The 72,089-nt window shown below is 38.1% G+C and overlaps 1 pseudogene; it reads right to left on the bottom strand.

The window, feature by feature from the left end:
• Window positions 1–18,415: 18,415 nt before the first annotated feature.
• LOC114049725 lies at window positions 18,416–52,200 on the bottom strand (annotated as a pseudogene).
• Between the last annotated feature and the right edge of the window lie 19,889 nt (window positions 52,201–72,089).

Raw genomic sequence — 72,089 nt, 5'->3', positions numbered from 1 at the left:
TGATAGAACAGTATCCTGTTCTCAAGAAAAGAAGTGACATTTAATAAAACTCTATATATCTTCAACCATCTCGTACTGAGATTACCACACCCCAAATATGTTAGAGGTTAATATTCTTAGAATCTTCAAGTCTAGGTGTTCTTAACTTGGGTTCTGTGGACTTGTTTTTAAAATATTTTGATAACTGTGTTTCAGGATAATTGGTTTCCTTAGTAATCCTTTTTTAATGCTTTTAGAAACATTATTCCTAGGAGTCCAAAGACTTTATCAGACTGCCAAAGAAGGACATGACACACAGGAGACGTGAGAATTCCTGATCAATCACTTACCAGGAGAACATAGGGAAGTTGAGCTCTACTAAATTAAGGCACTATTGAGAAAGGGAGAGAAGTTAGGAAGGGTGGGAGAGACAGAGACAGAGAAACAGAGAGAGAGAGAGAAAGATAGAGAGAGAGAAATAGAGACAGAGAAAGAGAGAGACAAAGAGAAAGAGATACAGAAAGAAAGAGAAGTGGGGAGTGTGACAGAGAAAGAGAGATAAGAGGGAGAAGGTAAAAGAGACAGAGACAGAGAGACAGAAGGGGAGGAGAGAGAGAGAAAGAATGAGGGAAAGAGAGAGAGAGGAAGGGAGGGAAGGAAAAGGGGAGAGAGTGAGAGAGAGAGAGAGAGAGAGAGAGAGAGAGAGAGAGAGAGGAATTTAATAAGAATTATCAGACACATGAACTATAGGAGAAATTCTTGCCTCAATAATGAATATTTTCAAAAGTATAAATTGTGACCTATCAAGTACATGTACTATTGAGAATAAACTTCTAGCTCAGTACAGATAAAATCAATTTTTAAAAACTGCTTATATAATGAAAGTAGAATTCTTAACAATAGTGTTAATATACTTTCATACCAGTGAATCTATATGGACACTCCTTCCAGGGATGTGGATCACAACCCAAACATGTCTTCTCATCCTGTGCAGCTTTTGTCCCTGTCCTCTCATAAATCCTCAACAGGGGATCCACTGAACATGTTGGACACCTTTCTCTAGATCTCTTAACAGTGCACAGAGACCAATGAAGCAGTAAGGCCATTGATAATCTCCTTTTCTGATCATGCATCTCCAGAGGTGTGCTTATAAGTGTTTAACAACCAGTTCCCTAGAATAAAAAAAAAGTATGCATGACACACTGTTAAGTTGAATCTACGTTAACAAATATTTTTCTATCACTGTCTAAAGTCTAGACATAAATGAATAAATAAATAAAGCTCTGATTTATAGCATTTGTTCTTTTTCAATATATAAATGCTCACACCAAAGTTTAGCAATCAGCTCTTGTGTACCAGTTTGAACTGGCTCTAGCACACCACTTTCAGCATTTCTCTGATGAGATCTTTTATGCTGTGAAAAATCAATTATTAGGAAGCAACAAAAATTTCTTATTTAATATGATAAAATTTGCCTAATTTATAGCAAAGAATTTGAAAAAAACACTCTCATTCTTTTCTTATAGATAAGATGAAGAAAGGCATTGTGGCATAATGGAAAGAATGATGGATTTGAAGTCAGGAAGATTCATGTTCAAATCCTGTTTCTGATATTTACTAATTGCATGACTATGGGCAGGTCAGTGAAGCTCTCTGAATCACAGTTTCCTTATCTGTAAAATGTTGATAATAAAAACTGTAATACTCAATAGATGTTTGTATGAGTTTATGTATGAGTACAACTTGGACAGACCCTGCAATGTCTGGATGCATCCAATGAATTGGACCCAAAATTGAAAAGGATGAAGAGAGTGAACTCGATTGCCTTTGAGAAATTTCAAAGTTCTTTTGGTGATTCCAAGCTTTCTCCGGAAACAAAGGCCTATCTTTTATTCTATTTCCTCCCCATGGATTTGATATAAGGTTGCAATTCATGGAATAATACAATCTCCAAAGATTTGTGTTTGAGGATTATCCAGAAGGAGATGAAGAGTATATAGAGTCACAGTGAACTGCAAAGAATTACAACTAACCATTATGAAGGAGAAGCAGTATAAAGAGTGTTATAAAAAATGTGTATGAGTGCTATAGAAGACAGGCTACTCATAGGGTAAGAGTGAGTGATAACCAATGTAAAGCCTTCAGGTTGCATTAGTATTCTTATAATTCAAGAGGAAGTGATAAAGGCTCCCGGGACATTGGTTGGACCATCTGTAATCAACTTATGGAAGAAGGTGGACAAGACAAGAGTCACAGAGGATCAGTAGAAATGAATGGTTGCCATCTTCATCTTCACTGGGAACTATCACAATAGTGACATCACAAATCCCACTGTTAAATCTTTGAGTACTTATCTCCCAGGTTTTTTTTGGTGAGACTAAAATGAACTAATGTATTTAAGGGGCTTTGAAAACTTCAAAATGTTATATAAATGTCAGTTATTATTATGCAGAGATTGTAGGCTGAATGATAATATAGTTAGCTAAATTCAAACAAAAAGAGGTTGAATTGAAAAAAGTGAATTGAATTTAATAAAATGATATTCATTAGGGATAAATGTAAAATTTCATGCCCAAGTAAAAAAAATCAATTTCACAAATACAATATGGTGAAGGCATGATTAGGCAGCAGTTTGAAAATAGTCTGAGGGTTTGGGCTTAATATGAGTCAGCAGTGTGAAGTGAAGTGAAGTGAAGTGAAGGCAGCCAAAAAACTAATGCGTCCTTGAGCTGCATTAAATGAGACATAGCTTCCAGGAAGAAGAAAGTCATTGAGTGAAGTAATAGTAAAGTCTTAGTAAGAAGGTCACTATATTCTGCCCTCATTGTAGAGTATTTTGTTAGGTTCTGGCCACTACAGTTATAAGGATATTAATAAGTTATAGAATGTCCAGAGAATGGCAACCAGGATGGTGAAAGGTCCTTGTTGCATGGCTCAGTTGAAGGAATTGGGGATGTTTAGCTTGCAGAAGAGATAGCTCAGGGAGGACATAAGAGCTGTATCAAGTACTTGAAGGGCTATTATGTGGAAAAAGGATTAGATTTTTTTCTCTTAAAACCTGTACGGCAGAGACTGAAGTAATGGGTGAATTTGCAAAGAGGCAAATATAGGTTTGATGTCAGGGGAAAGAAAAACAATTAGAGGAATTCAAGAGGTAGGACGCTGCTATGGAATAACTACTTGTCCAGGATGTTGTACTTGAAGCACCTAGGTACTACAACAGATAGAATGGTGGGCCTGGAATCAGGAAAGCCTGAGTTCAAATCCTGTCTCAGTCATCAGTTACAAGCTTTGTGACTCTGTGTGGCAAATCACTTAGCCTCTGTCTACTTCAGTTTCCTCAACTGTAAGATGACCATAGTAATAGCATCTACCTCCCAGGGTTGTTGTGAGAATCAAATGAGATAATGTTTGTAAAATGCTTAGCACAGTGCTTGGCACATAGTAGGTGCTACATAAATGCTTGTTTCCTTCCTTATAGATGAAATTCCTTTAGGTGTTGATTAGACTAGGTAGCCATTTCCAAGTCTCAATTATTCTAATTCTCTGATTTTGTGATTCTATGGTTCAACATCAACTTGGAAAAAGATTTCTAAGCTCTACAACTTTGGCCCTGCATTGTTCAGCATTCTTGTTAATGAATTGGATAAAGGCATGGATGGCCTGCTTGTTGATTTTTCAGATCACATAGAGCTGAGAAGGCTAACTATACATTTGAAAGACCAGTATGGATTTCCTTCTCCCACAATCTTGATAGGCTAGAATATTGAATGATAGCTATTAAGATTGAATTTAATAGGGATAAATATAAATCTTCATATTTGGACTCAAAAATCAACTTCACAAGTATAATATGAGGGAGACTTGGTTAGACTGAACTTTGTGAAAGTTCTGGGATTTTAACAGGTTGCAGATCCAAAAGGTTTTAAAGAAGTGATGTGGGAACAGCAGCAACAGAAGAAGTCGATGTATTAGACTATATTTAGAAGGATAGCACTTAAGACCAGGGAGGTCATTGTCCTAATGGACCCAATTCTGGTCCTAGAACATCTGGAGTATTGTGTTTAGTTCTAGACATCACAGTTTAGGAAGGATATAAAGTAGAGCTTATCTAAAGGAAGATAACTCCATTATCCATAGCCTTACACAACATATGTCCCATACTACTGGACCTTTGGACAGCATGACTATATCCAGCAATATCAATGTGGACATAGTTGATATGGGGTCAATATAAGGACCAGAAGAGATTGAGTGTCTAGCTTCTTGGCTTTTCTTTATACGCTTCATATACGTCTTTCTATAATGAACATGGCTAACCATCCTTGCTAACCTTGGCCTTCAGTGTAACAGTACCAAATCTATATTCATCATCTTTTGAGAACTTCACCAGCTTTGTTACATCAGGAGGTTCATATCCATGTTTCTCTTGAGGTTGGAACTTCTTATGACCTAAGGTTATTTATAGAGATACAACAATGTTCCTTCCTGAGTATTAGCTCTAGCTCCCAAATCCTAGGCCCATCAAGTCTGAGAAATGGAAGAATCTACAAGAACAGTCACAGAACAAAAGAAAACTTAAAGGTAGAGACAGGGAGATTCTAAGTCTATAGTTATTTTCCCTTCATGGAAGTTTTGTGGTTAAGTGGGATGGAATGGGATGCTCACAGCAGGACCATAAATGAAATTCCAGTCCCCCAGAAGAAGCTCACCCGATTAAGCACCCATTGAACGGTTGGAGCACACTAAGGTCATCTGCATTTGCCCAATACATTCCACAAGTGTCTCTGGGGGACACTTTCCATCTTCTAGAAACTAAGTTATGGAGGAGTTCATCACCCAAATCTGGAAACTCTTCAGTTCCTCATGTATTTGATTCTTCCACTTTGAAATAAAGATGGGTAAATAGCTTGGTTTTTTTATCTATGTCTAGAATAAAATAGTATCTAGGCAAAACTATAATGTAGGCAAATATTTTCAGCTTTTTGTGGCTCAAAATGGCTAATAGGACAAATGAATATGTACTAATTGGAGAGAGCTTGGAAAGACACTTTAAGATGATATGTAAATATTAACAGTTACTTCCCGGAGTCAATTCTTCCATCTTTGTGTTCTAATCCATTATATTGATTCTGATGGTGGGAATTTCAGGTAGGAACAGGGAAGAAGAGGTGATTTTTTCTAAGAAACAGTTTTGAGCAGTAACTTTTTGGAGTCTTTCAAATCATATCCCATATGTTATCACCCAGTCAAAGGAGAGTTGACCCTAAAATATTATATAGTTTTGGGGAAATTTCTGACAAAGCAGTCACTCAATAGTCAGTATCTGTGGATAGAGGAGTACTATAGAATTTCTTTCACATGTTGATAATGCTAAAATCATTGGAAGTGTTTAAGCAGAGGGTGGATGACTTGTGTGGGGCAAGGGACAGAATACTATACTCTATCCTTTCTAAAGTCTCTTCCAACTCTAAAATTTGAGAATTCCACAAATGTTAGCATTATTCCTTTGCTATTTGCCTCCTGAGCAGTGCGTTGTGATAGGTAAGTAGTAAAGAATGTCAGGATCATTTATTTTGATATGTACTTCCTAAGAAAAGGCCAGCTAGTTGGGGGGAAATGTGTGGTCTTCAAACTATTTCGTTCTTATTTGAAAATTCTCTTAGAATTCCTACTTTCTTTCAAAACTCAAGTGTCATCTTATATGTGAGACCTTTCCTGCTCTCCCCAGCTATTACTGTTCCACCATATAAATATTTATTCTATATACGTATTTCATATATTTATATATGTACCTCTCTCTGTCTCTGTCTCTGTTTCTCTGTCTCTCTCAGATACATAGACATACATATACCTACATAAACACAAACACAGGCACATAGGTTTGAATCTGGAAAGGACTCCAGAGACCATCTAGTCATATTATCTCCCCAGTTAGAATGTAGGCTTTTTGAGTACAGGGACCATTTAATTTTCATTTTTGTATCCTGTTAAGGAATGTTAATGCCTAGTGCCTAGGACAGTGTCTTCCAAGTAGTAGGGGCTCGATAAATGTCTATCGATTGATTCCAAGGCCCAGTATACTAACCGGCTGCAGGACTATGGGCTTCAAATTGTCTTTTATGTAATTTAAGTATCCTGTTATCGGGCTTGGCAAAAGGCTAAACTAAAATATGTTGTCATCTAATCTTTATTTTTTTAAAAATTTTGATTTTAACAAATGCCAAATAAAATGAGCATTTACACATACAAAGAACAGAAAAAGAGGATTGTACATGAAGCCACACCTCTATTATGTTTGGCTTGCTTTTCCTTTTAAGTATGTCGTAATTAAGCATATAATAAATTCAACATGTAATTTTCAAAGATGTCCTGCTTGTCTGTATTTCTGTCTGCATTTCCTTCTCTGATTTCTTCTGTGCATTTTTAAGAAGTGCTTCAGTGACCTTCTTGGTCAAGGAATAGATAAATCTGGATTCTAGTCATGACTCTGTTACTAACTAGCCATGTAAACCTGGGCAACTTAATTCAACTGTCTGAACTCAGTTTTTATTTTTATTTTTTTTCATCCTTAAACAAAGAGATTGTTTATATTCATGTTTTCTGAGGTCTCTTCCAGATATGTAGGTCTATGTCTAAAATTCTAATAACCCAGACCTCGTTTCCTATAGTTACTGTTATTTCCCCAAAAAATTTACTCTTTGTACCTCTTTATAGCAGGTCCAAGCAAGCTTCATACTCCGTGTTCCATCCTTTATTCACGCATACCATTGCAGGGGGAATGACCAACTTTGGAGAAAGACTTCGGCTAAAGATACACGGTATTAAAACAGTGGCGCCAGGGATAAGAATGCATTTTGTACTTGCCCAAATTAGCGTGAAAGGCATGGGGGCAGATGTTTTATTTTCTAGAGAAAATGATGATGATGGTTTATTTGGAAGCTCTCACACATAATACAACAGAGTGCCAAATTACAATGCTGATGAACAGGGCGAAAGCTACTTCTGAATACAGATTAATTGCTCGCCTCCCCCTAGTGGTGATAGAGGTACATTTGAAGCATTGTGCACGGAACTTGTAACAGATGGTGCTATTTTTTCCCCTTCTTTTTCTGGTTCCCTTGCGGAGTTATAACAAAAATCCCAATGACTGAAAATCACATTGACGATAGAAGTGAACTTAGAGGCCATCTAGTCCAAATCCCTCATTCTGAAGATGAGACAAGGGATACTTAGGGAGGTTTCCCAAGGAAGATAGCTGGTCTGCTAGTGAGACAGAGTCAAATCTTGAACCTAGGTCTTCTTACACAAAGTAAACTCCCCACACAAAGTTCCATTGCATTATATTTACATACACCTTTAAAAGGGTTGCAAAATAACCTAACAAAATCAGAGGTACAGGAATCAATCTGTTTAACTATTGCACAAAAGGAGAAAACTCATTGTTCCCACAAATATCTACTTTTGTTTTTAGCCAAATGTAATAAATTTTGTTATCTCAAATTCTATCAGAATTTTCTTTTAACCAGGACATTTCCTTCTTTCATTCAACAAACATTAATTTAGATTAGAGGTTCACTAACTTTTTTTGCGTCACAGGCCCATTTGGCAGTCTGATAAAGCCTTTGTATCCCTTTTCAGAATAGTTTTAAAGCACATAAAAGAAAATATATAGGATTACAAAGGAAGCCAATTATATTAAAATGAAGTTATTGAAATATTAAAAAAATAAATTCATGGACCTTAGATTAAGAATACCTGATATAATGCTATGTTCTGAGGTTCAAAGATTAAATAATAAATAATCCTTGCCTAGCAGGAGCTTAAAATATGAAAGACAAAGTAAAACAGAATGCACATAAATGCAATAGAGTATGGAAAGTGAAATAAGAGGAATCCAAAATATTCTGAGAGCTATTACATGAGATAAGTCACTTCCTTCTAGGAGTATCAGGAAACATTTCCTGGAGGACAGTGGCCCATGAATTTGTCCTTAAAGGAAGGGAAGAGTTTTAAAAGGCTGAGATGGAGTCAGGAGCAGGATGTCATTTCAGTCATAGAGAATGGTATGAATGAATAAGATAAGATCTGGGAACAGGTAGTTCTGTTTGGTTGGAATGTAGAAGACGTGAATATGAGAAGTATGAGATAAGAGGAAAGGAAGATATGAGACGAATTTTTAAAGGCTTTGAATTCCAAGGAAAGGAGATTATACATTATTCAGTAAGCAAGAGGAAGCCTATTGGATGAAATTTTTATATTTTTATCTCAATGGGTTATAGTTCAAATCAGGCCAAGATCACAACATCAGTCCCCATATAATCATGTCAGTGCAGTCCAGAAGAATACTTTGCTCATATTACTTGAGAGTCTTATTAATATAAAGAATAGCATATTTATGTAACAATTTATAATTATAAAATTTATATACAATGTCTAACTTGATCACTGTAGCATTCCAGGGAAGTAAGTAATGAATGTATTTTTATTACCTCCACTTTACAGATGAGAAAACTCTAAGAAGATGTAGAGATTAACTGGCAGCATCAGGATTCCAACCCAGGTTTTTTCACTCAAAATCCAGTTCTCTTGTCATTTTGCTTATGCTGCCTTCTTGTAAATGAATTTTACTGACTATAGAGGAGACCAGAAAAGAGAGTAAATAGTTCTATACATCACTATTTTAAAAACAACTCTAAGTGTATCCTAATAAGTGTCATCTGCATATATGGAGGGCAGGATATTGGTATTTTTATATAGATTTAAAGGAATCAGAATTATGTGTGTTATATAGTGGCATTCTAAGTGATTCTTATATTGCAATGGTGAGTTATAAGAAAATCCTGGACTTTCAAATGCAACAAATGTTCAATGAATATCTACTATATATGGGCAAATGTGGTGCAGGATATAATGGTGAGTAAAACAGCTTCTGCCTTCAAGGAGCTTATAATCAATAGCTAAGAGGTACACAGATTATAGAACAAGCCAAAATATAACTACAGGTTGCTCTAGAAGTGGGTTGGGAAGAAGTATGTGAGCAGGGCGTTAAAGGGAGGATAGGATTTTAAAAAATTAACGTTCCATTAAAAACAATATTAAATATCAATCCAAATCACCTTCTCTTTCCTAGTATCTATTTGCATTTAATTAATTTCATATCATATCGTATCATAACAAATTTTCAATTAACCCCTCTATATGACTGTATTTAGTGTATATACTCCACTGCACTCTCTGAGGGACTTGGACAGCTTTTTTCACTATTGTCATTGGTCAACACCCCCTCCCTCTTCACTGTATTTTTTCCATTTCTTAGGGGTCCAATGAATAGCTTCCCAGTTCCATTTAGCCACTTAACACTGATTGGGATATTTACAAACAAAAGGATATTTACTTCAAAGCTATAGCAAGAACAAAAATACAAACATTTTCGTATAAGAATAGATACATTTTCTCTTTCCCCTCTCCCCTTTATCTTGGTGTTTTGGGAATATATTTTCCCCTTGGTCTTTGGGGAAGTAAGCTCATAACTTAGCTCATTTCCTACCTAGCATTGGTCCAATCAAGGTCATGGCAAGATGTGGTACAATTGCAAGGTGAGACAGCATCTCACTACTGTCCTGGGGTCCTCTTAGAAACTCCCAATTATTGCTCCTTGTTCCTAGGTGCATTAATGCTGTGCTGGTTGTGAAATCTGGCTTGAATTCTGATTCCCATATTCCTGTGGCTGACTTTTCTGACTTTGTGAAATGCTCAAGCTTGACATGGTCTGTCATCAGAAACTGTGAGCTAAGTAATCACCAAATGGAGCCTAAAAAGAATGAGGTAAGTGAGACAGTAGTGGAAGCTAAGATGCCCCTTTTCTAGCCAAAGAAACTCTTCTTCAACACATGGTTGGTTAGCTAACTAGAACCTATTACAGAAGGTTGACACAAGCTTCGTAGGCTGTCTCACCAAAACACCGCCTCTACACATCATCATGATTCTTTGGGAAACAACTCCCTAGCATCTTCTTCTTTGAGAGATGCCATCTTCTTGCTAGCATCCTCCATAGCCATCCATCAGACTCCCCCCCCCCAATACATAGAAGGTGTGACTAAGGGACATACAGATAGGAGCAGACTTAAGGAACATATGTAGCCAGGGAACAAAGGTGTAGAGACTACTCACCTCTGATGGTAAAGGACAGTTGCTGTTCTCTGTTGACATCTGAGGCAGTGTGGCATCATGGGTAGCATGCTGGATGTGAAGGTAGTAAAATAGGTTCAAATCTTACCTCAGATACTAGTTATGTGACAGCACCTATATCATAGGATTGTGGTGAGGATCAAATGAGATAATATGTAAATTGCTCAGTTATTTATGTATGAACATTAATAATTATCATTCAATCATGTTGGATCTTTACTCTTTGCAAGATCTTTGCTCTCTATTGGGATTCATGTCTTCTTTTCAGGACATCTTTGTTGATCTCTAGCTGTGGTGTTTGCTAAGCTAATCTCTGCTGCCATATGTTGGTCTTTTATCCATCTGGGACATCTGCTGCTCCTTGTTATCATTAGCTTAGATGCAATGGCTAGTAAGCTTCTCTCCTTCCAGGAAGTGCTAAAGAACTTTTTATTGTACAAAGCCTAAGGCCACGTCTGCAGCACCCAATCAGGCAAACCAATAAAATGTTTTAAAGGCTGTCATGTGGAAGAAAGATTATATTTATTTTATGTGACTCTGGAGGGAGAACTGGATTCACTGGGTGGAAGGTATAGAAAGTCAGAATGCCTATTTTTTCATCTCTGTGAAAATGGTCTTTATCAAGGATGTCCTTAATAAAAATATGAGAAAAGAAGCAGATTTTGACAAGTAATTTTTCCAAAGGAGATTACACATTCACACCACTGACTTAGTGGTGTATGAAATATAAAACCCAGTTATGTTTATATTTTGCTGATTACAAACAAGTATTTCCCTCAGCAGAATTGAATTTTGCCTTACAAATTTTCCTTTCACAAGGTTTTTCCTATTCATATGTTAAAATAATCCAAGTTTGTTAAGTTATTAATAGATCAAACCCCAGAGATAACTTTGTTCAACAATCAAGCAAGGGATGCTAGAGACAGACTTTACTTACCACAGGTACTCATCAGGATCATGGGAGATGTCTTATCTAAGATCCAAATGGAAGGGGAATTTCCCATAGAGGGTGAGGTTCTTCAGATGTGAATGGAGTTTGCAGATGTTTTGGTTTGGAATAAATCTCTGGAACATTGCAGGGTGTCCTCCTTGAGATCTGAGGCCACTCAAAAGGGATTATTCTAGAAATCTGCACAAGGAGAAAATAAGTAGATAAAGAAAGCATATTACCCACATTTTGACATATATTGGGATGGTTTAAAAAATTCTGGGCTTCTCTCTGCCACAGGAGTCCATCTTTTTAAATAGTAATATTCTTTTGATAATGCTATGTGATGGCAAACTTTAAAACACCATGACCTCAGAAGAATTAAGATTGCATTTACTCAGAGGGCAATGGAAAGACGGGCATCTTCAGCATCATAAAAATCATAGATTTAGAACTGAAAGGCACCTTAGAGGTCAAGCCCAAGTCCTTCATTTTATAGACAAGAAAACTGAGGTCAAGAGAGGTTAAACTATTTGCCCCCAGGATCACACAGCCTGGAAGTGTCTGAGGTAGATTTTAAATCTGGGTCTTTCTGACTCCTAATCCAGGGCTTTATCTGTTACACCATGCTACCTCCTCACTAGCTCATTCTCTTCCTGACCTTGCTCCTAACTTTCTGGACTTCAGAACCTGCCTTCTCTATTGCTGGGTCATCCTGGAACATTCCTCAGCATCTGGGCCTCCTTGTCCTGGAAAGGCCTACTTCCCTTATGATTTGCTCACCATGGAGTATTCCTCTTAAATGCCTGGACCATTTTTCCCTTTCATGAGTTTTGCCAAGACTTGCCATTTTGTGGAAGGATTTAGGCTAGCCATCCTTCATTTTTGTCCTACTTCTGTTTCTGACTTTCTGGACACACCCCATCCCCCTGTTCCCCTAGCTTTTCAACTCCTTTTTAAGTACAGTTATCCCTTCCACATTGTGGGAATTAGGGGTGCAATCTGCCCTCCAGAATCTGGAAAATCTGTGTAAAATTTTTTGACCCTCCCTTCAGACCAGAGAAGTCTGAATATTTTTCTTTTATGGGATTTTAACAGTATGTTATTATAAAATTTGGGTTAAGTATTTAGTCATAGGCTCTTGTCATCTGCTGGCATTTGCACGTCATCTGAGGCTTCTACAAAATTTCCCCCAAATTCCTATTTAATTTCTTATGCCAACCCACAATATATCAAAACCACAATGGGAAAAGTCCCCTTGTGGAAGGGATAACTGTATTATCTTCCCTGTTAGAATGTAAGCTCCTTGAGGACAGGGACTATCTTTGTGCTTGGATCTTTTTGCTCAGCACTTAGAGTGCCTGACCCATAGTAAGCACTTACTAAATGCCTGGCATTTAGTAAGTGCTTAATAAATGCTCATTTTCTCCTTTCCTAGCTAGTATGGAGGCAGGAGTTCTAGAAATCAGTTCCCTGTCCCAGGGTCCTCATGCAGTTTTGTTATTTAACATTTAGCGCTAGCTCTGAGTTACATCTTCATATTTCTTTATACGAAAGGCCAGACTTGAATTTTCAGTTCCCCTGAAATGAAAGGAAGCAGCTGAGCCTCCCAGACGACTTAAACCAGTATCTGGGAAGTGGCTATTGCTGCCCCGAAACGACTAATGAGGAAACTTACATTAAAGGTTTTTGTAGGGCATAGAACTCCAGCACTGGAAAGGACCTTAGAGGTCATTATGTCTAGTCCTGTACTCCACCCCCACCCCCCACCCCCCACCCCCAACATGTTTTCCTATTTGCTTTGAAGGACTTTGGCTAAGTTGGCAGCTAAGGGAGAGGCTGCTCAGGCTATGGATTTGCTTGTGTGTGTGGGGAGACTTGAGATTTGGCTCCCTCTGCTGTTTGCATGAGTCACGCTCAACTTGTGTATTGGCTTGGAAATTCAAAGACCCAGATGATTAAAAAAAATTTTTTTTCCAATTCTTGACTTTTCAGACCTTTTAACCTGGTATTCTACAATGCATTAAAATATAAGAAAATTAAATATAGAGTGTGAGATAGGCCCCTGTTGCTGTTCATATAGATTTTATAAAATAACCCCCGCAGAGTTGCAATTTTAGTTCTAGCCAGCCTATCAATATCTGATAATTTATAAAGGGTTTAATTGAAAATGTGCAAACACATAAAATGTTTTGCAAATATTAAAGTGCTATACAATAATAGAATGCTTTAAAATAATAAAAAAACAAAAATAACAAATGTTATCCACGTAATGCCCAATTTTCAAGGAGTTCCAAGTTTCTACATAAATACGTGGATAAGCAAAAATTTGTTGTTCATCTTGGTCTGGACTTGTGATTTCATTTTGGTAGTATTCTGATGCTGGCTCGGAAGAACCTATTGTTAAATTTGCACTTTGGAAATTGAATTCTATAAATCAGGGATTGGTATATTTTATTTTTTTATTGTCTAAACTTAAGAAAATGACAGAAAATATTTGTTGGTAATACAAATTAAAATTTTAAAAATACATTTTATTTATTTCATTAAATATTTCCCAATTACATTTTTGAAAAATTTAATATTCATTTTAAAAATTGTTGGGTTCCAAAGTCTTTCCGTCCCTACCCTTCCTTCAGTCCTTGAGAAGGCAAGTGATATGTTATCAATTGTACATGTGAAATCTTGCAAAAACATATTTTCATATCAGCCAGGTTTGCAGATTAAACTTAAAAGTCTGTTGTGCTGTACTTTTTTTTTAAACTCATCACTGTGTGTAAAGAATTCTTAATGAGGTAGAAACTCCCTCTACTGGTATAGATTAGCTAATCAGTTTTAAGTTACAATATAACCATAGAAAGTTGCCTAAGAGGTTATGACTTGCTTATGGTTGCACAGTCAGTATATGTTGGGGAAGCCATGAACTCAGGCAGGCCCTCCATCTACCACACTCTGCTGTCTCAAATCCACTACAAAGAAATATATTGTAAAAGAGATTTTTTTTTTAAATAGGGGAGTGATATGGTCAGATGTGTACTTTAGCAATGTGTAGGATAGATTGGATGGGGTAGAGATTCAAGAAAGGGAGAACAGTTAGGAGGCTATTATATTAGTTTGATTAAAAGGTTATGAGTGCCTGAACTAGGGTGATGGTGTATGAGTGGATGTGAGATACTGAGGAGATAGACTCAAAAAGGCTTTGCAATTGTGGGATAGAGAGGTGGTTTGGAGAGAATGAAGTGTGAGGATGACACAAAAGTTGTGAACCTGAGTAACAAGGTGGATGGTGGTGTCTTTGACAGAAACATGAATGTTCAGAAAAGCAATGAGTTTTGAGAGGAAGAAAGAATGAATTCTGTTTTATACATGTTCAGTTTGATGTATTTGTGGAATATCCATTTGGAAATGTTCAGTAGGTACTTGGTGATGCAAAACTGGAGCTCAGGAGAGAGATTAGAATGAGATATATAGTTTTGGCATTAATCTGTATGGAGTTGATAATTAGTTATTGTTTCCTGCTCAGTAATATTCCATTATATTCACATACCACAAGGTTGTTGTTTTTTTTCAGACATTCTCTGAGCTGATACATACCTATTTTATTTCTAGGTCTTCGATACTACAAAAGATGTTTCTATGAATATTTTTGCACATATTGGCCCTTTAATTGTCCTTGACTTCCTCGGGATATATGTATATTATATATATATATTTATATACACACACACACATATATATATATATGTATGTATGTATTCAGAAGCGGGATTGCTGGATCAAAGAGACAGTTTAGTCATTTTGCATAATTCTGAATTGAACCCATTTCATAGATTCACCAATGAGGCATTACTGTTTCTGTTTTCCCATAACCAACACTGATTTCATTTTTGGTCTTTTTTTTTTACCAATTTGCCTAATTTGTGTTTAATTTGCATTTTCTAAGTATTAGTGATATTGATCATTGATAGTTTTTAGTTCTTTTTTTTTAACTTCATATCCTTTGGCCACATCAGTATTAGGAAATGAATCCTGGGTTGTTTAAATTACTTACATATTTTGGATATCAAACTATTATCAATGATGTTTGCTATGGATTAAAAAATTTTTTTTTGTTATTATTTATTATTATTTGTTTTTCAGTCATAGTTATTTGGAAAGAGAGAGAAAACACTGGGAGGGAGACAGTAGTTGAATCAGGGTAAAGACTAAATGAAAAGAGATGGAAATAGAACGAACATTTAGAGGAAAGATCAGGCTATACATATGCTATCAGTTGATGTCAGAGGTGGGTGTGGTTAGGGTGGGGCAGCATATGACTTCTAAAGAGGAAATTCTGCTTTGGCTAATTTTGGAATATCTGTCCAGCATAAGTTTTGGAATATGATGACTGCAAAGGCGTATGATCCTGGTGGACTATTTAATATTGAGCGGGAATAGGAGGGGGAGAGGTCTTGTGCAGAAATATTCAATATTGAGCAGGTCACAGAGATGAAAGGCTGTTTCAAGGGCAAGGAAGCCCAGGTACCGGGGGAAATTCCAAGATGAGCCGGCAATAGAGGGGGCATGGTTTTAAAGTCCAGAGGGCTCAGTTGTATATCCAATTAGTGGAAGATGTACTGAGTCAATCATTAAGCTATATGCCTACTTTTTTTTAATCTCTGTGAGAATGGGTTCTTAAACTTGTAGAGGGTGTCCTTAATAAAAATAAAAGAAAGGAAGAGGTGTGGTTTGAAAAGTGATTTTCCACAGGAGATCACACCTTCACATTCACATAATTGACTTAGTAGGGGGACAGAATATAATTGTGTTTATGTTTTGCTGATCACAAAGAAATTTCCCTCAGCAGAACTAAGTTTAACCTTACAAGTATTCCTCTTAGAAAGTCTTTTCCATTCACTTGTTAAAACCATAAGGTAGGGGCAGCTAGGTGGCACAGTGGATAGAGCACTGGCCCTGAAGTCAGAAGGACCTGAATTCAAATTCAGCCTCAGATCGAACACTTGACGCTTACTAGCTGTGTGACCCTGGGCAAGTCACTTCACCCCAATTGCCTAAAAACAAAAGAAAATAAAAAACAAAAAACAAATAAAAAATCCATAAGGTTGTTAATGTGTTAATAGATCAAACGGCAGAGATGATTGTGTTCAACAATCAAAATAAAACAACTCTAATCACTTCAGTTTTCACCCAGTAGATTAATACAAGATTATAAAAGTTATATTTGGTAAATACTGGAGGACCTGTAGGAAGATAGGTGCACTAAAGCGCTGTGATTGGAGCCACAAATTGTTCTAACTATTCTGGAAAACAATTTGGAATTATACTAGAAAAGTCACTAAACTACACATACTCTTTGACCCTGCAATATCACAAGGAAGCCAAAGTCATCACATAAAAATATCTATACTAGTACTTTTTTATAGTAGCATCTTTATGGGTATAAAATGGGTACCCATAAATAAAAATTGAGGTATATGAAAGTAATGGAATGTTATTGCATTGTAAGAAATGATGACTATGAAGAATTTAGAGAACTTTGGAAACACATAAATTGATGAAGGTTAAAACAAAACAAAACTAATTTACACAATCATCATAATAATGTAAAAGAAGGCATCACTGAAAGACATCAGAATTCTGACCAATTCTGGGACCAATTGACTTCAAAGGACTAGGCATGAAACATACCTCCTTCCTTTCAGCAGAAAAGTGGTAGACTGTAGGTGTGGAATGCAGCATACACTGTCAGACTTGTTTTGTTTTTATTTTTAGTAATTTTTCAGTCATGTCCAACTCTTGGCAAAGATACAGGAGTGGTTTGCTATTTCCTTCTCCAGCTCATTTTACAGATGAGAAAACTGAGGTAAACTGAGTTAAGTGACTTGCCCAGGGTCGCACAGCTAGTAGGTGCCTGAGGCCCCATTTGAACTCTGGAAGAGGAGTCTTTCTGACTCCTAGTCTGACATTTAAACCATTGCACCACCTAGCCACTACCAGATGGGGGTGACAATGTGTTATTTTGTTAGGTTACAAAAGAATGTAGCGACCTCAAGGGCAGAGACTGTTTTGTGTCTATCTTTGTATCAGTAACACCTAGCACAGTGACTGGTATATGGCAGGTACTTATCTGAATATTGTTGAATTGAATTATATTTGTTATTACAAAGGAAGGTTTTATGAGAATGATGTAACTGGAAAGTGATAGCATTATTTTTAAAAATCCCTAAAACTTAAAAAAAAATGCTATTGAAGATGTGGCTTTCTCTGATCTTGTGACATAGATTTCAACCTAGTCAAATCTCTAGGTATCCTCTGTTCCCAAGATATCAAGTAGCTTGGAAGCATGGTTTAGCACATAAGACCCACGCAAGGAAATAGACCTGCAGCACAAGTTATTTTAATTCTCTGGGACTTTGTTTTGCCATCTGTAAAATAACGAGTTTTGGCTAAATGATCTCCAAGATCCTTTTTAATTTTTAGGTTTGGCATTTCTATGTTATTCTCAAAGCCTCTTATTTGAGATTTAAAAAAATTTCTGGGAATAGAATTATAAATTTCTATATTTAAGGAATAAAAAATGGTTTCCATTCCCTAAACAACCTTATTCGAATTTTTCTTCTGTCCACTGCTATGTCATCATTTCAGTTCAATTTAGATCATATGATGATAGCCTAGTTCTAATTGTCAATCTTACATAGAATGACAAGTTAGATGACTACTGTAGCTTATTTACAATATTTTGTTGCTAATTTATTTGCCATTCATGAGAGTTTCACAGAAATATGTTTGTACATTCCTAAAATTCATCTTTTGGTAGCTTTCTCTGAACTTGTCTACATGCATGTACTTTCCTTCCCTCTCTTTATGCACACAAACAGGATGTTGAGCAACTTATGAGAAATCTGGAAGTCACCTGTTTCTGCTAATGTGTCACTGAAATGGGAAATTCTTTCTCTCCTGTTTGTGCTCAGAAAATAATGACCAAAACACAGTGTCTTTGGATCCATTGAATCCCTTAGGACAATAAACACTCCTTAGTGATATTGTAAATTGTGATGATATTCCTTGATATCAGTTTTTCCTTGGTGAATTCCTAATAGTAATCAGACATTAGCTTTAGTTGATTTTCCCCCAAATCCCAAACTACACTCAGACAGATCCCAATGCAACAATATTGAGGTTTGAAATAGTTTAATCATGTAAATATTAAAAACTCAGTGGCACAGGTAACTGATGTAAGCAAGGAAAGGGTTAATATAAAAATACAAAAAAGAAATTGATACAAAGAATCAAGGTTGTAGTTTAATCTCATGCCTGTCAAAATGTTATAGATTGGTAAACCTTCAGCGAATTCTGTTTGGCTTTTTCATCAGTTTTCTTCTGTTCGACATCCAAGTCTGACAGACAACAGTGGCAAAAAATCTGAACGTATTTTGTTGTTGAAACTGCAACATGCATGGACTAAAGTGATAAGTCACACTGGTAAGATTAAACCTTGTAACATATTACCCATCTGCATTATGAAACTAGACTGACTATTTTGCCCAACTGGAAACGTGTAAAGTTTTCGAATTGGCCCTTTTGCCTTCAGACAAGCTTGTGTCTCAATGGAAAATCAATTCTATTAGTATCATCATTGTTATTACCTCATGAAACCAACTTCTAAATACCCGACAAAGCGATTTTCCTAAAGCATAGGTCTGAAAATGTGACTTTCCTATGCAATACGCTGCAGTGATTTCTATTGCTTCTAAGATCAGATATAAATTCTTATTTAGCCTTCACAATCAGCCCCATCCTACTTTCCAACCTTATTATACATTACTCCCCTTCCAGTCAAACTGGTCTTGTTATTCTCATACATGACATTTATTGTCCTCTCTCCTTGCCTTTATACTGGCTCTCTCCCATTCCTGGAATACATTTCCTCCTTGCTTCCATATTTTGGAAACTTTTGTTTTCTTAAAGAATCAGCTGAGGCAGCTACATCTACATCTTCATCTACATGAAGCCTTTCATGATTCCCCACCCCCACTTTCTTGCTAGGGACCTTCCAGAATTTACCTTGTATGTATTTTGTTTCTATATAGTAAAGAGTAGTTGATCAGGATACCCCTCATAACCCCTCATCACCCCTCATCAAGTTATTTCCTCTGAGTCCACAGAAAGTAATCACAGAAAGGCAACATAAGACAATAAGGTATTATGATCTTAAATGAGTACAAAGAAGGTTTTCATTCTGTTATTTCTTTATGAGATATGACAGATCTCTTTTTGATGGAATTAGAAGGCAGCTAGCTATTGTCCATCAAAAGCACGACCACATCCCTGGTAGTCCTATGGAAAACTGAAGTACATTCTCTAATGACTCAGTCTTCAAAGGCACTGTTCTACAAAGTGGGGACCAACAGATCCACCATAGCCTCAATTCCTGGTATGTGGAAAAGGTTTGTACTCTCCACTTCCTGTGATGAGACTCATCTACAATATAACCACACTTGTCCTTATCCCCCATTACTCTCCCACTCTGTCTCCTCTTATTCCTGTGCTAGGCTCCAACCTCCTTGACCCTTCCTTGCTGGGTCTCAAGACCCTCAAGGAAATTATTTAATCATCACCTGGATACCTACAGCCAGAGCTATGCATGTGTCATTGGGAAATACCTTTCCCCTGAGCATAACTATCAGCTGAACTGCCCCCTTCCCCCATTCGAAATCATTCAGTGGCTGTGGCAGGCACCCCTTAGAGGGTGAATTCGGTGCTCCAAGAAAGTGACTAGGCAGTAAGCCCCTCTCCCTCTTTTAATTTTCAGTGGGATAGTATTACTCAATGAGTAGTCATCAATAGGATGTGACAGCAGATCTCATGACATGACTTTCTCCCCAAACCCACCCCTTTCCTGAGCTTCCCTATTATTATTGAAAGCTCTATCATTCTTTCAGTTTCCCAGGTTCAAAACCTTTCAATTTCTTCTTTCTCTCTTACCTGATATATCCAATTCATGGTCAAATTGTTGTTTTGTTTGTTTTTTTTTTTTTACCTCTATAACCTTTCTTAAATACATTCCTCTATAGTTCCATGGCTATCCTAGCTCTAGTTGCCATAACCTATCACTTGGACTACTACAGTAGCCTCCCATTTGGACTCCCAGTCTTAAACTTCTTCCATCTCCAAGCCATCCTCCACACAGCTGCCAAAGTGATTTTGCTAAAACAAAGGTCTCATATCACTCCTGTGTTCAACAAGTTCCAGTGGCTCCCTATTGTTTCTAGAATATTATTGTTTCATCTTACCTTTTTTTTCAATTTCTATTCTTATTTTGTAATTTTTGTGGGGATATGGACAAGATGTGTGGGGTTTGTTTTGGTTTTTGGTTTTTTTTTTTTTTGGTATTTGAAACTCCTAGGTGAGGAAACTCACTCTATCAATGTAGGTCAGCAACTTCTCTATAATTTATTTTCTCAGATAGTTGCCTAGAGCCCTGAGAATTTAGGTGACTTGTTCAGTGACACAGTCAGTGTCAGAGGCAGTATTTGAACCCAGATCTTGCTGACTTCAAGGCTAGCTCTCTATACACTATACAATGTTATTTATCATATGTAAGTCTCAGAATGTACATAAATGTAGAAACAAATACAAATTTATAAATAAGTAAATATACAAATATTAAAGATGCATAGTGACTTTTTTCTAATCTAATGAGATATGAAAGCAAAAAAGTTTATAGGCTTCTGCTCTAAGGAGTCAGTGAGGAAGTTGCAAGGAGTGTGAGCTATGGCAGCACAGAGCTTGCTATGAAAAATGAAGGGAATTAGTACTGGCAATTGTAAATTAAGTTGTGAAGTAGATAATGCCCAAAGAGCCCAGTTGAGTGACTGTCTCATTGGAGATGCTGCACCACATAGAGCAGCATGGTGACCTAACATTAGGGCAAGGACATTGACTCCTGACTAAATGTGTACCTCATTAGCAGTGCAACCCTAATCTTAACCCTAATTCTAATCCTAACACTAAGCCTTCCAAATGCTGTTGTGTAGAGTGTGCCCCATCTTTAATGGGGAGAATCTTTTATAGTTACTGTTCTGAATATTGCCATCTCAGCAATGCCTTTGCTTTGTGCTAATGGTGTATTCTAATTGGCTATTAAAAAAGGAAGTGCACTGGGAGGGATTTGTGAAACACAGTTTTAAGAGTTGTTTGTTGTTATTAGCCTTAGTTCTAGAAGAGGACCAATGATATCAACAGCGTAATGTCTTGACTTGCAAGTGATTTGGATTTAACTGAGGCGGAGCTGTGTGGAGTTATCAGCCTCACTATCTCCTTCAGAGTCAGCAAGACATAGGTGAGGGTGACTGGTGCTGGCCCCTATGCATGGAAGATGTTGACCTTTTTAAGCTAAGTTCTTTCCCAGGTCTCAGTATGACTGAGTCAACACCCGTTCAATACTTAAGGGCTAGGTAGTAATTGAGGCAAAAGATGGCCTAGTTTGCCTTCACAAAAGAACCAGTCTGGGAGGAGAAGACCCTCAGAGTTTCTGGTCAGAACAGAAATAATTGTTATTTACACTTACTCTGAGCCATCAAAAACCAATACCTGAGCAAGTGAGTTTTCGGCTTGGACCTATTATTGGCCATCAGTGAAAGCCAGAGTGATTTGGGTTTAAAAGCATAGTCAAGTAGCTCCATTTGAATCATAATCAGGGGTATGGATTCTCAGAGTACTCTAAATTGGGGTGGGAGCATAGTTGCCCTCTTGGGCACCCAACCTGCAAGTATTAGATGGGGGATAGCCTCAGAGGAGGTGCTACATCTGTGTATTCTCATTTAGGTGCATATTGGCCACAATAGAATGTGAGATTTTTGTGTGAAGGCACTGTTTGCTTTATTTATTTATTTATTCATTCATTTACTTTATCATTCATTGATTTGTTTGTTTATTTATTTATTAGCCCCAGTACCTAGCAGAGTGCCTGGTCTATAGTAGTCACTCACTTAACAACAGATTGTTGATTGATTGATTTTCCTTAGTAACTAAGTCATTGACTAATAATCCTTAGTCACCTTAAACAAGTATTTGTGAAATGTTTACTTTGTGCAAAGCTCCATGCTAGCGGTTGGAAGTGAATGAAAGATAAATAATAGAAAGTCTCTGACTTCAAAGAATTAAAAACCTGGACCCTAGAATAAGATATACATAGACACAATACACATTAGAATGTAAGAGCATAAGAGAAAAGTATACTTGAGTTCAAAGGTTTTTGAGTGGTATGATAAAGCCCAAGAATTGAGAAGATTGTTCAAACAACAATGTGTAGGATAGATTGGAGGGGAAGAAGAATAAAGGTAGGGTATTACAGTAGTCTAGGCAAAAGGTAACAAGGACCTGAATTATAGAGGTGGCAGTGGAAATGGAAAGAAAGGGATTGATATAAAATACTGCAGAGATACAACTGGAAAAACTCAAAGACTGATGTGTAGAAGAGAGAAGAGACAAAAAAGTCATGTGACTGGATGACTGGGAGAATAAGCATGTCAGAAGAGGAAAGTGGTTTTAGAGAAAAGATAAATTCTTTTTCTAGATATGTTGTGTTATGAGTTTAGGGTGCTAATGGGAAATCCAGATGAAGGTATCTGGCAATTAGAAATGGGAATCTGAACCTTGGGAGTGAGGTCAGTGATAGAGATATAAATTTGAGCCACTTGAAAAATTATTTTTTTAATAGCTGCTGCCATACTGGTAGATAAAATCATCGAAGGAGAGGGTATGGATTGAGAAGAGGGTTGAAGCTAGAGCCTTGCAGAACTTCCAAATTTGGAGGACAGGAGGAGCAGCCAACGAAGGAATCAGAAAAGTAGTTAGGAAGTAGGCAAAGAATCAGGAGCATACAATAATATAGAAACTAAAGCATTAGACAATACTAAAGTGCTGCTGGTTAAAAGTGTCATTGTAGGGTCAATGAGGACAAGGCTTGAGAAACAGCCACTGGATTTGGCAATTAGGAGGTCATCGTTGACCTTTCAAAGAATGACTTTCATAGAGTTCCTTGAAAAGAAATGAAATGAAAAGAAATTGAAAGATTAGGAAAATTAGTGACTAAATTCATTCTTTCCTGCTTCTCATTCCTCCTACCCTTTCATTGGTTCTGCTTTGCTCTGCTCTATTTCCATGGAACTAATTGCCCCAATACCATTTTTGAAAAAATACATATTCCCATGTATTCCTGGAACCAATTAGAGATGATAGACTGCATATGCCTGTATACAAATGAACAGTTTTTAAAGAAAATAGTATAATACACTTAACATTAAAACCATATGGAACATAATGTAATCTGCCTTTGATAATAAAGCCTTGGTTACTAATTTCCTATTTCCCAATAGAGAAACTAGTGACTAAACTGATTCTGTGGTAAAATGCTCATGGGAGTGTACTGTTCATTCATAGACATTTACAAAGATAAAATGGGTTATTATCCCCTTAAAGCCTAGGAGAGAGTTAGTTCTGCTCTTTCTTAGGAGTGATTGGACTTATTTTTAATTAATCCCTGGATTCTTTCCATATTCTACCTTACTATCTATATTTCTCATTCTAAGGTGATTAGGTAATGGACCCAGACAAATACTATTTAAATGAATATAACTACTCCTCCATATTCTTCTACTCCCTAAGCCTCCCCCTGCCCCTTTTTTCTACAGTGATTTAAGAAGACAGATGATTGGCCATCCATTCCATATATATTGTTGAATTCCCTTTTCTCTCTTGTCAGGGTAAATTCCAGGAATCTGTTTTTGGTTAACACACAGACTTAGAAACTATACACAAGGACCCAGCAAAGTTAATTATGAGAGAGAGCAGTGAGTGGTCAGTCAGTAAACAAATACTTATTAAGTGCTAGGTACCATGCTAAGCTTTCGTGTTACAAAGAAAGACAAAAAAAAAAGTGCATAGGAGAGACAACATGCAAACAACTTTGTACAAATAAGATATATACAGGACAGACTGCAGATAATCAGTAGAGGGAAGGTACTAGTATTAAGAAGGACCAGGAAAGACTTCTTACAGAAGGTGAGACTTGAGCTGGGACCCAAAGGAAGCCAGGGAAGCCAAGAGACAAAGATGAGGAGAGAGAGCATTCTATGTATGGCAGACAACCAGTAAAAAGCCCAGAGTCAGGAGATACTGTGTCTTGTGCAAGGAACTGCTCAGTGTCAGTGGATTGCAGAGTATGTAGGGGAAGGGAGATGAGTAATGTATAACAAGACTGGAAAGGTAGGAGGCGGGGATGGCTTTGAATTCCAAACAGAAGATTTAATATTTTATCTAGTTGAGCCATTGGAATTTATTGAGTGGGAATGTGACATGGTCAGGCCTGAAGTTTGGAAAGATCAATTTGACAGATGATTGGAGGATGTACTTGAGTTGGGAGAAAGCTGAGGCAAACAGACCAACCAGAAAGCTATTGCAGTAATACAGGCATGAGTTTTACATTTACCAATAGCTGTTTCAGAATGAGATTTTTAAAGACCAAATCATGGGATGAGAGGGAATTGGAGCTCATGTTTTTTTACCATAGAACCTTTGGAGACATGGAGGTCGCTTCTCAGCTGATAAATACACTCTCAAGAAATATGCGGAAATCCAGACAGACTGATTCCAATTCCAATGAAAGAACTTATAGTGTCACTGTAGAGAGGTATAATCACTAGGAAGAGAGTACACAGGCAATAAACCACTGGAAAGAAAAGGCTGAGCTGGTATTAAAAGGAAACAAAAATTGAAAGAAACTAAGTAGAGGGGAAAAAGGAACCTTAAACTGCTATTTTTCTCACTAGGGCTTATAGGCATAGGGAGATTACCAACTATTAGTTAACTCTCTTCTCCCCACAGGCTCTCACTCATGTCCCTCCCCATCCCCCAATGAATGATATGTAAGTTATAACATTGGTTGTATAAATGAGGGGAAAAACCCAATGGATCCATAAATGCTATGACCTAAAAGTGGGGCAGCTCTCATGTCCACTTTAGATTATAACTGTTAAATTAATCAATGGTGCCACTGAAGATAACTTAGAAAGAACTGACTGAAAAGTGAATCAGTCAAGGGCCATGTGTAGACCTGAATTAGCCTTGTCAACACTGACATTTCTAACTTAATTTTTAATCTGCATTTAAATGTAGGGATAACTGGATGATGAGAAAAAATATGAATGAAAATATGTGCATTATAATTGAGAAATATAAATCATTTGATTGTCGATATATTGCCACATTTGTTATGTTCCCCCTGCCCAGAAATCTGAGAAAAAAATAGACTGGGATTGTCTAGTGTTATTGTTAAATCTATTAACAAAAGCTGGGTACAAATATGCATAGTTATTACTGAAGAGGTTCCATATGCTCAAAGAAGTTTAGACTTAAAAGTATATTTCTCCTGATAAACTTTAGAAATGACACCCTAAAAGTGACTTTCTGTGTTCCTAGCTTACGACACAAGTGATGTCATTAATGAGGAAACAAATGAATCCATTCCTCAGAATGAAGAAATAACTGGGAGATTACAGGCTATGCTGTTAGAGGGGTGCCTGAGGCAAGTGACCTAGCATGTGGTCACATGGCTAGTAAGCGTCAGAGGCAGGACTCTTGACTCTCAATCTAGCACTGCTTTGATTACAAAACACTGCCCGTTTTTCAGTCTCATTACTGATGCATGTGAGCAGTGGAGTGAACTAAATATCTGAGCAAGAAACTAGCAAACCAACCTATCTCAGAAGCAAATTCATTTATCTCTCCCTAGAAATTTATTTTTATTTTGATAGTTCTTATTCAACAATTAGAAGTGTTTAAGGAAATGAAGAAACTACAGTATATGGTGTGTAGGTATTTGTGCCCATATTATCTGGTATTAAGGCATCTTGAAGGAGATATAGGCTTCTTTACTTCTTCAATTTCACAACCTTATTCCTCTATTCTTCTTCCCATATTTTTCCTTCCATCCCCTTTTGTATTCTACCATATTCCTTCATGTTCTTTTATTAATTCTTTCCTTATCTCTAATGATGAACCCCTTATTGGTTCATTTCCTTTTAGAAAACTACTGGTACTTTATTTCCACAAATAAATGCTTTAATTAAAATTAAACTTTCCTTTTTTTGGGGAAAAATGGACCACAATGGGGAACAAAGAATGAAATATACTACAAGAAATAAAATGAATCATGTGCTCAATTAGAGCTAGTTGGCACAATGGATAGACTGCTAGACCGGAAGACCTGAATTAAAATTCTGCCTCAGATACATACTAGCTGTATGACCCTGGGCAAATCACTTAACCTCTGTTTGCCTGACTTTCCTTAAATGTGCAATGAGGATAATAATAGTACCTACTTCATAGGATGGTTGTGAGGATCAAATGAGATAATGCTTGTAAAGTGCTTAGCACAGTGCCTGGCATGTAGTAGGCACTATATAAATGCTATTATTGTTAATATCTGATTGTAAAAGAAATGTCAGATTTGCCCACAAAGTTTTATTTTATTTTATTTTTTAAGACTGTATCTCCTTATCTCATCCAGGCTGGAAGTTCAAGGGCTACTCTGGTTGGTACAGAAGCTTTGACCTGCTCCCCTTCTGAGGACTCATTATATTCACGCTGAACTTAGTGTAGACACCCTCTTATCATGGGTCACTACAGCTTGGGATTCCTGAGTTTGAAATCTACCAGCCTGACTTCCCCCTCTTCCACTGCCCCCCCCACCCCAGTCAGTAGCTGTGATTATAGGTGAGAGCTACTTTCCCAAACTCACACAGTTTTAAAAAGAGCAATTTGTGTACCAGACACCAGGTTCTAAAGAATTGTTTGATACATTTTATTCACTTTGATTGGCCTTGGCTCAATGGGCTCTAAATATCTCAAATACATTAATCCTGCAATAGATAGACCGACAAATAGCCAATAGTTGAATGAGTGGTAGTTAATGAGTTGAAAGACATCTTCCACCAGAAGATAAAGCAATGTTGTCAATCCCTATAAAAGTTTTAAAAATCCATTAATAGGGTCAGGTTACAGATAAATATATTAGCACAAATGATAATAACTGAAATGAGTATAGAACTTTGAATATGTTATACCACTTGATCTTTACAAAAGCTCTGTGAAGTAGGATTACAACCTGCAACGTCAAAGGAATTCCTTTGTGTAGAAACTCTTCCCATATATACAGAATAACCAGAAAGCCCCAAAACATTTCAATAAACTCTTTTCTCCCTTAAGGATGTTGGAACAACCACACAGTCTCAGTTGTGCCTATAAAAGGGATAGAAATGGCACTGAAGAAATTAAAGATGGGAAAAGCAGCCAGATTTGACTAAGCGAATGTAAAGGAAATCTGTGCTCAAAATGATACATTTGTGAAAGAGTTTATGACCCGATATACAAGAAATCTGAAGAAGAAGATGCCAAAGGAACATTAACAAATAGCAGACCTTAAATACTGAAATAAAAGGTGATTAAGGCCATCAGTAATTACTCATCTATCTGCCTCTTCTCCCATTTATACTAAATCTTTATGAGAATCATAAATGCACAAATTAAGTAAAACCTCAATGAGGGTAATCATTATGGAACTAGAGGGTTTTCACAAGCACTATTCAGCAATAGGCCACATCTTTATCATTCCATAATAAACTGAAAGACGAAGAGAGGAGATCCCATTTTGTTTATTGTATGTTGATTGTGAAAAAAAAATGCATTTAATTTGGTAGAACAAAATACTTCCTTATAAGCTCTTTTACTACAAGATGTCAGGAGATGGAGTGTCTTGTGAGAGGAACAGCAAGGAGGCCTGTGTCATTGGATTGCAAAGTACATGGGAGAAGTAAGGTGAAGGAAGACTAGAAAAATAGGAAGGCTTTGAATGCCAAACAAGATTTTATATTGATCCTAGAGGTGATAAGGAGTCACTAGAGTTTATTGAATGGGGATGGGGTGGGTGTATGATCTGCACTTTAGAAAGATAATTTGACAGCTGAGTGGAGGATGGACTGGAGGAGATAGAGATATGGGCAGGAAGACCAACTGGTAGGCTATTGCAATAGTCCAGGCTTGAGGTGATGAGGGTCTGCACCAGGGTGGTGGCAATGTCCTCCATAGGTTATATCCAGCCATATGTATATCTGAGACAGACTCTCTAGATGGACCATAAGCTGGAGCTCAGAACTTAATAGGAGGATGAGAGCAGACTGGATTGCTCTCAGGAAATTTCAGAGCTCTTTTACTGACTCTCATGAAAGCAAAAGCCCATCTTTTTAATGCTATCATTTTTCCAATGCTGCCATGTGGCAGCAAGACAGGGAACACCACTGTCTCTGAAGAACTAAAAATGAACATCATATAGAAAGCAATAATAATAATGATGATGATAATAATAGCATATATATAGGACTTAAAGGTTTTCAAAGTGCTTTATAAATATTAACTCATTCGATCCTTACAAAACCCCTCCATTTTACAGATGAAGAAACTCAGGCAGACAGAGGTTAAATGTCTTGCCCAGGGTCACACAGCTAGTAAGTATTTGGACTTGAAGTCAGGTCTTCCCGATTCCTAGTCCAGTGCTCCAGCCACTGCAATGAAGATGTGCATGACGGGAGTAAGCAGGCCACAATGTATAACCAAGAAGGGATTCCAAAGAAGGACAAGGGTAAAGAACGTTACCAAGGACTTTGATATAGGAAGGGAAGATGGGCTTTTCATGTGACAAGAGCTAGGAATAACTGGTGGACAGCCAGAATCCTCCACTGACCTTTTTGAAATAGTGGGAGAAAGAGAGAAAGGCTTCCAGCCCTGAGTGAACCTCTTAGGGACAAAACTTTGAGTGAACATGGACAAGAGTTTCACAAGGACATGTAGGCCTGGATGGCTTGTGATTTGTGTCTTTGTTTTTTTTTTATTTTTTTTTATTTTTTTTTAATTTTTTTTTAGTGAGACAATCAGGGTTAAGTGACTTGCCCAAGGTCACACAGCTATTTTGTGTCAAGTGTTTGGTCTGAGGCTGGATTTGAACTCAGGTCCTCCTGACTTCAGGGCTGGTACTCTATCCACTGCGCCACCTAGCTACCCCCGATTTGTGTCTTTGGAGAGAACTTTCAAATTGATGAGTTCATTGGTCCATTTGGGTGTCACCTATCTGATTTATAGTTCCTGCCTGATATCTTGGTAGAGAATGCCCTGGAAAGGGGGCCCATGCTCTCTTTGCATATGTACGATTCCTGTAAACATTACTCAATTGATCTGGGGGAACAAGGAGTGGCAGAACCACATGTGACTAGTGCTACATAAGCCTACACATGTATTTTTCCCTTCTATCTAAAATTCTCTTTTCTATGTTTATTGACAGATTGTCTATTGTCAACCAGGTGAGAACTGGTTTCTAACCTGTGGGTGGCTGGAGCTGAACAGAGCAGGCTAGAGACAGGAGAGTCAGGAATCAAACAGAAGTTTAATTTCAAAGTGAGGAAAACAGTTTGAAAGCAAGGGCACATGTGCCAGAGCCATGCCTTTAGTGAGAGGGACCGAAGGCAGTATGAGGAGGTCTCAACACTTAGACCAATGGCTGCACAGTGAGCTGTAGCCCTGACAGTGAAGGTAACAGCAACAACTTGACAAGTTTGATTCTTAGCAGAACTTCATAACTGGATCATGGGTACTGCAGGTGCTTGTCTGAGCTTAGAGAAGCATCTGGTACTGGTATGAAACAATTCTGGAATTTTGCTGTGACTGAGATCATTCAGAGAGTGAGCACAAAGGATTGTTGTTAGGCCAAACTCAGGGCGAAGCCTGTTTGCTGGGCCTTAGCTCTGGAAAACAGAATGTCCCCTAATATCTTGATAGTTATCAACTCATTCGATATCCAGATCAAAATCTACCTCTTGGAAACCATTCCGGATCACCTCAGTCTTGCTCTGCCTTCCCTCTTGGGTTTAGGTCTTTGATTTGCAGGAGACATCTTATTCAACTTTAGTACATTACTTGTAACTGTTTGTCGTGTCATGTAATGCATATATGTTTTGTCTCCCTCAACTTGATACCTCCCTCCACCCCTGACCCACCCTCTAAAAAGGAAGCATGGTATAGTGGATAGAGAGCTGACTTCAACATTATTAAGTTTAGGTTTCAAAGTTTCAAGTCTTACTTCTGTCTATGTGACCATGAGTAAATCAGTTGACCCATTAGATTAGGAATTCTGGAGGGCAGGGACTGTCTTCTGCCTTTCTTTGTATCTCCACCATTCAGCTCAGCCTTAATAAATGTTTATTGACTAACTGATTGAATTAACCTCCCTGTGACCCACGCAATTCTCTAAGAACAATTGTTGGTTTGTATTGGTAGAGGAATTTTCCTTACTGGAAGCCCCTCCCCACCCCCTGATGTAAAAAGGGGTCTGCTAAAACTAGATAAATTCCTCTGTCAGGGCAGACCATGTTTTCTCATTCTTTTATTCTCTGTCTTCTCTCAAAACTGTAGCACCAGCACCATACTCTGCACAGAGTGGAGCTCAGGAAATGTTAAATAATTACTTCTGTATTAATAGGAACTAATTTCACAGAAATGAAAAATTCTCCATCATTAGTGGTTCTAAGAGCCACATAGCAGGGATAACTTTAACCTTTTCTGAAAGAAATACTAGACTACTGGAAAGTATAAATTATTGTTCTCTATTATGCAACACACAGGGTAGAGGGAAACACTGAAACATCAAAGTGTATGTGGATGACATATGAGTCACAGACCTGAATTTCCTCACATCAAAAGGGGATAAGAAAGTCAGCCACTTTGACTTGGCAAACTCCAGTTAATCAGAATAACTTGCTTTAAACACTCCTGCTAAGAGGAATACATTTATCTTTATATAAGTTAAAAAGAATAGTGATTTTCTTCAAATAACAGTAAAACTAACGTCAGGTACAAAGGACAGCTTGGGAGCTACTTTTTTTTTCATTTTTGAGATAATTGGGGTTAAGTGACTTGCCCAGGGTCACACAGCTATTAAGCATTTGAGGGAGAGCTACCTTTTCAAAATTAAAATATATGGTCTTTATTTCTTTTTTTTTTAATTAGCAAATAACAGAAGGGTATGGTTGCATATGCCAGTATCTACAACCTCTTTTTATGTCATTTTGCTTAACTATGCCTGAGGCTGGGGTTTTATTGTTTGTTTATTCTAGGATTGGTTTTGTTGGGAGAAATAATTAAATCAATTCCCTTAAAAATAATATTCCTTGGGGCAGCTAGGTGGTGCAGTGCATAGAGCACTGACCCTGGAGTCAGGAGGACCTAGGTTCAAATCTGGCCTCAGACACATAATACTTCCTAGCTGTGTGATTCTGGGCAAGTCACTTAACCCCAACTGCCTCACTTAAAAAAAAAAATTCTTTAATTTCACATTTAAGATATAGAAGTAATAAGTTTTCCCAACTGTAAGAGATGAGATAGTCCTTAGGCCAAAGCTGTGTTCAAAGCTGTGGGAAATAGGCTGAGTTGAAAATAAAATCACAAATGACAGAATCTTAGAGTTGGGGAAGAATCTCAGAGATCACGTAGTCAAATCTGTAGCTGTAACTGTGCAAGGATCTTTACTACAATATCTCCAATAAGAGGTCATTCAACCTCTGCTTGAAAGCTTCTAATGACAGGACATCCAGTATTTCCCAGAGAAGCCAATTGCATTTACAGATATTTGTAAGATTATATTTATAGACATAGAGATTTATATAGGCAGCTAAGTGGTACAGTGGATGGAGCCCTGTGCCTGCAGTCAGGAAGACCTGACTTCAAATCTGAACATAGCCCCCTTATTAGCTATGTGACCCTGGGTAAGTTACGTTACCCTGTTTGCCTCAGTTTCCTCATCTGTAAAAGGAGCTGGAGAAGGAAATGGCAAACCGCTTCAGTATCTTTGCCAAGAAAACCCCAAATGGGGGCACAAAGAGTGACATATGACTGAAATGACTGAACAACAACAATAACAACAATATATGAAAATTTCTCTTATCTACAGCCTATATCTGTCTCCCTGCATCATCTAACCATTACCCCTAATTCTGTCCTCTGGGGCCAAGCAGAGCAAGTCACATCCTTTCAAACACTCAAAGATAGCTGTTTTGTTTTCTTAAGTCTTCTCTTCTCCAGCCTAACTATTGCCAGTGTCTTCCACTGATTTTTATCAGACATGGAATCCAGTCCCTACTCCATTTCATTACCCTCCACTCAACACAATCCCATTTTTAAGCGTCCTTCCTAAAATGTGCCGAATAAAACTGGATACCATGTCCCAGAGGTAGTATGATTCTGGCAGAAACAGTGGGATTATAACCTCCTTTGTTCTGGACATTGTGCTTCTATTAATTAAAGCCTATAATCCCATTAACTTTTATTGCTGCCACATCTCACGGTTGACTCATATGCATAAAGGAAGCTTGTTTCCTCAGCAGGAATATCCATTGCAGAGGAGATGAGGCCTATAAAAGGCCTTATGTTTAAGCTATATGTCCCCTTGGATTCAGACTATTTAAAAAAATCATATGCTAATACCATCACTACAAAGTGCCCAAAGTTGCAGAGAAAATTCTCCAGAGAGCTTTCAGTTATTCCAAGGCACTACTTTGTATGAGGTAGGGTGAAATGTCATGGGGTTTGGAGTCAAAATATAAGAGTTAAAGTTTCAGTGCTACCACTGTAACTTTGAGCAAGTCAGCCTCACTGAATCTCGGTTTCCTCATCAATAAAACAAAAAACATTTTCTGATTAAATGATTTCTAAGGCCCCTTTCAGCTCTTAATGTATTATGATCCTATAAATGACAGGAAGATGTCCAAGTCAAGGGCTGTGTATAGATGTGACTATTGGCTTCTACTTCTGTCTCATACGGGCTGAATCCCGAGTTCTGACTTCTTTCTGGTTCCATTTCAGGAAAGGATGACCCTAGGTCTGCCTCTTAGTGACCCAATTTGGGGTTTTCCTGGCAAAAGATACTGAAGTGGTTTGCCATTTCCTTCTCCAGCTCCTTTTACAGATGAGGAAACTGAGGCAAACAGGGTTAAGTGACTTGCCCAGGGTCAGACAGCTAGTAAGTGTCTGTGGCTGCATTTGAACTCAGGTCTTCCTGATTCCAGGCCTGGTTCTTTATTCACTATGCCACCTAGCTGCCCCCTGCAGGGCTAGAGTTCCTCATTTATGTCTATCCACCATCTTAACCACATTAAATGAATGAGTTCAACTGAAGGTCTTTTATACATGTTTCTTCCCTGGGAAGAAACCCAAGAAGAGAGCCAGGCTCAATGTGCCTCATACTTTCTTGCTAAATTAAAATTATTTCTTAATTTAATTCTCAGGTGAATGAAAGAAAATGAAGGGGACGAGAGTCTGTCACAATCTGTTTTATGTAAGAGGCATTTTTACTTACGTTGAGGAGGGGAGCAGGAACTGGGGTAAAACAGTTGACATCTATCATACTTAAGTTGCATGGGAGGTGCCCTTCTCTTGAGCCGACATAAAACAGCCTGTAAAACAGGTGGGAGAACTGGAAGGCTTGGGTTGGTATTCACCAGATACATTTTTTTAAAATTTTCTTTTTTATCTTGAACTTAACAAACACGAACATTTCAACTCACAAAGGACAGAGGAAAAGGATTGTAGATGAAACTGTGAACTATTATATGGAGTTTTTTTTTTAAGTGTATTAACTGTAAGTAAATTTAAAACGTAAATTACATTTATAGAGGTAGTGTGTTGTAGTGGATAAAGAGTTGGGCTGGAAGTCCTCCTTCTAACATCCCTGCTGTATGACCCTGGACCAGTTACTTAATCTCTCAGCTGCAGAGAAAGTACCAACATGCATTGATATAGCTTCCTCACTCTGTAGTTCCCCCTGCCATTCCCTATCCCTATATTAAATATAACATAAAAGTAACAAAACTGATTGTCTCTGTCTACTTCTGAACTCTCTTTTGTGTATTTTAAAAATTCTTTTCTTGACTCTCCTTTCTTCCCCCCTTTTTTGTATCACTACCTCTGCCCACCAATTCTCTTCCTCCCAAAATGTTTAATTTGTGTTATTAACATTTTCCCCATAACTTTCTTAAGTCTACACAATTAACAAGAGAAAATGTGAGAAAGAAAGAGAGAGAGAGAGATTGAGAGTTTCATTTTATTACTGGAAATATGAGGTCATCAAACTAGGGGGCTCCCCCAAGGAACTGATTCCCTTTCCCAATGCAGATCAGCCCCCAGAGCACCAAGAGCACCCCAGGATCACAAGGCCAGTGTATGACAGAGGCGGGATCTTCTTGACTCTGAGGCTAACTTTCAATTCATCATGCCACCCTGCTTCTGCTTTTCCTCTGCCTTTTTTTTTTTTTTAATATTTATCAGTTAGATATTGTTAGGTTGACTTTGAATTCTCCCACTCAGCACTTTCGTACAGCAGTGCCTGCCTGCCCCCTCCCTCCCCTTTTTGGGCTATTTTCTTGTCAGCAACAATCTATTTTGTGCAACACTTCCTCCTTTAGCTGCCTGAATGCAAAGGACACTTTCCTCTCAGTCCTGGAACGAAAATCTGTTTTTAGTTTTTGTTTTCACAAGGGCCGCAGTCACATGGAACTAAAGAGGGGCATGAACACTAGCTAGTACTTATTGATTATGTTCCTTCTTTTGAAAGCCACCCCCCTTCCCCAACCCCTCACCCCCACAATAAGTTTGCAACATAAAACATGACCAAACCTTCACTGTGCTTTGCTGCTTTTTGTTCAGTTAATGTGATGCAATATTAGGAGCTGTCAATTTCTGTTAGATTAGCTTTAAAAACAAAACAAAAAAACCTTACTGGGGACATTCAAGGTCTAGTAAATGCCCATTATGTTCAAGGTACTGCTACCTGTTAGAGAGATAGAAAGATAAATGCGGAGGTGATTGCTCTCCTAGTAGATGTGGGGAGGGGAGGGGTCTTTACGTGTGTGGGAATTGACAAACAACTGTACCAAATTAGAATAACAAAAATAAGTATAAACAATGGGTTAAAGGTTCAAGTAAGGGCAAGATCCCCAAAGGCTAGGGGAGGCAGGAAAGCGTGGCATTTTGTGGACACCTTGAGCTTTTCCTACCTGGAAGCTGCAATGATTGATGAATTTAATCCACTGAAACAAGACATGGCGACTGCAAGAGGAATTAGCTACTGAGCATAGCCGAAGACCTTGTTACCAAATGTCTGTTAAAAAAAAAGAGAGAGAGAGAGAGAATAAAACAGCACAACAATAAGAGGCAAATAAACATGTTTCTGAAAAGTGAAACTCATTGAGACATAATTTGTCGGAATGAATCTCATGATGAAGTTATTTTAGAGAAGTCGTATTAGGACACTCTGAGACAAGTGGAATGGATTGATGCAATTATGAAATTACCAAAAATGCCAAAAAATGTTTACCTGCTATACCATATGTTAAAGTGAAGTCTACAAAGGCTGCTATTTCCATTTTATTCTACATTAAGATCATAAGATTAGAGATTGGTAGATGGAAGGGACCTTAGTGGCCATCTAGTTCAACACTTTCATTTTACACTTGAGGATACTGAGGCCCAGGGATGTTAAGTGACTTTCCCAAAGTCACACAGGTACCCAAAATCTTCTGTGCTGGTAAATGTCTGGGGAAGAATGTACACACAATACACTTTAAAGTTTAATCTGCAGTATTAACATTTTCTCCATGATTTCTTTAAGTCTAGACTGCAAGGGTGGTAAACCTGTGGCCCCAAGGCCACATGTGGCCTTCTAGGGCCTTGGGTGCAACTTTTTGGCTGAGTCCAAGTTTTACAGAACAAATTCTTTTATTAAGGGCTACACTGGAGGACGTAGAGGGCCACATGTGGCCTTGAGGTCACAGGTTCCCCACCCCTGGCTCCAGACAGTCAACAAAGGAATAAATCAAGCCCAGATCTGTAACATTTGTTGATTTCTGAGGTATAAATGCTCACAATGAAAAATTTAAAACAGCTCTCTTAAACTACATGAACTGGATACAGCGCAGCTAAGTTAAGCCTAGAAATAGACCACTAATAGCCAACAAAAAGTCTTTGGTCTAAGAAAATCACTTGAGTGCCTGACGGATAATTAACAACAAGGCTTTTATTTGTAAAACAAAAGTTCTGAAGCAAGATAAACCAAGGTCCCATAATAAGACACTATGGCCACAATCATATGTACCACTTCTCTGCTAAGCTGTTTGTTCTTATATAAATGTACTCCTAGTTACTTGGTCAACCAGTTGGACTCATAAGTAATGGCATACATTTCTATAGCACTTAATAGTTTACAAAGCACTTTGGCTTATAGAGGACCGCTGAGGCCAAGAATATATCATCCCAGTATGATCAGACATTATCAAAAGATGAGTTTGGCCCACTATGGCCCATTTTCTTTGGCCCGTGAATCATAGAACGATATACTTAGAGTCAGAAACAACCTCAGAGGACATGTAAACTAACTTCTACCTAAATCATGTATCCAGTCTTTAATGCTTGTGATATGGTTATCCAACTTCTGCTGTAAGACTTGTAAGATAGGAAACTAATTAACCCATGAGGCAGCCCATGTCACATGAGCACCTGGGCCCTGGAAATACCAGTCATACCACTTGTAGGACTATCTTAATGAGGCACAGAAAATCAGAACTAGTGACCCTTTTTATCATTTCTGATTCTATCCTGTTTGTGTTACTATGACATTAATGAAAAAAAAATTGCAACATGGGATCATAGGATTTAGAGTTGAAAGAGACCTTAGAGATCCCCTGGCTTCATTTTACAGTTGAGGAAACTGAGGTACAAAGAGGGTAGGTGGTTTTTGAAAGGTCATACAGGCAGCATGTAGTAATCAGCAGATATGGAATTCGAATCTAGGTTTTCTGACTCAAGAATCAATATTCCTTCTACCACTCTACCTTTAAATCATGGCCTCCTGCTGACCCAAAATCATAACAAAAACAAGTTTGGGAACTTGATGCCTGCAACTTAAGTCAACAAACATTGATTAAGCATTTACTATGTAAGTCCTTTGAAGGAAGGGATTGTTTCATTTGCGACTTTTATGGCATCTAGTACAGACCCTTATGCAAATAGTAGGCTCTGAGTCAATGTTTATTGAATAAATTTATTCATTTTAAGTGGGTGGGTGCAAAGAAGACATCACCCCCTTCTTGAAGGAGATTATATTCCCTTTGGTCAGAGCTGAAGGGGAGAATACAACACATGCACAGATAAGAAAATAATCTTAGTAGTATGCATTAAAAATGAGGGACACTGGGTGAACAGGGAGAGAATTAGGAAAAGCTGATGGTAAGAGGCAGTTGGTACCTAAGCTGAGACCTGAGAGATCTGAGGGATACTAAGGATGAAGGTGAAGAAATAATACATTTTAGGCATGGAATTTGGATATGGGGTATCAAAGATCAAGTTCATAAAATTGCTATTCTAGAAGTTCTTCACCCTTTTTTTTTTTGTCGTTGCACCCTTAGGCAGTCTGATTAAGCCTTCTAAGAATAATATTTTCAAGTACATAAAATAAAATACATAGGAGTACAATGGAAACCAAGTGTATCAGAACATAGTTATCAAAATACTAAAAAAAAAATTCATCCCCTCCTTCCTGTCCCCCCCACCCCCATATTAAAATCTCCTGAGCTAGGAAGCTTGGAAGAAACAAAGAGTGTGTGAAAGAGAGTAGTGTGAAAAAAGCCTGGAAAGATAGGTTAGAGGCAGATTGGTTGAATTTTAAAAGCCGGGATAAAGAATTTGTATTTTATTCTCTAAGCAATAAGGAGCCTGGGACAGCCAGATGGCACAATGGATAGAATGCCAGGCCTGGAGTCTTCCTAAGTTCAAATCTGGCCTCAGACACTTAATTGCTGTGTGACCCTGAGCAAATCACTTACCTCTGATTACCTCAGTTTTCTTATCTATAAAATGAGCTGGAGAAAGAAATGGCAAACCACTCCAGTATCTTTACCAAGAAAATCCCCAAATGGGGTCACAAAGAATTGGGAATGAATGAAACAAATGGAGTCACTGAAGATTTTTTTGCATGGTGCTAACATGGTTCTGCCTGTGAACTAAGGATTTTATTTGGCAATTGTGATTTGGGAGAGATTGGAAGCAGAATGATTAATTAAGACACTCTCTCATCACGAAAGATAATAAGGTGGTGAGGGCCTGAACTAGAGTAAGGGCTAGGCCATGCAAAAGATGCTGAAAGGAAAGAGTGACGTGACTTTGTGACTGATTGACAGTAGGGGCTGATGATGGAGAGAAAAGGGCCAAGGATGATTCTAAGATTGCAAACCCAGGTAATTGGAAGAATGGGACTACCCTCAACACAAGAATGAAAGTTTGGAACTTTGGCATCTGTAGGAAGAAAATAATGAATTCCATGATGACATTTCACATCTGAAGACTCACCACTGCTACAGCGTCACTTCCCAGAACTGCTGGCATGTCCAGGACAGCGTAATAAGCCACATTAGTCAGCAAATAAATGATGGTGACAATGGGCATGGATGCTGCAATTACCAATGGCAGGTTCCCAAGAAGAATGCAAAGGACACAGCAGTTGTAATTATTTTTAACTAATAAAGAATGTTTGATCAACACTTAAGTGTCTACTATATTTAAGGTACTGTGGGTAATACAGAGAAAAGAAATTAAAGAGCTCTCAATCTAGTAGAGAGAATAGGACATAAATACAAATAACTACAGTGAAAATCGAAATGTGACAAGTCAATAAGAAATGTAGAAATAAAGTGCTATATGTTTAGAGAAGGGAGAGAAATCTAACTTCTGGACAGCTCAAGGAAGGCTTCATGAAGAAAGAATATTTTAACTGAGACTTGAAGGATGGGATTTCAGCAGGCAGCTATGAAAATGTGGGACATATTTGGTTGATAAATCAGTTTAATTGTAGCAGAGGGCATGAGGGGGTATGGTGAGCTAAGACTTAGGTTGAAACCATACTGTTGAAGTCCAGGCGTGCTGAACTAAGGTTTGGACTCTATCCTATAGGTAACAGGACTATATTCAAGGTTCATCAAACATGGTGTGATGTGATCAAGCCTGGGAATCAGGAAGATTAGTGTGGTCTAGCATGGATGGGAGTGGGGGAGATTGGAGATAAATCAATTTCTTCATCTGTAAAATGGGGATATTAATACCTGCACTTCCCATCTCATAGGGTGATTGTGCAGAAAATGTGTAAACTGTAGAGCATTATAGAAATGTAAGGATTTTTTGTGATCATCTTCATTCAGTTAGAAACCTATTGCAATATTCCAGCTAAGATAATGAAAGACATTTAGATCCTGAATTAGGCTGGGGGCAGATTTGAGAGATATTGACGAGATAGAATTGATAGGACTTGGTGCCTGATTAGATATCAAGGGTGAGAGAAAAGGGAGAGTCAAACATGACTTAGAGGTTATGAGTGTGGGTGACTTGAAAAATAAGGGTGCCATTGAAAAAGCTCAGGAAGTCAGGAAAAGGGACAGGTTTCAGGAGAAATTGATGACTTCAATTTTAGACACAAGACCAAAGTAGAATAAGCAGACATTATGGAAGGACATGACTTTTTATTTTAACCTTAAAGTAGTAGCCTATTCAAAAATATTCAGGTTTTCCTAATAATTCAATATAAAAAGCAGCACAGAGCAATATACTTCATCCTTTGGACTACTCTGGGTTTTATTTGGCAAGCTTTTGCTTTATTTTGCCCTCTACCTCATTTCCTGGCCACCTCTATACCAGAATTCTCCAGATAAGTATTTTTTCCCCTTTTTACAACATCTTTAAGGTAAATATTGGGTTATGATCAATATTGTGATTCTTGTTGTATACTGCCACATATGTCTCTAAAAAGTTTGTTTTGACTAATCCCAACAATCATGTAATAGAGTATTTGTTTCCCTCAAGACACACTAACATTGAATCTGTTCGTTTGTTTTGCTCTAATTTAATGAGCACAAAGTGGTAATTTTATGTTGTCTTGATGTATATTTCTCTGATGATTTGGGAATATGAACAGTTTTTCTTGTGATTATTAATAATTTGTAATTTCTCATTTCAATTTAACAAGCAAATTGATTAATTACCAATGGGTAGCCTAACCACTGGGACCAACACTATCACTGAGGATCTTCCTTTCTTTGTCCCAGTCTACTAATGTATAACCATTTTTTTCACAAGTACTATGCCCGGAAGCATTTGGGGAGGCCACCAACCTTCTCCTCCAACTTAACTCCAATTGCCTCATTTCCCTGTTCCTGCCATGCTGGATGTTGAGCCTCCCCCCAATCCCATTTTCTGCTAGGAGTATCTCAAAACTCCATTCTATTCTGATGCTTGGATACACTACCTTCTTGGCCCAGCCGTTGCTTCCCACTTAGCCTTTCTATCTGCCATTTACTGAACCCTCCTTTATGTGGTGCCTCCTCAAGTTAGACTCTTAGCTCTTTGAGAGCAGAGTATGTCTCATTTCTCTATTTGTATCCCAAGTACTTGAGAGGTACCATGGTGGTGTAGTGCCTGAGCCTACATGCCACTAGAACACTACCAAGTGTGGTCCCAACCAGATTAAAGTATAATTGAGAATTATTTAACAAAATAAGTAAACTACAATAAAATACAGGTAATAACACATTTAAATATTAAATTAGTATATAGCCCACCAAGGATCCTCATGTGTGGGTTAGTGGCCCCTGTTTCAATTTGAATTTGACACCACTGATGTAGTAAACAGATTACCGGTCCAAGAGCATGGGTTTCTGTTCTGACTGCATCACACATACTGGTTATGTGACCTTGAGAAAGTCACTTACCTTCTTGGTACTCTAGGCAATTTTCTATGAACATAAGTTGTACAAAGGGTGCCAATTTGCCTTGGTAGAGTTTCTTCTCCTGGCAGTTCCCTATACCAAGGAAATCACAGGTCTAACCCCTATGCCTTGTTCCCAATGCTTAGCCCTAGTAAGCGCTTATTAAATGCTTTCCCATCTCATTCTACCTACTATGTGCTAGGCACTGAGTATACAAAGGTAGAAATTAAACACTCCCTGCCCTCAATATATTATATTCTAATAGAATATAATTTCTAGTATGGGAACTTTCCTCCTTTAAAAACTGCTCATATCTTTGTTTAATTCTCCATTACATAGTGTATTATCCACTCTTATAGATGTGTTCTTTCCTTATAAAATCTAGATGTTAGATCTTCATCTTGTATATGTACTACATATCTTTCCACAATATATTTTCTTTTAATTTTAGATATTTTTTCCTTCACTAATATTCTTTTATCTTTATGCCATGGAGTCTATCAACTGAAACAAATATACAATTTCTTTTTCTTTGAGATTTTGGGTTGTTTTTTTTTTTAACATTCAGATTGTGGATCCAATTAGAATTTATTATTTAGAAGGAATGGCATAGATTCAAATTTTTTTTTGTGTGTGCTATACCCCTGGTCAATGTAGCCAATAATTTTTTACTAAATTGATTCCATTTCTTGGCATTTTTTAGATGGGGGTTTGTCAACTCATATATGCCAAATTCTAGTTCTGAGTTTTGTATTCCATTCCATTGATATATTTTTTTAAAATTAGGTAAGTTTTATAAAATTAATTGCTGATTTATAGCACAACTCTTTTCAATTTTTTTCTTGATATTTTGCCCATTTTGGTTGGTATTATTGACATTTTTACTATATTTCTTTGATCCAACCACAGAGCTGTAACTAGGAATTATAACAAGGATCTGTACTGACTGAGTTACCTTGAAAGGAGGAGAGATGGTTGCTGAATGATGGTAAAAGGGGAAGGAGGAGTATATCAAATCTTCCTGTCTTTGAGAGGGAGTGTTTGAGAAAGAAAAGCCAGCCTTAGAGAAGGTTCCTTTTTTTTTTTTTTGGGCAATTGGGGTTAAGTGACTTGCCCAGGGTCACACAGCTAGTAAGTGTCAAGTGTTTGGTCTGAGGTTGGATTTGAATTCAGGTCCTCCTGACTTCAGGGCTGGTGCTCTTTCCACTGCGCCACCTAGCTGCCCCTAGAGAAGGTTCCAAAAGATGTGGTGTCTAGTGGAAAAGGCTAGGTTTCAGTGACACATGAGAAGATGGAAAAAATGTGAGAGGAAGGTGTATAGAATAAAGAAAAACTTGGTAATAGGTCAGAGTTCAGAGTAGAAAGGGAGAGCAGAGGATTATAGATCCTTGGAGGGCTAGATAGGAGTACGATGACAATTGATTACCCTCCACACATGCTTATTCTGTACTAATTCTGCGTGTTCTGTGTTGTATGAGTTCTCACAGATCCTATCAGGGATGACCCCTGTGGGTGGGATGGTGGGCCCCAGCATAGAGGCAACATGGATAAATGATGCTAGGGAATAGCAGCCAGGTGGCCAAGGAGGGAAAGAACCAGTCAGGTGACTAGTGTTCTTGGGAAGGAGAGGAGTTTGGGAGGATAAAGGGGAGACATGTAACCCCTAGGACAAGAAGACGCCAATGTTAGAATCTGGGGTAAATCCCTGGTCACCTTGTGATATTTCTGACTCTGCCTGCCTATAATTGCAGGATATCCTTTTACTTATTCAGATGTTGATTTCTGTTAAAAACCATTTTAAAGTATCTTTACCATATATTTCTTATACTGGATATAGTTTATTTTTATTATAAACATGATATCTATCAATTAATTCATTAACGAAATGTTATTACAATCAAACAATGGGGAGATTCCTTGGATTTTGTTATAATATTGTTATCATAGTGGCTACTCTTTGGGGAAGTCTACATTTCAGATTTTTATATAATTTTTGGTAAAGTACCTTTTGGGATTTTTCATTTCCTCAGTGATAAAATTCAGTGTATCCCATCCAGAGTAGGAAAAAAGAGCTGAGTACAGAGCTTGTGCCATAAGTCCTGGGTCAGTGGTAAATGGATCCTTAAAATTGTCTGTTTCTCCTACAGTAATTTAATAAGTCAGTCTTTTGGTATAAGAAAATACATTTCCATCTGATATCTGTGTGAAGTGAAGGAATAAGTAAAGAAAGGAAAGAAATAAACATTTATCAAGCATCTGCTATGTGCCAGGCAATGTGCTAAGCACTTTACAAATTTTATCTCATTCGGTCTTCACAAAAACCCTGTGAAATAGGTGCTATTATAATTCCTATTTTACAGATGAGGAAACGGATGCAGATAGCAAAGCGACTTAACCAGGGTCATACAATCTACTGCTAGGACTCAGCTCAGGTTTCATGTTAGGATAAAATGAGGCACCTGCAAGTTATTGAACAGTGGTAAAGTAAAAAAGTAGAGTGGTTTTCTTTATCATTATATAGCAAAGTGTTACAAGGTATGATGATCTTCAGATATCACAGGCACAAAGGGGCATCAAATCCATGTGAATGGGAATTTTTATGACTTCAGGTGACTAGGAAGCTGTGACAAGGAAGGCAGGGGTCAATTAAGTCCCAGAGACAGCTTAGTTTCCTTTAGGGAAAATTAATCCCTAGGATTTAAAGGAGGCCTGGTCCTATCATAGGGGTACATTAGCTATTTCTGGCCATTACACTCATGGCCCTATGAAAAGGCAATGAGAGAACTAAATATCTTTGTCTTAATGAATATCTTTAGGTCAATATACAAAAAACATACTATGTATATTATTTATATTACATATATAATATGTGTGTCGAATATATATTTGATTTTTTTTCTTTTTTTGGTGAGGCAGTCGGGGTTAAGTGACTTGCCCAGGGTCACACAGCTAGTAAGTGTCCTGTGTCTGAGACTGTATTTGAACTCACATCCTCCTGACTCCAAGGCCAGAGCTCTATCCACTGTATATATTTGATTTTTATAGGGAGTTCAAGAAAGTCAATCAAAGAGGTAAGAAAGAGTTTGTAAAAATACAGGTAAAGCATCACCTTTTATCACCTTACTGCAAAGGTTAGGGCAATTCCCCATATCCTATAGCAACAATCCTAACAGCAGAATTGAAATTATATGATCATAGGACGTATATTTGGAAGGGAAATTAGAAATCATCTGTCTAATCCCCTCATTTTCCAGGAAGATTTCATTTGGAAAGAGATAGGAGACTAAGGATATGTAATTTGTTTTAGCTATGCCAACATGGAATATTTGGAAAGATGTTTTCAAACTGTGGTGCTGAAGAGGACTTTGGAGTATCTCTTGGATAGCAAGGAGATCGAATCAGTCAATACTTACAGAAATTAATTCACATAATGATCACATAATGAGAAGACAGGACTCATTGGAAAAGACCTTGATGTTGGGAAAGACTGAAGACAAAAGGAAAAGGGGTTGGCAGAGGATGAGTTGAATAGATAGTGTCATAGAAGCAATGAACATGAGCTTGGACAGACTTTGAGAGAGAGTGGTGAGTAGCAGGCCTTGCCTGCTATGGTCCATGGGGTCACAAAGAGTTGGACGTGACTGAACAACTCAACAACAACAACAAATATAATAATAATGTGACACTTCTTCCTCCAATCTTTCCCCTTCCTCCCAGCCAGAATAGTAACTGCATCTGTCAGTTCTTTCAGTGCTCTGGAATGTAGTTCATCTAGGCCTGATGACTCAAATTCACCAGTGAAGTTAGGCCCTCTTTGCTATTTTCTAACTTGGGTCTCAACTTTGTATTAGCGATTTTAGTCCTACTCTAGTTTAAATTCATTCTTCTTGGTAAAAACCAAAAAACCAAAAAAACAAAATTGTCAGTTATCATTGTCTCATTTACTCAGAGCAGTGATTCTGAGGAATTTTTTTATCTTTTTTTTTTCTTTTACTCAGTATAGCTCAGTGTAGCCTTGCTGACTCCAAAATCTAGTATTCTCTCCAGTACAACTTGCAGACAGGCTCCTTAAACGCACGATTTTTTTTTTTTACTAGCCTTTTCTAAACTTATTTTTTGTCTAAAGATTTTTCATCCAGAGACGTGTAGGTGATGCAGTAGATAGAGAGTCAAGTATGAAGTCAGGCCTGAACTTGCAACCCAAATTTTGGAAGTAACTGGCCCCAGGACATAAACAGATAATGACAGAATCTGGCCTAGAACCCAACTTTCTTGATGCCAGGTCCAATGAGCTTTCCACAACAACCATCTTTATATCAATGTGTCCTTTGTAGGTTTTATTAATACTCACAGACATAACCAGTGATTTTAACTTCTGTGGCAAGAAGAGCCAAATGGGACAAATAGTATACTAACCAACTTTGTGATTCATGATGTAGAAATAATGTAAGGAACAATTAAGAGACGAATTCGGTTGGGTGGGAGAGAAAATCAGTTATCAAAGTGATTTAGAGGGTAGAATCTCAGAATTGGAAAGAGCTCTGGATGTCATTTTGTCCAATCTACAGGATTTGATGTTATTTTTACTCCATCAGAGAGGCTTTCCCTAATGTCCATTAGTTGGGAAATGACCAAACAAATTGTGGCATATGATTGTGATAGAACACTCTTGTGCTCTAAGAAATGACAAGAGGGATGGGTTCTGAAAAAACTGGGAAGACTTATCTGAATTGATGTTAAGTGAAATAAGTAGAACCAGAACATTGGTTACAGTAACAATATTATTAATGATGATTAATTGTGAAAAACTTAGATAATTGACCAATACAAGGATTCAGGATGAAAAATGCTATTCATCTCCAGAGGGGGAACTGATAAACTCTGAGTGTAGAGAGAAGCCTATTTTTTCCCACTTTACTTTTCTTGGTTTTTTTTTTCTTTTTCAATATGGACGGTTTGGAATTATGTTTTGCATGACTTCACATGTATAAAGGACATTAATTACCTTCTCAATCGGAGAGTGAAGGGCCAGAGAGAGGAAGAGAATTTGGAACTCAAAATCTAAAAAAAATTTTTTTTAAAAATAGAAAAAAAAGAACAGGCTTTCCAAAGAGGCTCCCTTCCTCAAAGCCTAGGGGGAAAAGTTGACTTTGGTATTATTATTATTATTCACCCATCTTGAGGGAAAATATAGGCATTAGTGGAGGGAGAGCAGAGGAGAACGTAAAGGAAGCCCTGAGGAGGGGAATGGGCAGGAATGGGCTAGTTGGTGATCTCTTAATGGGATGAGCAAGGAGGGAGGGAGTGAACAAGTTTTGATCCAGGACTCCATAGCAACCTAGAAAAAAACCTCCTCTTTTGTTTTGCTTCACCCCCTTCCCTTAACCAGTCTGAGCTCTGCTCCCCTTAACTCTGGAGTGCTTGTATTACATTTTTGTGCCATCTAAATTTTTCACCCTAAGGCAAAGCCCTAGTGGCCTTATCTAGTTTTGGCTCCGTTAATCTTTATAACTGGATCTTAGCATGACCCAAGTTGTATAGTTTTTGTGCTTCAAAAGGGAGGGGTGGTAGTAGTAAGAGAATCAATGCTGTAATTTTAGTTCATTAAATTTGTAGGCTAATAAAATACTCCTAAAGGTTTTGTAGCCTATACAGTACCTTGCATACAATAGGCAGGTTTTTATTTTTTTATTTTTTAATCTGGATCTCTGAATTAATTAATCTAGGGAACTCCCAGCAAGGAATCGCCTTTAAGAATGAATGAACTGGGGTCCTGAATATCCTCAAGAATAACATACATATCATAATTCTTCTAACTTTGACTTTTGTATTACTCTTCTTTTAATTATTCTACTTACATATTTGATTCTGTTTACTCACATGTTCATATTCAACCTTCTTTCCTTGCCTTTACCAGTTTTGTAGATACCCACAGATATGATCAGGATGAGGGTCAAGATCTTGGCAAATGTGAAAATATCCTGCACTCTGGTTCCCCACTTCACGTTGATGCAGTTAATGAATGTTAGGGAGCCTATGGAGGAAATAAAAAAGTCTTAAGGCATCTGTGGAGAAAATGTAAATATAATTGTGCAACACAAGTAACAACACTGGAGCACAGTAGTTTTTGTACTTCAGCCGCTAACAGGTTCACTCTTGATCTAGGCAGCTGGAAGGACAGGAACACAGCTTCGGAGGGGTTAAATTAGCTTGTTTTATTCTAGTCTAGTCTTCTCAAGAGGGTTGCTGATAATGGGAGCCTCAACTCCCACAGCACCCCCTAATCACCCTTCTCGCAGGGGCGGGTGAGAAGGGGGGGCAACAACCCCTATGTCTCGATGGGGGTCAATTGAGACAGGCACAGCATTCCAGCTTGGTACTTCCCCAAATCCCCCTAAGCCTCAATGGCAGCCAGTTGAGGCAAGCACAACATTACACTGTCACATTCCCAAAATCCCCACTCACTGATCAGTGCTCCCTTGATTTATAGAGAAGCACAAAGGTAATTTGCCAACATTAAGTTCACAGGTTAACTTTAGCAATATTGTCATGACCTAGCACAGCACAAGCGGAGTACATATCACATTGTGTCATCCCTATATCTCTATTGCATGGTCGTAGTAGAAGTTGTTTTCAACCATAATTCGTGGGAAATACTATCTATTTTGGCCAAGGATCCTGGAGCCTATTATCTAAAAAGCATAACAAAAATCCTCCTTACTTACAAATACCTATACAAATAGGTGTAATGTATATTTTGTAACGTACAATGAATGGATTATCTCAGTAAAGTCTCCCAACAACTCTAGGATGTAGTGAGGTTCAGAGAGAGTAAATGATTAATTGCCCAAGGTCACACTGCTTCTAGGTGCTGGAAGCAGAATTTGAACCAGGAGTGTGCTAGTAAATGTTTAATAACTGGCTCTCCTGGAAAAAAAATACATGTATGCACAACTCCCTTTTAAGTTGAATCTGCATTATTGACATTTTCTCCACACTTTCCTAAATCTAGGCAATCAATGAAACAATAAATCAAGCCCTTATTTGTAATATTTGCCAAATTCCAAGGTATAAATGCTGACACTAAAATTTTTAATAATTGGCTCTCAGGAACTGTTTCATGCTGGCTCCATCACACTCCTGATTTGAACCTACGTGTTTCTGACTCCAAGTCCAGCACCCTATCTACTACTACAAAGCTGTCTCTTTATGGAACAGAACATTGTGTTAATCAGTTTTAAAAACTCTTAAAATGGCAAATGTAAAATTGTCAGCTTTTTTAAAGACAATAAATCAAAAGAAATAGGATAATAATGACAGCAGCTGCTAACATTTATATATCGTTTTAAAGTTAGCAAAGTACTCTACACATATTATCTCCTTTGATCCTCATAACAACCCTGTGTAGGAGGTGTTTTAATTATCGTAATTTTACAGATGAGGAAACTGAGGCTAAGACAAGTTAAGCAACTTTCCCAGGATCATACAGCTAGTAAGGGTCTGAGGCATGTCTATCAAAATGATTATTATTTCTCTACGGTTTTTTGGTCTCCACCAGTCATCCCCCACCCCCACCCCCAACCAGTAGCTGGAGCAATGCCACATGCCCTTAAATGCAATACACCTCAGATTATAAATAGAGCCATAGCACCACGAGATTTTAGAGCTGGAAGGGACCTTAGAGATCATCTCATCAATGTGTCATAAATTTAGAAAAAAGGGCAATATGTAAGACACTTAGTACTATACTTATTCTGTGATTGAAGCTCATCAGTCTTCCAGGCCAATGGTTCAGTTGTTTTTCAAGTCGTATTTGACTTTTCATGACCCCATTTGGAGTTTTCTTGGCAAAGATACAGGAGTGATTTGCCATTTCCTTTTCCAGATCATTTTACAGATGAGGAAACTGAGGCAAACATGGTTAAATGACTTACCAGGGCCACACAGCCAGTGTTTGAGGCTGAAATTGAACTCAGGTCTTCCTAACTCCAGGCCTAGCACTCTATCCACTAGATGTGCTGCCTAGAGGTTAATTAAGTTCACCTGAAGATCTTTATAGACCATACAGTAGGTCTCACAGCCCAATCCCTTCATTTTACAGATTAGACAGCTGAGGCCCAGAGTTTAAATGGCTTGCTATTAAGCTATCAAGTAGCAATTGTGAAATTTGAACCCATGCCTTTGATTCCAAATCCAGTGCTCTCTCCCCTACAACAAACTGTTGGAAACTTCATAGCAGCACCCCTTTACAACATCCTCAGTGTCCAACAGTATATTTTGACTGCACCTTTTGAAAATCCCCCCATCTTAAAATCTCCAAACTAACAATTTTACACAAATAATTTTGGGGCTTGTTTGGTCCAGAAATATGATCTACATAATCTTCAAATAATCAGAACCAAATTGGGCAGAATTCATCTTACGATATATGAATAAAAGCTGTATGATGCCATGACTTGATTAAAACAAGTCTAAGCCTCATAAGGCAAAAAAGAGTTTTAGTGCATGAATACAGTATGTCCTTGGGGAATACTTGGGATATGAGAAGAATGTCTTCACAGCAGCTCTGTGGTGCTACAGGTCACAATACCCATGCAAAGCCTCTCATGAGGTTAGGGACTGTCTTTTTTTGCCTTTTTTTATCCCCACCACTTGGCAATTTGGGGGCAACCCTAGTCATGAGCTAAACCTAAGCTTCAAGTGATTCTCCTGAGGGTTCTGCAAAAGGAAATAAAGAACCAGAGCCCTCACTTTAGGGACTAGAAAACCCCAAACTCAATCTAGTCCTTGAATGTGGGTCCAGATGGAGCCACTGTTGTGTGTGTTGTTTGCACAAATCTTAAGGAGATTTTTTTTTTGTATTGCTATAGTTAATCATCTGTGGGGAAACCAAGGAGAAATTGGAATTCTATTTGATGATAGAACTTAAAGCAGAAGCTAAAATACTTTCCCAAGACCTGTTACTAAGTCAAAACAAGAGCCAACATCAGAAGCTTCCTCTTCCAATTAATAAATATTCTCAGATGTCAGAGTGAGACAAATTCACAGTACACTCATGGGCAATCTGGGATAGAGCTGGGTGTCAGGAGACTTAGATTCTTGCCCCAGTTTCATTACCTACTAACCCAGGAACCTGTCAAATGAAAGATGTGGTTTAGATCAGAGCCATTATGTTCTATTTCATAGTATTTTCTTTCAAAATTTTTTTCTTTTTTTTTTTACTATCAACTTAACAAACATGAAAGTTTCAATATAAAAAGAAGAGAATTGTTTATTAAACTGTGAACTTCTATTACATATTGTTTTTTAAAGTAAATATACCAAACATCATAATAACAAAACTGCCCTGCTTTTCTGTGTTCCCTCCTGAACTTCCTTCTTCTCTCTTCTTTGTATTTTAAAAATGTTTCATAAATCATCATCATCATCATCATCATCATTTTCATCATCATTTTCATCTTCTTTTTCTTCTTCTTCTTCTTCTTCTTCTTCTTCTTCTTCTTCTTCTTCTCCTTCTTCTTCTCCTTCTCATCACTATCACTATCCACCTAGTCCTCTGTAACCAGGGGTGTACTAGTAAATGTTTAACAACTGGTTCTCAGAAAAAAAGTAACATGACACGTTTTTGCATCATACCTTCATTATTAACATTTTCTCCATCATTTCCTTAAGTCTAGACAGTCAACAGAAGTTGATTTGTAGTGCTTGCTTATTTCAGAGCTGGGAATGCTCAAACCGAATATTTAACAATCAGCTCAGAAACTGGTTCAAGTCGGTTCCAGCACATCCCTGCTACTGCCTCCCATCCAAGGAGAAGCCCTCCTTTGTAACAAAAACAAACCCACCCAATGTCTGAACATGTAAGTCTCATTATGTACCACCAAGCCATTGCTTCTCTGTCAAGAGGTGGAACTCAACCTAAGTATTTTCAACTATCTTCTGAGTGGATACATCTAAAATAAATAAATGTGGCTTTCTGGAGGAATAAATAGATTTTGGCTACAAGTTACTTTGTGTAGAAATTTATATTTTCAGATGTGAATTGGCCCAATGTAAGTGAAAATCAAAATGGAAAGGATACTGGGTTTGGAGCTTATATCCAAGCTCTGACACTTTCTATGTAATCATGGGCAAAAAAAAAATTCCCATGTCTGAGTTTCAGTTTCCCAATCTGTAAAAAAGAATTATTTGTGCTAAATACCTCAGAAGGGAACTGTGAAGAAAGTGCCTCTTAAATTTCGTAATTCTATATAAATGTGAGGTTTGGTTTTTGACTGGACTTGTGATTTCATCAAGATATGAATTTCCTGGCCAGCTAGGTGGCACAGTGGATGGAGCACTGGCCCTGAAGTCAGTAGGAATTGAGTTCAAAACCGGCCTCAGACCAAACACTTGACACTTACTAGCTGTGTGACCCTGGTCAAGTCACTTAACCCTAATTGTCTAAAAAAAAATAGGAATTTCCTATAAGGTACTTCTGTTGACATTGAAGATGGGCACCTGCTAGACTTGCCCAGAGCACTGAGAGGGTGTCATCCTCTTATCCCCTGTGCCCTGCTCTTTCTTGTGAGTTTATCTCAATAATTAGAAATCTTTGACTAAGGAAGTTTCGAAGATGGTCCATGAAATCACCTTAAATAAATAAAGCAAAGTTATAGAAGTAACAAAGATTACAGTGTATGGTACTCACAAACGCAGGCAGCTGCAATCCATCTGACAGCCACAAATGGGGGCTCACAGTGTGGGAAAAGGGGCTGAACAACATAATTAGCAAGTGTAATGGCTATGACAGCTTGTGTCATCAGCTCAATGATGATTAAAGATGACCACAGTCTAATAAAGGCTACAAAACCACCAAAGGCTTCCAAGATGTAGGCATAGCTTGCTCCAGACTTAATGATGGTGGTCCCCAGCTCTGCGTTAACACAAAGCTCCAAATAATGAAAAAACCCCTCCAAGAAACCAAATAACCAGGGAAAGTCCATACGACATGTTGTGCTTCAGAACTCCTTTGGGAGACACAAATATCTCAGAACCTATCATGTTTCCCACTATTAGAGAGATGCCATTCAACAAGGTGATACTTTGTTTCATCTGTACCCTCACCCCCTGTGCATCATCTGGTTTTCCTTTTTCCAATTCTCCATTATTATGTGGGGGATGTTTTCTGCAGCATAGAGTACGAGGATTTGTCATCTTTTGTAGTTTAGACCTGTGGAGGAGGAAAGAGGAATTCTTATTAATAACATTAGCTCAGCATTAGGGATGAACTGAGTGCCTAGAACAATTGGAAAGCAAAATTAAAAAAAAACAAAACACCTGGCCACATCAGTAAGAGGTCTCTGACTGGGCAGAAGCTTGATACTGTGGAGAGGGTACCAGCCTGAGCATCAGAGAACTTGGGTTCAAACCCTGCCTCTGGTACATACTAATTGTGTGACCTTGGACAAATCACTTAACCTTGTTGGATTTCAATTTCTTCTTCCAAAATTGGAGAGATATGGACTATGTATCCTCTGAGGTTCTTTCTAGACTCATGATTTTGTGATAAGATAACCATGAAGCTGGTTAAATGCTCCCTTGCTGGTAATCCTACAGGTGTCTCACAATCTACACATATATATGTATATATGTATATATATATGTGTGTATATATATATATATATATATATTTTAGGCAATTGGGGTTAAGTGACTTGTCCAGGGTCACACAGCTAGTAAGTGTCAAGTGTTTGGTCTGAGGCTGGATTTGAACTCAGGTCCTCCTGACTTCAGGGCTGGTGCTCTATCTACTGCGCCACTTAGCTGCCCCCACAATCTATATTTTGTGATGGAGAAAATAAAATAAATTCTGACTCTGCCTACATCAGCTGTGTATCTTGACCTGTTGGCAAACATCCAACTGAACGCACATTTATTAAGTACTTACTAGATTCTAAACATTGTGGTAGATTGGGGAAAAAGGAATCAAAACAATCCTTGCTTTCAAGAAACTATAAAAACATTAAGCCATCTGGTGTTGAAAAATGAAAAAAGAAGAACCTTAAGAAGAGATTTCCTTCATCCCAGCAAAGTCAGATTACATAATGATTTGGCTCTTTATCACCCTGGATAACTATCAGAGGCTGGATTTGAGCCTAGGTCCAACCTCAAGCCTAGCTCTCTATCCATTTTGCTAGGATGTCTGTTTAAATTATTATTTTTTTTGTTATTACCGGCAATTAGAGAGTAGTCTTAAAGAGAAAATCAGCTCAAGGTTTTGAAAAACAATGTCACAATCATCCTCTTAAGTGGTAGGATATGCATTAGAATGAAATCAGTGTGGCTCTACTAACTAGTCTTAGAAAACCTTTCATTCAAAGTTAGAGCAAAAACAAGTCAACTCTTCTCTCTGGACAGAGAGCAAACTGCAAGTTCATCAGTAAACAAAGGGGCACAAGGGTTTCTCTGTGTCCTTAAAAATGTGCTTCAGACTTCCAAACACTTCAAACTGAGCATGAACTTCTGCTACAGAGTAAATTGAACCTTTGTGATGAGTGCTCTGAGGAATGATGTCCAACTTTGCCATCATTCAGACAAGCCAAATCCAATTAACCACTGGGGGAGAATCCTCAAACGAGTTGTTGTGAAGTTAGCAATTGAAGAAGAATAGGAACAGAGAAAACCTGAATAGACTGAAGATTGAAAAATATAAAAATCCCAAGCCTATAAAATGAAGCTCAGCTTCTGCTTACAGCAATATTGCAAAATTGCTGTGAATTACTGGATTTTTAGTTGGTTTTCCCCCACTGCAAGCAATGACAGAAGTTCTGTTGCCAGGTAAGTCCACGGGTGGCCCTCATTATCAATAAAATAATCACCTGAAGAAACAGGGATACTTTGAAGAGAAAGCAAAGGCTTACCAGGATACATTGGTGTTGTGGCCTTGTTTTGGACAAAGGCTGTTGGAACTTCTGGAAGGAAAGATTATGACCCTATGTACTTTCCCTGTACAAGGGAATGAACAATTGCTTTTCTGTACCTGGTAACGGATATAAATAAGTAGAGCCAACCCCCCACTGAATATACAGGCCTGCCTTTTTTTGCTACTTCTGTTTTTGAGAATATCGCCCCTAGAATCAAATGATAGTGGTTTGGGATGCTGGTCTGGGATAAACTGGAGGAAACTTCAACTTGCTTGAGCTGAACTGTGTTATCCCACTAATGATGATGATGATAGCTTTTAAACAACACTTATTATGTGCCAGGCACCATGCCAAGCACATTACAATTTTTATCTCATTTGATCCTTATAATAATCCTGGGAGTTGGGTACTATTATTATCCCCATTTTACAGAAGAGAAAACTGAAGCAAACATAGGTGAGATGACCTATCTCTCCAAGGTCGCACAGCTAGTAAGTATCTGAAGCTAGATTTGAACTCAAGTCTTCCTGACTCCAGGCTTAGGGCTTTAGCCACTGTGCTACCTAGCTGCCTGACCAATTACAAATTTTTGGAGTTTTCTCTTAATTGTTCTTAAACAATGGGTTACTTACTGTTGCCAAAAGCAAAATGGACTCTTCGTATTCAGCTATCCCAGCCAGAGTTAATAATAAGCTGAACTAGCCTTACTGTTGCCAAGATATCCATTGGGAGTGCTGTTGGCTTGTCCAGTACCTTATACATAGTTGTTAAATCTCCTTTTTTTTTTAAAGTATTAAGAAACCTATTTATTCAAGTTGATAGCAAAACAGAAGCAGAGAAAGTATAGATAGGAGAATATATACCAAGGAAAGGAGTAAGCTTAACCAAGGGAGTCCCAGATTTCACCCAAGGGGAAATTCTCCAAAGTCTCTACTATAGCAAGCTGGGGATAGAGACATGACAGAGATGACTAGCTCCTCTCATATAAGTTTCTTCCCAGTCTTATTCTTCCTTCATCTGTCTGAAGTGGAATTGGCACCATTCATCTTCTCTCTCAAAGCCCAAAGAAGAAGACACAGAAACTGAAGCCTGCAACTGTAGTTAAAATAATAATAGCTAGCATTTATGTAGCCCTTTAATGTTTACAAAGCACATTACTTCTATCACCTCCTTTGATCCTCATATCAATCCTGTGAAGTAAGTGCTATTATTAGCTCCACTTTAACTGAAGAGGAAACTGAGGCTGAGAAGTTAAGTGATGTGCCCAGGATCACACAGCTAGTAAGAGGGATCTGATCTCAGTTCTTCCTGACTCCCAGTCCAGTGCCCTATCCATTACACCACTTATTTACCATGGAGGTAAGAGAGTTGGAGGGGGAAGAGTCAGGATGAGGAGACATAAAGGAATAACCAACACGATTTAACCTTTAGCTAAAGAAAACTGACAGGGAGTATAGGTTCTTTTTTTTTAGATTTTATTTTATTTTTAATTTGTGGAATAAAACAAGCATTTTCATGACATAGCATAATAAAAAAAGATGATTGCATGTGAAAATGAAAATCTGTTATGTACAACTTCTATTCATTTCAAATATAATCAAGTTATCATGTAAATTTTTTCCTTTCCCTTTCCCCACCCCACCCTAGAGATGGTTACCATTAGACATAAATATTATGTAAATTCATTCTATATGTACTTCTATTTATCAATTCTTTCTTTAGATGCAGATAGGGTCTTCCTTCATAGGTCCTTTTTAGTTAATTTGGGCATTTATAATAGTCAAAATGACTTATTTGCTCAAAGTTGTTCTTAAAATAATGTTGCTGTTAATGTATACAATGTTCTCTTGGTTCTGCTCATTTCTCTCTTCATTATTTCATACAAATCTATCCATGTTTTTCTAACATCATTGAATTCATCATTTCTGATAGCACAGTAGTATTCCATCACAATCATACACCACAACTTGTTCAACTATTCCCCAGTTATACAGTATAGGTTCTTACCAGGCTGTGGGAGAAAAACTAAAGGAAATGGTCCTGTTCTCCACCTTCTTTGTCTTCTTGTCATGTATTTGTCTCCTTATATTCTGTCTCAATCTGTAAATCCTTTTTTCTGTCCCATTGCCTGGGCTGCTAATGTTAGAGTGGATGCTGTCCATGCTTCCTTTGGGACAGCATTACTTCATGCTTCAGGGAGTTTTGTCCTGGCCTGAACCACTTAGATTTCCTAAATCTGCTATTTGTTTGTATTTGTTCTTGATCAGGAATTAGAGGAGGCAGAGAAGCTATTTAACCAAATATCATTGAGACAATTTGCTAATTCATACAGAGATTATTCAGAGTTTCAGGATATTCTGAAAAACTTCTGTATTAATTAAAAAATCCTTTCAACTCTAGTTTTGAAAAGCCACTATTAATGTATGAAAATTATTACATGCTTCAGTATAATATTCTCCAGTTATTTCAAATAAGGGTGAAGATAGGATCTAAGACCTTTAGAAACAGTGAAATGAGGGGGCAGACCACTGGCCCTGAAGTCAGGAGAACCTGAGTTCAAATCCAGCCTCAGACCAAACATTTGACACCTACTAGCTGTGTGACTTAAGTGACAAGCCACTTAAACCCAATTGCCTAAAAAAAGAGAAAGAAATAAAGAAATGAGACAAGTGGTACAGATGTCTTAGACTTTATTTACCTTATTACTAGCCAGAAATTAGGTGGTGAAATGGATGGCAGACTGGACCTGGAGTTAGGAAGACCTGAGTTTAAATCAAGCCCCAGATATTTATTAGTTATGAGACCCTTGGCAAGTCACTTAACTTTTGTCTGCCTTGGTTTCCTCAGCTGTAAAGTAGAGATAACAGCATTTACTTGCCAATATTCATGTAGCCTATGAGTCAAAGACATTTTTGAACACAAAGTGAAAAAATGAAAGATATTCACTATGTGAACACAGATATTCCGAACTCTAAGTCTAGAACTCTATCCACACTATAGCATGCTTCATCTCAGCATTTATATCTCTTGAAACCAAACATCTTTTATGCCCCTAGTTAGGTTTTTATCATAACAGAAGCACTCAGCCTAACTCCTTGAAAAAGCCACCCACACTTGGTGAGCCTCCATTTCTTTTCCTCTTTTCCTTCTTCTTTTAATCATTTTCAGTTGTGATCTACTCTTTGTGACCCCATTTGGGGTTTTCTTGGTAGAGATACTAAAGTATTTTGCCATTTCCTTCTCCAGCTCATTTTACAGATGAGAAAACTAGGCAAACAGCATTAAATGACTTGCCCCAGAACCTGTACTCTATCCACTGTGCCACTAGCCTTTGACCTTGTAGCTTAACTGAAATTGCCCTCTCCAAAGTTGCCAACAATCTTCTAATTGCTAAGTCTAATGGTTTCTCCAAGACCCTCATCTTCCTTGACCTCTTTGCTGCATTTGATATTGCTGACAATCCTGTTTTCCTGGGTGGTCTTTCCTCTCTGGGTTTTCAAGACACCGTCCTTTCAGTTCTCCTCCTATTGGTCCAATTACTCCATCTTCACCTGATTCTACAGCCTGTAACTGTACCCTGGACCCTCTTCTCTTTTCTTTCTCATTAACTCCCATGAGTTTAATCATTATCTCAGCACAGTTGAATTCCAGATGCGTATAAACAGTCCCAGTCTCTCTCCTGCATTACCAATCACCTATTAGACATTTTAAACTGGTTGCCCCAAAGTCATTTTCAACTCTAAAATAGTACTCATTATTTTCTCTCTCCCTCCACCTCAAACTTTCTCCTCTTCCAAAGGCACCACTATCCTTCCACTCATGCATGTTCCCAACCTAAATGTCATCCTTAACTCCTCTTTCTCATTTATCACATATATTCAATCAGTTGCCAAATCTTTATCTCTACAACATCTCTCATATCCATCCCCTTCTCTCTACTCCTGCTGCCAACACTCTAGTTTAGGTACTCATCACCGCTTGCCCAGACTATTATAATAGCCTATAATTGTTTTCTCTGCCTCAAGTCTCTCCCCATTGTAATCCATCCTTCACACAGTTGCCAAAGTGATTTTCCTGAAGTACAGCTCTGATCATGTTATAACTCCTACTCAATAAACTCCAGCAGCTTTCCTATCGCCCCCAGGATCAAATATGAACTCTGTCTGACATTTCAATCTCTTTGCAACCTGGCCTTCTCCTGGATTTTCAGTCTTCTTATATTTTACTCCCCTCATTGCATTCTGCAATCCAGTTACACCAGTCCAATCACCATTCAACACACACACACACACACACACACACACACACACACACACACGTTTCCATCTCTGCGCCTTTGTACTTTCTGTCCCCTATTTCTGTAATTCACTCCTTCTTCACCTCTACCTCTTGGAATTCCTGGTTTCTTTATGGTTCAGCTCAAGTCCTACCTTTCCCATGAAACCTTTCCTGGTCTCCCAGTTGCTAATGCCTCCAGTCTCCATCCAGGGGTGGGGAACCTGTGGCCTCAAGGCCATGTGTGGCCTTCTAGGTCCTCCAGTGCAGCCTTTTGACTGAGTCCAAGTTTTATAGAACAAATCCTTTTATGTGAAACTGTGAAGTTTGGATTCAGTCAAAGGGCTGCACTGGAGGACCTAGAGAGCCACATGTGGCCTCGATGCCACAGGTTCCCCACCCTTGCATAACCTCCACTAATTTCATTTATATTCTACATAGAAATTCATGTTATTTCCCTTATTGCAATGTAAGTTCCTTGTGGGCAGGGACTATTTTACTTGTCTTGTTCCAGCTGACAGCACTTAATAAACACTTGTTGATTGATTGATAAATAGCTTTTAATCCTGAAAGGATCATCATGGTGACTCCCCCCCCCCCCCCCCCACCGCCCTCGCCCAGGCCGTTGTTTCCAAGGTCCTGATAAATCCTACTGTGATGCCTCATTGTGGCACAGAAAAAAACTTTGATTTCTTTTTTTTTTTTTGAGGCAATCAGGGTTAAGTGACTTGCCCAGGGACACACTACTAGTTAGGTGTTAAGTGTCTGAGGCTGGATTTGAACTCAGATCCTCCTGATTCTATCTAGAACTCCATCCAGTGCTCTATCCACTATTCTACCTAGCTGCCCCATGACTCTGGTTTCTTCAAGCCTATCTATCACAGGGCAAACTCTGCAACGCTTTCCATATTTGAAAGGCTTCAAATATTGTCCCTGAGACAAACTGTGTCTGCTATCCAAGAACCAGCTTTCCTAAGTATTGAGAGGCTCAAAACTAGTAGGCTGGTCATTACATAAAGAATTCTCTGACCATGGAAACACATGAAACAAAGAAACCTATCTAATGTCCCTCTATCTTCTATGACACTTCTGCTCTACAGTGATGGTGGCAGAGAGTTTGAAAAGGGAGTAGAGGAAGCCAAGTATTACAATTTTTAGACTATCTTTAGATATTAATTCAAGTGTTGGTAGCTTAAAAGTGAGATCCTTTTCTAGTACCCAATGAATCCATATAATACTGAAGGCAGCTAGGAGGCACAAGCGACAAAACACTGCACCTGGGGTAAGGAAAGACCTGAATTAAAATCTGCCCTCAGGGGCCAGCTAGGTGGTGAAGTGGATAGAGCACCGGCCCTGAAGTCAAGAGGACCTGAGTTCAAATCTATCCTCAGACCGAACACTTGACACGTACTAGCTGTGTGACCCTGGGCAAGTCACTTAACCCCAATTGCCTAAACACATACACGCACACAACAAAGAAAAAAATCTGGCCTCAGACACTCTTACTAGCTGTGTGACTTTGGGTAAATCACTTAATCCGTCTACCTCAGTTTTCTCAGCTGTAAAATGGGGCATGTAATAGTAGTTACCTTAGAAGGCTCTTGTGAGTATTGAATGAGATAATATTTGTAAAGCACTTAGCATTGTGCCCAACACATAGTAGGTGCTATGCAAAAATGCTAGCTATTATTATTACTGAAGGAATTAAGTCTTATTAAAATAGATGTTCTTGTTGCAAATCATGCCAGAATATAAAAGGAAGTTGCAGCTAAGTAGAAGGATGACTTATAGGTCCTTCTTGAAGAAACAATTTGTACTAATATCTATTACAGAGGATGAAGAAAGCGGTAAAGAAATTCTACAAAGAACTTTATAAACTCTTGCAAACAAAATAAACATATATAATGATACTATCAATAGGAAGGTAGAGAAGAGGAGGCAGGCAAAAGATAGGTTGAAAAGTATGGTTCAGGATTAAGAAATAAGAGAGGACAAAGGTTTATTGACTATTCAAAATGCCTCATGGTGGCTATATAGCATGCACATATAGCAAGGGGTTCCAACATAGGGATGTATGCAGAGCAAGAGCCACTGGGCACTCTGGGCTCCATGCTTCCCTGATTCCTTTTGGAGATCTTCAAGAACCAGCTTGGGGTAATTTGTATAACCAAGCCCAGTGACCAGGAAGTAAGATGAAAGGACTGAAAAAACACATGACAGATACTGAGAGTTTCTCTCCAGAACCTCAATGACTCAGTGAGGGAGTGAAACTCTGATTCTTTTTGGAAGTACTAGATCAGGGACTAGGTAATAAATTATCAATCAATGGACAATCATTCCTTTTTTCCTTAATAGTATTTTTTCTAATTACATGTAAAGATAGTTTTAAACATTCATTTTTGTAAAATTTTGAGTTCCAAATTTTTCTTCCTCCCTCCCTTCCCTCTCCCCAAGACAGCGAGCAGTCTGATATAGGTTATGCATGTACAACCATGTTAAATATATTTCCACATTAGTCGTGTTGTGAAAGAAGAATCAGAACAAAATGGAAAAACCATGAGAAAGAAAAACAAAAAACAAAAAAAAAAGTGAAAACAGTCTGCTTCGATCTACATTCAGACTCCATAGATCTTTGGATGTGATTAGTGTTTTCTATCACTAGTCTTTTGGACTTGTCTTGAACCATTGTATTGCTGAGAAAAGCTAAATCTATCACAGTTAATCATGGCACAATGTTGCTTCAACAAGCATTCCTAAGCACCTTCTACGTGCCAGAAGCATATTGAATGGCATTTGGGTGAAGATCAATAGAATCAGAAAAAGAAGCAATATTGCCATAAGGAGCACTTGGACAAAATGAAGAAATAAATGAGGAATGAAGTAAACATCACAAGCTTGGCATGGAGGCCTGCTATAGTAGTGATAGGGGACTTGTATTATTGGGGACATCTGCTAGAGCCCTCTCTCTGCCAGTACCGATGTACCTAACAATTTTCTGGCTTGTCTTAACAACAACTTCATCCTTCAGAGGGTGGAGGATCCTCCCCTCTCCTCTACTCTCTTCTCCTCTCCTTCTCTCCCCTCTTCTCTCTTCCCCTTCCCTCCCCTCCCATCTCCTCTCCTCTCCAGGCTTAACAAATTATTGTTGAATGAATAAATAAATCTTGTTACAGCTATTTTTTTCACTGTTGAAGAACATATGGGTGAAGATCAGTTGGAGTTGAAAGAGAAGTGCTATGTCATCACAATATTCTCCAAACTGTTTTGAACTATCACTGTGTTGCCAACTCTTATGATTTTGGAATTGGCAGGGAACTTAGAAGTCCTCTTGACCAATTTTCTTCTCAAGGCAGGAATGTCTTCTATGGCATTCCTCATAGGTACTAATGTGGCCTCTGGTGAAGGAACTTCAGTGACAGATTACTTATGGTCCTCTCCAGACAGCCCATTCCATTTTTAAAAAAAGAGCTCTAATTGCTAGAAAGTTCTTAATCAAGTAACCCTTTTATCTACAGCCCCAAAAGCCCCAGTTTACTTTCTAGGGGTATTATCACACCTTTTTATCCCTCTTGGAAACTTGGGATGTACACTCTCATAGATATCCTTACAGTCAGTATTTAGAAGCACATGAAGTTCAAGTGACCCAATAATTAACACCAACAGTGGCCTTCCTTGCCACAATTCCATTTCTCTCTCCTACCCTACCTTCCACCCCCACTAACCTCAACTGCTCTTTGTAGCTCTTTCTAAGGCTATTTAAGCCTAATTCCCCAAATGATCTACTATTTTGGGAGCAGCTCTAATGGTACTTCCTTCCTCTGCTGCTATCTGCTGTAGGGGAGAGAGGAGAGGAGGAGAGTTACACAGATGTTCTGGACCAAAGCTTATGTGCAACTTCCAGGGGTCTGCAGCTCCCCTAGCTATCCCCATGCTCTAAGAAGGGAGCCTAGAAGGGGCAGCTAGGTGGTGCAGTGGATAGAGCACCAGCCCTGAAATCAGGAGGACCTAGTTTAAATCTGGCCTCAGACCAAACACTTGACACTTACGAGCTGTGTGACCCTAGACAAGTCATTTAACCCCAATTGCCTAAAAAAAAAAAAAGGGGGAGGAGTCTGAGAGGTCTCTCAATCTAATGAAGGCAAACTCTTCCAATCAATGCTTCTGGCCTATGTTCATCTTGTATCTTAAATGAGCATGCACATTTGTATTCCCCCCAAATTCTGGCACTCGTTGATGCTGTTTATGCAGCATTTACATACTGCCTTGCTTCATAGCTAGAGTAGGAGTAACCTGTGTCTTATAAGTCTTTGTATTCCCCAACAGTGTCTGTGGTATGAGAGGCCCTTAATAGATGACGGCATCATAGGATATTAGATTTGGGAGGTATGTCCGAGGACTCCTCATTCATTACATGTCTGACCAATAATCACTTCTGTATCGTCTTGGGTGATTGATTCTAATGTGGTCCTTGTTTGATTTGTCAGTTGTACTTGTTCATAGCCAGGTAACATTACCTAGCAATGTTTTGCATTGTCAGTTCTGAAAAAACAATCCTGTGTGATGCCTGGAATCCACTCTCCCTGCTCCCCTTTACTGCCTGTTGAATGGCACAATTCAATTGACTCTGTCTCCATAAAGCATTTTAGATTGATTGGACAATAATAGGTTCCTGCCCAAGCACCACTTAATGGTTATTTTTTGGGCCCTCCTGGCTCAGACTGAATGTAAATAGTAACTGCTTCTCTTTTGGCCAGCAACCCTGAGGGTCTTACCCTCCCAGTTTGACTTTTTTCTTTTTTTCTTTTTTTTTTTGCGTTAAAGGGGCCATCCCTTGACTTACTTCTTAGAAAGGCTTATTCACTGAATGGGTGTTGCCTCACTCAAAGTGAGAACCTGAAAAGACTTTAGTTTTAAAGGGTCAAGGTCTCCCACTGCATCCTGGGCCATCTCTAGTCATCCAGATCAATATCTGACCACTGGACCCATATGGCTCTGGAGGAGAAAGTGAGGCTGGTGACCTTGCACAGCCCTCCCTCACTCAAATTAAAGTCAATTGCAAGTCACGTCATCATCTCCCTGATGTCATGGTCCTCTTTGAGAACAAAGGACAAACCACAACCACAGCTCCATGGGACCTCATCCTTGACTCTTACTTTGCATTTGATTTGGGCATTTCCACAGTCAATATTGTATTAAAGCAACTTGATCATTCTTCTGTCCTATATTAGAGGATGAGCTAGGAATGGGACTATGTCTTATTCTCCCAGGGTTATTGTGAGATTGAAATAGGATAATGTATGTAAATACTACACATGAGACAATAGAGTATAGTGGTTAAAAAGCTGTCTATGGGCCAGGAAGACCCGGTTTGAGCCCTGCTTCTGACACATACTGGCTATATGACCCTGGGTGAATAACTTAACATATCAGTGCCCCAGATTACCATCTAAGATTACTAATTGCAGAGAAGGTTTAGATCTAGTGCCAACGCAATCAAAGGTTTGGTTAAAAACAACCTTAAAGTGTTTTTAATTGTCAGTTTTTATGAACATATCATTAATAATATTTGTCTTTCCTGAGCATCAAGCCCAGTGCCTTACCCATAATAAATACTCAATCAATGTCCATTGAACTAAGTTCAATTGAAGATAATAGATTGCTTTTTGTTTTCTTTTCAACATAGTACTGAGGACGTAGCATACTGGAAGACCCAGAGAATATTTTTAGAAGTCAAAGTGGGTCAGGTGAGAGTTGGTTTAGTAGGCCATGAATAATTATTTTAACAGCAACTTTTACTTATATTAATTCTTCTTTTTGAGGAATTGATAGGTTTGAATGAACATTGTTATTTTAATCTGGACAGCATCAGTGAAGTGAGTGTCATTATCTGCCTTCTCAAGAGGATCTTTGGGTACAAGAAATCAATCAAAAAACATTTGTTAAACATCCACTGTGTGTCAATACTTTTTCAGATACTGAAACAACAATGAAACAGACCTTTTCCTCAAGAAGCTTACATTTTAATAAAACTAATGCAACCTAGACTAGAAGGAAAAAAGAAAATTGGGAGGGAAGAATTTTATAGACAGTTTCTCAGATAAAGGTCTCATGTCTTAAATATATAGAGATTTTTGTCAATTTTTTAAGAATATGAGTCATTTCCCAATTGATAAAGTAGACAAAGAATATGAACAGGCAATTTTTGGATGAAGACATCAAAGCTACATATATGAAAAAATGCTCTAAATCACTATTGATAAGAAAAATGCAAATTAAAACAACCTTGAGATATCATCTTATACCTATCAGATTGGCTAAAATGATAGAGGGAAAATGACAAATGTTGGAGGGGATGTGGAAAAATTTGGACACTGTTACACTGTTGGTAGAATTGTGATCCAACCATTTTGAAGAACAATCTGGAATTATGCCCCCCAAAATTATAAAACTGCACATATCCTTCGACTCAGCAGTATCACTATTAGGTCTGTTTACAAAGGTGATTAGGGAAAAAGGAAAAGAACCTATATGTTCTAAAATATTTATAGCAGCTCTTTGTGGTGACAAAGAACTAGAAATCTAGAGGATGCCCATCAATTGGGGAATGGCTGAACAAGTTGTGGTATATGATTGTGATGGAATACTACTGTGTCACAAGAAATGATGAACTGGTTGATTTTAGAAAAACATGGAAAGACTTGCATGAAATAATGAAGAGTGAAATTAGCAGAGCCAAGAGAACATCATATACAGCAAACAGCACTATTGTTCAAAGAACAACTGTGAATGACTAAGTTATTCTGAGTATTGTAAATACTTAAATCGACTACAGAGGACCTATGAAGGAAGATGCTATCCACCTCCAGAGAAAGAACTGATAAATAGAAGTATGTATAGTATGGTTTTACACACACACACACACACACACACATATATGTATATGTATATCTATATCTATAGATATAGATATACATACATATACACACACACTTCCAAAAGTTTCTCACATATGGCCCTCTCATGCCTGGTCTCTATACTTAAGTTACTTTCCTCATTTGGTTAAGGAAAATATGGTATTGTATTTTTATGTGAGTGAACCCTAAGTTTATTGGGGTATAGCAAGGTCATGGCAGAGTTCCAATGTAAATATTAACACACTATTCCAGTAAATGCCTTTGCTTTGGCCTAATTATGTCCTCTGACAAGGTAAACAAATGCCTTAGTAATGACTGCTAAGCTATAGTTTGGGGAGTGCAGACCCACAATGTGCTATATCTCTGGTCAAGCTGTCCTCTGAGGAACCTTGTAAGTTGAGGGGATAGAAAAAGGGATGCTACACAAAGTTAATACAAGCAGCAGCTAAGTACTCAGTGGATAGAGTGCTGGACATGGAAAACCTGAATTCAAACATGGCCACATATTCTCAACTATGTTATCCTGGGCATATCACAATATCTGTCTGCCTCAGTTTCCTTCTCTATAAAATGAAGATAATAATAGCATCAACCTCTTAAATTGTCATAAGGATAAAATGAAGCAATATTTACAAAGCACTTTGAAAACCTTAAAGTGCTAGTTATAATATCATATCATCATCATCTTGATCAATGGTGAAGGGATGTATTAGCAGCTGGGGAAATGAAAAAAAGCTTTATGTAGGAAGTTCCAATAAAGCTCTATCCTGTAAGGGTCTAGGAGCTCTAGTTGTCAGAGGGAAGGAGACAATTCATTCCAAGTTTTGGCGACAGTCTGTGCAAAACCCGGAGACAGGAGATAGAACATTGTGTTTAGGACAGCACGAAGATCAGTATGGCTGGCTCAGAGAGTGAGTAAAGGAGAACAATGTATAAATGATAAGTCTGGAAAGATTAGATGATAAAGAACCATAGATGCCAAACAGAGCTTGTTTTTGATCCAAGGGAAAAGTATGTGTTGACTTTGCCTTATCAGAAGCAGTCTATTTTCCTGACACTACAGGGAATCTTTTCTGCTACTTTATTATAATCAATAGTGAATATGTCTCTTATACTTCAAGGGTCTGTAGAATAATGGACAGCAACAAGCATTCATTAAGTGCCTACTATGTGCTAGACACTATTCTAAGCACTTTACAAATATTTCATTTGATGCTCACAACAACCTTTCCATTCTTTTTAAAAGATCATCCCAACTTAATGGACTCATACCTGTGCCCTCTATCTATGCAGACTCACTAAAATAATTAAGTTCTTAGGAGTTACATGTATCATCTCCCTATATGTAAATGTAAATAGTTTAACTATATTAATTCCCTTATGATTTCTTTTTCATGTTTACTTTTTTCATGCTTCTCTTGATTCTTGTATTTGAATGTACAATTTTCTATTCGGCTCTAGTCTTTTCATCAGGAATGCTTGAAAGTCTTCTATTTTGTTAGATGTCCATTTTTTTTCTCTGAAGGATTACATTCAGTTTTTCTGGGTAGGTCATTGTAAGTTGTAATCCTTGTTCCTTTGCCTTCTGGAATACTGTATTCCAAGCCCTGTGCTTTGTTAACTTGGAAGCTATTAAATCTTTTGTGATCCTTTCTGTGGGTCCATAATTTTTTAATGGTTTCTTTCTGGATGCTCTGGGATTTGGCTATGATATTCCTAAGAGTTTTCATTTTGGGATCTCTTTCAGGAGGTGATCAGTGGATTCTTTCAATTTCTATCCTACTCTTTGAATCTAAAATATATCAGGACAGTTTTCCTGTATAATTTCTTGAAATATGATGTCTAGGCTCTTTTTTTGATCATGGCTTTAAGATAGTCAGTTATCTGTCCTCAATCTATTTTCTAGGTCAGTTGTTTTTCTGATGAAATAGTTAACATTTTCTTCTATTTTTTCATTACTTTGACTTTGTTTTATTGTTTTTTGATGTCCCATGGAGTCATTAGCTTCCATTTGTCCAATTCTAATTTTATGGATTGATTTTCTTCAGTGAACTTTTATATCCTTCTTCCATTTGGCTAATTTTACTTTTTAAGAAGTTATTTTGCTCAGTATTTTTTGTCTCTTTTTTACCAAGTTGTAAATTATCTTTTCATAATTTTCTTGCATTGCTCTCATTTCTTTCCTTAATTTTCCTTTTTTGCTCCTTTTAAAAATTTCTTTTTCCTCTTCTGGGAATTCTCACTGGGCTTGTGTCCAATCTGCATTTTTCTTTGGGGGGTGGGGCTTTGCTTGTAAGTGTTTTCATGTTGTTGCCTTCTGAGTTTGTTTCCTGAGCTTTCTTGTTTCTTGACTTTGAACTTTATATTAGAGTTGGTCTCTGCTCACTTCTGGAGCAAGGATGGAGGTCACTGTACCAAGCTTCTGAACCTGCTATTTTCACATCTATTTCTAGTGGTCTGTAAATTTTCATTTCTTCCAAGGTGGTGTGATCTAGGGCAAGGTGTAGTCATTGCTCTCTTGGTCTGCATTCTGGTTCTTTATCAGGAAAGGTCCCTGCTCCCTTGTGACCACAATTAATAATGCTCTTCTCTCTGCCCTGGAACTGCTACCAGGAACTAGGACCCCTACACTTTCTCTCTCTCTCTCTCTCTCTCTCTCTCTCTCTCTCTCTCTCTCTCTCCCTCCTGGAACTGGGACCAGGGTCCCTTTCCCTTGTGATCTACCCTATAACTGGGACTTGAAACTTGGTAATGGGCAATGGAGTTGCCAAGTGGCAGCTGGTCCTGCACCCTGTGCCAGCACAGGGGTCCCTTGTAATCTCTTTCTGACCAATTGTCTAATCCCCTTACTGTCTCTGAGAGGTAAGATCTCCCAAGCAACAACTACTGCTGTTGTTGCTGTTGCCACTGCTGTAGTCTCCAAGGTCCAAAGCTGGTATTGCCACCTATGCTCTGGCCCAGCTCCCACCCCAGTGTCACATACCAGTCCTTCTGACTTCTTACGTTGTCTTGGGCTGGAAAAATGTCTTGCTGACCTTTTATTGACTAAGCTGCTCTAGAATTAGATTTAACATTTTATTTTACAACTTTTTGGAGGGGAATATTGAAAGAATTTGCCTGGAATGCTCCCTCAACTCCACTGCCTTGGCTCCACCTTTCCGAATTTGCTTTTCTTAAGGAAATGTGTCTAGAGCTTGAATTTCCTCATTTTAGTTGAGGGTAAGCTTTAGTTGTGCAACACCATAGCTGAACATATTATAGTCTATCTAGAAGGGAAGAAACCCTGAGTTTCAGACAATTTTCTTTGTCAGTGCTCACTAAAACATCGTGTTACACATGTGGTCTATTTTAGTGGGAGAAATGGAGCAACTGGGTAACTTAGAACTACGAGGTAAGTGCATGGGATCAGGAGCTCTCTGACGCTTTCATTTCTTGTGGATTTGGATAAACACAAACATTTTTCTGAAACTACCATTCTCTTAGGATAGTTTACAACAGTATAACATTACCCTGGGGAAAAACAGTTCCTGGGATTGTAGTTTTTATCACTACTAGAGGCTGAGAATGGTCTGTGAAACCTATGATTTATTTCCTAGTGGAAATAGTTTTCTTTTGATTAATTCCAAAAATTGTTCCCTGCCAACAGAAAATCACATGGGTTTTTATTTTAGGGAATTTTAAAGTCTCTCCCCATCCCCCACTGTCTTTTTTTGATCAGTATGTTTTTATAAAAATACACATTTAGGCAACAGGACACAGGGCCATAATATGCAAGAACTGGAAAACACCTCAGAAATCAGATAGTCCAGTGGTCCTTACCTTGAAACATGAATCCACTCAACAACATTATTTGTGAATGGTTTTTCTGTGAAAGGGAACTCACCACCTTATGAGGCAGTTCATTCCAGTTATATATTTTGGTAGATTCATCCATATGTCAGCATGTACACACATGTATGTGTAACACACATTTATTTATGAAGCATCTAGTTATGTCCCAGGCACTGTGCTAATGTGCCTAGGTGGTTATAGATTATAAATCCTCTATGTGTTTCTAAATTAGAATGTGTGGAATCACTCATTCCACTCTAGAATAGCAAATGATCTAATCCTCATTATTACTGAATTATCCAGTAATAAGATATTTTGCCCAAAGGAATGTAAATTTTGGTTGCTGAAACTTCTAAAGATATTTTGGGATTTACTGGATAAGATTTTTTTGCTTTCTTTTTTCTTTTTGTGAGGCGATAAGGGTTAAGTGACTTGCCTAAGGTCACACAGCTAGTAAGCGGTCAAGTGTCTAAGATTTCTTTCTTAAGGACCATGTCTTGAGCCCAATTCACTCGGGCTCTCTCACTCTGGCCAACAATCGGTCCCAGCCCAAGCCCCATTTTGTGGTTGTTTTTTGGGCTCTGATGGCTTAAAGTGAACATAAATAGCAATTGTTTCTGTTTTGGCCAGAGGATCTGAGGATCTTCCCCTCCCAGACTGATTTTTTTAACTAGGTAAAAGAATCCATTCTTTGTTCCATTTCTTACCTAGACTTCAAACTGAGACCTGGGAAAGACCTTAGCTTAAAAAAGGCTAGGGTCTCCCACTGCAGCCAGGGCCATCTCCAGTTGTCCTGATTTATATCTTGCCACTGGACCTAGATGACTCCAGAGGACAGAGTGAGGCTGGTGACCTTGCACAACCCTCCCTCACTTAAATCCAATTCACTTGCAAGTCATGACATCACCTTCCTGATGCCACGGTCCTCTGAAAGAACAAAGGACAAACCACAGTAACAGTCATCTGCTCCCATGTACCATCTTTATGCTGTTGTGGTTCAGTCATTTTCGGTCATGTCTGACTAAAGATACGGGAGTGGTTTGCCATTTCCTTCTCCAAGTCATTTTACAGATGAGGAACTAAGGCAAACAGGGTTAAATTAAGCCCAGGGTCATACAGTTAGTAAGTGTCTGGGGCTTCATTTAAATTTATGAAGATGAGTCTTCATGATTCTAAGCTCAGTACCCTATCTATTGTACCATCCCTATGCTCATTCTGAAATCCATCTTTTCTGTCCCAATCTCTGTGTTGAGCTCTAATCTCACATCTCCAACTGCTCTTCAGACATCTCCAACTACATGTCTGGTAGACATCTTAAACTCAATATGTCTGAAACAGAACTCATTATCTTTCCCCTAAACCCTCCCTTCTGGCTTACCTTTCCTATTACTGTAGATGGCAACACCATCCTCCCAGTCCCTCAGGCTCAAAACCTAAGAGTCATCCTGGAGTCTTCACGATGTCTCTCTCATCCCCAGTATCCAAATTGTTTCTAAGGCTTGTTGATTTCACTTTTGTGACATCTCTTGAATATACCCCCTTTTCTCCTTTGACACTTTGACTACTCTAATGCAGGCCTTCATCAGTTCAAACCTGGATTACTGTAACATCTGGCGGGTGGGTCTGTATGCTTCAAATTTTGTCCCCACTCCAATCTATCTTCTTTTCAGCCTCTAAAAGGATTTTCCTAAAATGCAGGTCAGATCATGTCACCTCCAATACTACTACTCAATAAACTCCTGATTTCCTATTGCCTCCAGAAGCAAGTACAAAATGTTCTGTTTGGCATTCAAAGCCCTTCATAATCTAGCCCTCTCCTACTTTGCCAGCCTTCTTATACCTTAATACCTGGCATTTACTCTTCCATCTAGTGACATTGGTATCCTGGCTGTTCTAAGATCTTACTCCATCTCTTGGCTCTGGGCATTCTCTCTGGCTGTCCCCCATGCCTGGAGTGCTTTCCCTCCACTCTACCTACTGACCTCCCTGGCTTCCTTTAAGTCCCAAGCAAAATCTTACCTTCTATGTTGTCTTCCCCAAGCCCTCTTAATTTCAGTGCCTTCCCTCTGTATCTTGCTTCGCACATATTTGTTTACATGTTGTCTCCCTCATTAGATTGCTCTCCTTGAAGGCAAGAACTATGTTTTGCTTTTTTTTTGTCTCCCCAGTGCTTAGCACAATTCCTGGCACATATCAGGTGCTTAAGAAATGTTTATTTATTGATTGATAGCATGTAACCTTCCTTTAACACATGTACTTATTCAATAGTTGCTTGGATGTCTTGTATATAACTGCTCAAATGATGTTTCTGTCTTTAGTTGTTATTTCCCAGAGATGACGGCAAGTCTGTTTAATTCACTTGGCATGGCAGCACTTAACCTGGCACACCATGCATAGACTTTTCAATGTTTCAAGGATCTGTGATTTTGTACAGGTGCACAATTTCTCTGCCAATGAACATTGCCACTCTTCTTTGAAGTGGTGCTCTCTAGTTTTGCTATGATACTGTACTCTTTGCCTTTTAACATCTGAAACAATTTTATTATCATTGTGATCTTTAAATTCCTCTTCAGTTCTTATCTATTCTCTCTATGATACAAAGGCTTTCATTATAGTTTGGCTTTTAATTTTTTTCTACATTTAGCAATCTCAGCTCAACCAGATGTTGAAATTTGACCCAGCCAAGAAAAAGTGATTATAACAGCTGAAGCCCCAAAGACTGAAGAGCTGTTTTTTGGAAGGAGGTTTGGCAACATTTCTTTTGTAAGCATTTCATATTCTAAACAACTCAATTAGGTCAGATCAGAATGATTGCAGATATATTTGCAGTTAGGTATCTGATTTCTTAACAAGTCTTTAGGTTGTTGTCATCTTTTTCTCCTTAAAGATTTTTCTCTGAGAAGCCTAGGAAGGAGCAATGACATTGCTTTTTTTGTTTGTAGTGAATCATCTTAAGAAGTTTCTGCTTAGAGTATTCCCCAAAACACCATGGCTAGTACTAAAAGAACTGAGGTCTCAGACAAGACAATTGATAAGAAAGAGCTAGTACCTCAAATATTAGTTTAGATTCAGAGCATAGTTTACATAGAGGAAATTTTTTTGGTCTATGCCTTATTCCCTAAGATATTGAGATGAAGCTACAGAGTGGGGCTTGTCTTCA

The sequence above is a fragment of the Vombatus ursinus genome, unplaced genomic scaffold (assembly GCF_900497805.2).
Source record: "Vombatus ursinus unplaced genomic scaffold, bare-nosed wombat genome assembly UNPS02000577.1, whole genome shotgun sequence".
Lineage (NCBI taxonomy): Eukaryota > Metazoa > Chordata > Mammalia > Diprotodontia > Vombatidae > Vombatus > Vombatus ursinus.
Note: the sequence above shows the minus strand (reverse complement) of the source record. Positions and strands in the feature narration are given on the sequence as shown.